General features: G+C 36.5%; 4 protein-coding genes and 1 non-coding gene across 10 annotated transcripts; 1 reads left to right on the top strand and 4 right to left on the bottom strand.

Annotated features, from left to right (window-relative positions):
• Nucleotides 1-276: 276 nt before the first annotated feature.
• On the bottom strand, nucleotides 277-15481 carry LOC100377008 (splicing factor 3A subunit 3). The gene is made up of 15 exons (XM_002731220.3): nucleotides 15320-15481; nucleotides 14325-14372; nucleotides 13654-13706; nucleotides 11905-12010; nucleotides 10709-10873; nucleotides 10171-10256; nucleotides 9379-9517; nucleotides 8960-9028; nucleotides 8401-8468; nucleotides 7523-7630; nucleotides 7190-7265; nucleotides 6442-6717; nucleotides 5587-5677; nucleotides 1790-1845; nucleotides 277-554 (listed from the first exon to the last, which is right to left on the bottom strand). The coding sequence occupies exons 1-15, from the start codon at nucleotides 15413-15415 to the stop codon at nucleotides 477-479; spliced, it is 1515 nt and encodes a 504-aa protein (XP_002731266.1). The 5' UTR covers nucleotides 15416-15481; the 3' UTR covers nucleotides 277-476.
• Nucleotides 15482-15680: 199 nt separating this feature from the next.
• TRNAW-CCA (transfer RNA tryptophan (anticodon CCA)) lies at nucleotides 15681-15752 on the top strand. The gene has a single exon. It is a non-coding gene; the product is annotated as a tRNA-Trp (tRNA).
• Nucleotides 15753-22886: 7134 nt separating this feature from the next.
• Nucleotides 22887-32461, bottom strand: LOC100376856 (heterogeneous nuclear ribonucleoprotein Q-like). Of its 3 annotated transcripts, XM_078011854.2 has the most exons (11): nucleotides 32337-32461; nucleotides 30677-30868; nucleotides 30460-30555; nucleotides 30210-30343; nucleotides 29947-30054; nucleotides 28211-28426; nucleotides 27311-27446; nucleotides 26242-26450; nucleotides 25660-25937; nucleotides 25108-25565; nucleotides 22887-23475 (listed from the first exon to the last, which is right to left on the bottom strand). In XM_078011854.2, exons 2-11 carry the CDS (start codon nucleotides 30858-30860, stop codon nucleotides 23456-23458), a joined length of 1839 nt encoding a protein of 612 aa, XP_077867980.1. In that variant the 5' UTR covers nucleotides 30861-30868; nucleotides 32337-32461; the 3' UTR covers nucleotides 22887-23455. The 3 variants fall into 3 exon arrangements, with proteins under 3 accessions (XP_077867980.1, XP_002731265.1, XP_006812136.1); XM_002731219.4 differs by lacking the exon at nucleotides 22887-23475 and having other exon boundaries at nucleotides 24322-25565; nucleotides 28211-28390; XM_006812073.3 differs by lacking the exon at nucleotides 22887-23475 and having other exon boundaries at nucleotides 24322-25565.
• A 4086-nt stretch (nucleotides 32462-36547) lies between these two features.
• LOC146736253 (uncharacterized) lies at nucleotides 36548-43020 on the bottom strand. The gene is made up of 2 exons (XM_085505458.1): nucleotides 42672-43020; nucleotides 36548-40043 (listed from the first exon to the last, which is right to left on the bottom strand). Exons 1-2 carry the CDS (start codon nucleotides 42832-42834, stop codon nucleotides 37063-37065), a joined length of 3144 nt encoding a protein of 1047 aa, XP_085361584.1. The 5' UTR covers nucleotides 42835-43020; the 3' UTR covers nucleotides 36548-37062.
• Nucleotides 43021-46407: 3387 nt separating this feature from the next.
• On the bottom strand, nucleotides 46408-65958 carry LOC100377305 (uncharacterized). Of its 4 annotated transcripts, none has more exons than XM_006812071.3 (13): nucleotides 65852-65958; nucleotides 65221-65310; nucleotides 64215-64337; nucleotides 62525-62695; nucleotides 61440-61537; nucleotides 61016-61126; nucleotides 60313-60477; nucleotides 57048-57191; nucleotides 53109-53307; nucleotides 52175-52455; nucleotides 51031-51883; nucleotides 49784-49888; nucleotides 46408-49218 (listed from the first exon to the last, which is right to left on the bottom strand). In XM_006812071.3, exons 1-13 carry the CDS (start codon nucleotides 65873-65875, stop codon nucleotides 49114-49116), a joined length of 2469 nt encoding a protein of 822 aa, XP_006812134.1. In that variant the 5' UTR covers nucleotides 65876-65958; the 3' UTR covers nucleotides 46408-49113. The 4 variants fall into 4 exon arrangements, with proteins under 4 accessions (XP_006812134.1, XP_006812133.1, XP_006812135.1 ...); XM_006812070.3 differs by having other exon boundaries at nucleotides 61016-61162; XM_006812072.3 differs by having other exon boundaries at nucleotides 49770-49888; nucleotides 61016-61162.
• Nucleotides 65959-72089: the final 6131 nt, after the last annotated feature.

Genomic DNA, 72089 nt, shown 5'->3' on the forward strand with positions numbered 1-72089 from the left:
AAATAACCCGAGTTGTCTCCAATTTTAAAACTTCATTTTGTTGACTAAAAATCAGTTAGTTAAAATATAAGAATTTTTATGGTAAAAAATCACATCTGTGTTACCTAAATTGAGCTCTGCTGAACTCAGTAGAAATGATAACGAACAGAACATGGTCACTTTTAGTTGTATTCTCCAATACATTTTGTAGACAAGCAATAGTTTCATAGTCCTAAATGTAATGATTCACAAGATATGAAATAACGTGCATTTTCTTTTTGACTTTTTTCGTAAATATTTTCATATTTTGTCAGAACCCCTCCCCCCTCCCAAAAAAAACAAGCTGTGGAACTTGGCAATGTTTGAAAATTTAGGCACAGCAGTCACCAATTGTATTTGGGATAAAACCGGAATACATACTAGATTTCTGTCTAAAACAACACATTTATCAGTGGTTAAATATTCAACAGAATAATTTTTTTTCTTTTTCAAATATACTACAAAAGTCCTTGACGTTTCAAATCTTCATAGGTTTTCTTATTAACAACATTTCCACTGGAATCTTCATATTCCTCCTGAAATAAAAACAAAATTATTTTTATTATGGGGGGTATTTTGTAGCTAGGGCACTTCCAGTCAAACAACAGTAATTCCCTACTCTGTTATTTGGTTCCAGCTATTGCCATTTCTGATCAAGTTTAGGCAAAGTATTTTAGAAGCAGTACAAATCATAGCAAAGCCAAATACTTCACAGTTGTACATGTACAAAAAAAATTCATCAGACTGAAGATGCATGTTATCCACTCAGAGCAACAGGCTCATTAAGGTAGAAGTCTATCGGTACTCATGTTTGAAAAAATTGGTCATAAATCACATGACAATGTTCATTGGTTTATTGTGTACAATCATTAAGTTACTGTCCCATGGCACCATGAAATAGCATTCTTTTGTGTGTTACATATTTTGAGAAACTTGTCCTAATATTTTCCAAAAATCGCTATTTCTAGAACAATTCCATAGAGCATAATGTCGAGAAAAATTCACATTTTTTGGCACTTTTTAAAACCAAGACTTTTGAAATAATTGAGGAAAACATAAAGTACCCCATCATTCATGATATATAATTATTTCAGCCTATGTCACCAGACTACAATATGAGATATGCCATATACTATGGTAAAAGCGTTGTAATACTGTAAAAAATGGCCACTATCAACTAAAATTCAACCATCATTTTCTCGAAAATCAAGCTGGTGAACCCCAAATTTTTTTCAACTCAATATTTTTATATTGCCCTGAAGTACAATTTATTGGATTTAATGAATATATTCTGGGTATTTTTTATTTATGAGGAGGCTTCTACCTTAACAGACTCTGAAACTATAAAGTTGTATTGAGAAGAATACATCAGTTGTCCCATAAAAACAGCTACTCTTCAAGAGAAGAATAACTGGATCTGTTATGTGCACTAAAACAGTACACTAAACCAACAGCTTTATGCCACCTCCAAAACAATGCCATTCTGGCAAATACAAATAAGGTAATCCTGGCAAGTGGGCAAAATGTACTCTTTTTTTTTTTTTCACTGCTGAGTGTCCAGCCAACCACATTCTCTCTGATGTTGGGAGGCCATACTGACCATATCGCCACACATCAGAAATCCTACAGCATTGAATTGAGTCAGCTATATGAAACAGATGAGATAGTTCATATGGTGTTATGAAATACCATATACAATTGGTACCAATCAATAAATTGATGTAATATCACTTGCATAGTATTATTTTCACGATTTGAAATCAGTTATTACCTCAGTGTCTGGCTGCCATCTTTCTGTATGCTTATTAGTCTTCAGTTTCTGCCACACTACAATAAAGGAAAATTCAAATCAATATAATGTAATAGACCATTTTCCGTACACTGCGAGAATCACGCGTTATGCGTGAAATCGAACGTAAAAACAAGACAAACAAAGGTCATAGCGTCGTAGTCGCGTCAAACATCGCGTGGGATTCGACAAACGCGAAAGTATTTCGGGGACATTTCCATGCTTAATAATGTGCTGTCCACATTTGATGATAGGCAATTTCGATTAAGTGAGGGTATTCGGAAGCAATATTCCTCTGTCGAAGATCGGCCGGTCAATGTAAGCTGCAAAATAAAGAAATTCTAGTTCAAAACCAAATCGTTCTATTTTTGCGGCAGACGTTCGACGCGCGTCTTTCATGCATCTCGCGAGATCTCGCAATTGTTCGGAAAATCACCTATTACACATTGAGAAATTTGTCCAGCACACTTCCTTGACAAACCTTGGGAGTGATCCTCCACTCATCTCGTCTAAATCAAGATCAAATTATTTGTATTTCTTGGCAACAAAGCTCTAGTTTTTGCGATTAAATAATTGCATCCATGACAACAACATTTTGTGAAAGTCACTGTGACATCACCATTGCTACAATATTTTTGGATTTTCTGGTTCTACAAAAGTTTGCCTCTCGCAAAATTGAAGCAGTTCAAATATTTTCATGTATGTAATGAAGTTCTTTGTTTGTATTCCTAAAACACTCTAGTTGGGAAATCTGAAAAAATAACACATTCTATTTGAATGTTCATTTACATTACAATTTGCCAGTGTTGGAACAGTTCAAATGGCACATGTTAAAGATGACTGCCACATTTATAATCAATCAGTAGGTATCAGTTTCAAGACCTTTAAGTAGAATTAAAGATTATATAATTCATTCATTATAGCTTTATACCATTTCGATAACAAGCAGCCTGTCGGCTGAGATAACTCCGCTGTTAGCAATGTACATTTCAATTAAGAACTGAAGATATCATTAGAAAATGAACAATATGTAGACTTGCTGTTTTCAACAAGAATTAAAAAACATCACTTTTCACCAAAAATGACAAAAATAATCATCAAAATTAGATAATTGAAGATATCACCTGGAAAGTAACAAATCTGAAAAAGGTCCACATGTAGTACCCTATATATGTAATATAAAAGCAATCGGACTTGTGGTTTTTAACAAGTAGTCGAAAATTTCACTTTTTACCAAAAATGACAAAAATATTCACCAAAATTAGAGAACTAAAGATATCATTACAAAACGAACAAATCTGAGAGAGGTCTACCCAAGGTACATATACACCAAGTATCAAAGCATTCAGGCTTATAGTTTTCAAGAAGAAGTCAAAAAAGTAAAACATGGACACGGATGACGACGGACAATCACTCATATGATAAGCTCCGCTCGACAAAGTCGACAGCGGAGATAAAAACAAACAAAAATGAAGTCATCGGATGATTTTTTCCTGAATAAAAAGAGTCTGAAAGTGGTCAAAATATGCATTTTTACACTGTTTTCTATGTCCCAAATATTTGCTTGTAAATTATTATTTATACAAATCCTAATATTTTTAAAACATTTCAAAATATTAACATATAATTTCAGTCAGTTTCCAGGGTGATAAATAGTTTCCATTATATACAAAAGGAAGTTATCTCCCATAATGCATTGCAAAGTAGTGAAAATTTGAATTGAATTCAGCTCAAACTGCTTAAAATAAAATCTTTAGTAAATATTTAGATTTATCGTATTAAATATTCATAAGCTCATTTCTAGTAGTAGTGCATAAACACCAAAAAATACAATGGCTGCATACCGAATCTTTAAAATATTACTTTTTTTTAGTGTCTTTTAATTACAGTTAGGTACTTATCTTAATTAAAAACTAGCGTGAGTTTTCCCATTAATACCCCAGACCATTCGTCCCGGTGTTATCGCTATCGCCACACGAGACTCCAGCTTGTCTCCTATACAATTTTCCTTCCGCCCACTTAATTTTAATATTCATATGACCTTTGCACTGACATCGATAGCCAATCGCATTCGACCGCGGACGTCACTCTAAATAAACAACTGAATAAATTAATATACCATATTTGGAAGATAGCGGGTAAATTCAACGTTGTTGGTGTGTTCCTCCGGGTTCCGAAGTCGCACGAAACGAGTTCATGTTCCGTTATCTTTCGCAAGTAAAACAGGTCGATATGTATTAAACATGGCATTTGTTTTCTTGTTTTAACCCCCTTATTACGCAAGCTTCCGTCGAAGTGGTGTTTTTTTCGACGATTTGTGGCATGTTGCAAAACGAACGAAACATTGCGGCATTCTTAGCGGTGGATAAGGGATCGACTATGTCGTCACATTTATGTCTCGTTTGAAAGAGAATAAACAACCGCTCAGAAAAATATGTTGCTAATATTTAAGTGCGGTGCCTTGAAATCGCCTGCCCGACGTCCAAATTTCAAAAGGATGTTCGATTTGCAATGACGACCGTTCATATGTACTAGGCGACGTTACTAATTACTACTAGGGTCGGTGTTTGCATTAAGAATTATAGAACAAAAGATCAGCAAAGCGGTGCTTTTGTCGGCGATTTTGTCAAAGGGAATTTTGATAAAATGTTGCAAAACAGAATCGCGAGTTGGGTGAAAAATTGCGCCGGCGGCATTCTCAGCGATGGCGACACCCGAGAAACACCGTGTCACGGTGCATTCGTGCATCAGTACACCGAAGAAATACATACATATTGTTGCGGACGACTATTGTAGACTGTGTTCGTGTAGTCTTCTAGTTTGTGGACAGTTAAAGTCGTGTGTGAATTTATTCAAGCCAGGAAAAGCAGGAGGGATAACTTATGGAAATCGTCTTTCCAATTTGATCCAGTGCGACGTTGTGAAAGGAGCGACTCTGTCGTCTCATCTATGTCTAGTTTGTAAGAGAAAGATTGATAGCGCAGAAAAATCCGCCAATAATGTAAAACAGTGGCGTGAAATTGTCAGTCATTCTAATATCTCCCAACCTGTGAACGAAAGGGTTAAGCGTGCTGCCTTGAAATCGCCTGCCAAAACTAAAATGGCGCGTGTCACGCGACTTTGTTTACTAAAGATAGCGTGGGCGTTTGATTGACACTCAACTCATTAGTATTCCACCAATCACAGCTACATCTACTTTCTGGATGTGCGCAGTCAAATTGTATAGGAGACAAGCTGGAGTCTCGTGTGGCGATAGCGATAACACCGGGACGAATGGTCTTGGGTATCCCATTAAATTCTTCTGGGACACAAAATAGATAATTTCATTACTATGGCTAGATACAGTGTAGTGATTGGTAGAAATATTTATTGTTACAATATGTCATTATTGATGCTCATTTGTTTTAACATGTTATATTTGAATTAGCATAGAGCCAGAACGAGGCTATGACCTGAGGTCATTCTCTGTGCATGTTGTTGTAATCCAAGATGTCCGCCTCCAATGTGATTAAATCACGACTGTTGAAACAACGACTGATCGCACTCTCATTATATAAAAACAACACTCAAAACATGGTGCAAAAAAGTATTGACTGAAGATACTGTGGAATTGCTACCTTTTCCCCTCTGAAGATAAAACCATCTTGGACGAATAGTTCAATGATCACATGGGATGACGCTAAATCCCACACATAGACTGAACGACAAGGGTATTCAAGGATGGGAGGACAGATGTGTCTTTTCTTTTCCAGTTAGGATTTAAAACAAACTTTACTTACATGCTACAGCATCTTCTATGAGAGTAACATTGGCAAAATGTGCAGTGTTGGGAATGCCAAGACATCGCATACCATGAGCATGTCTCCATTCCTGTCAGCAAAAACAAAATAAAATGTTAGTTTCTATTTTGATATGGCAATGTAAGTGGTATCAATTCTATAAAATTGACAAGTGCAAGATTGGTAGAAGTCCATCAAATCAAATCAGACAGACATAATCACCATCTATTATTTATTTTTTTGCTTGCCACTTCACCTGACATTAATTTTTGTGATGTCATTTTGTTATCTGATTGTGAAATCTGCACATGGATCTCTACAAGAAGAGTCTCATTCAATATCACAATTTCTAATGCCTAATTAGAGTGTGTGTTTTAGAATATGACACAAAAACAAACGCACTAAGGCAGTAAAAATGATTACAGGAGTAATTTACTTGGAAGTAATCTTGATTGAGATCTTCTATCATATGAATGTGAGCAGGTAACTGGAAAGATGTTGTACTAGTACTGAGAGACACATGGAATATCAATAAAATATTTATCCTATTCATTATTCAAATTGTTTCATGGTAAAATTATCCTCAAAAATTAAACAAAATTTATGTACTGACACAGTATCACATGTCAGGATATCGACATGTTATAATGATAGTAAACTGCATGCATTTAATCAAATGGCACAATTTGTAACCATGCAGCTGTTTCGATGTCCAACACACTATGGTGGTGACAGAAATGAGATTGATATTCATCCCCAGCTAGAATGATGTATTACCATGTAACACAAATATTAAATAATTTGAATGTTAGCATCCACCTCATAATCACAAGTCCATCACAGACAAAAACTTACAGCAAAATGTCTTTGAAATGCTTTAGGCCCTCTATAGACATGGTTACCGCATATTTCACAGTTATAACTGATGTTCAAGCCATGTAGTTTATATAACCAGTATGGTATAGGTTTACCATCCCAACCCAGGGGTAGATTTTTAGGATTATAGATGGCATCTTCTTCTTCGTCTTCACTGTCAGTGTCGCTAAACGCCTCCTCTTCCTCCTCTTCACGCTCTGTGTCTGTTCTCGCTTGCTTGCGCTGCACATTTTCGACCGTTGACAACCGTTGTTCCTGCAAAGATTGAAATGTGGTGGCAAATCATAAACTAACAGTACTTTCAATATGTTTAAGGTATTCCTTTGAATGATACCGCCAGAGATTCCTCAATTTTTTCTCACAACCATGCTCAACATTTTTAGACTAAGTAGCGTAACTACTGAACGTTACGGACAATAGAGGAAGATGATAAATATGTATTCAACTCCAACTGTAATGAATCCTAGGGAAAATTACTACTTGAACAAAAACACTGCACTATTATTCTTGTGCCAGTTATAAATATGTCTACTTTTTTAGCTGTGAACAAGGCTGAACAAAATGGTGGATTTGGTGACCTACTCTGACAAAACAATAACACATTTCACATCATCACAGGGAAGACCAACGCAACCCTTTAACTACATGTATATATATCACACCATTGTATAATGTTAATACCAACAACAAATCTGTAAAACCAACAGTAAGTATTATAATAACTTACCCCAAGAATTTCTGTCAGCCTATAAACTTGCGATTCAAGAAACGCAATATCTTTCTGTTTTTCAGAATTGTCTTTGCTATAATAGGAAGAAACAAAAACAGTGTCATTGGATACTGGTTCATTAATACATTATTCTTTAGCCATTGACACACCACTTACATTTACGTAAATGCATGTGCTACTAATAGAACAAATACAGTATACAATAAACTTTTGTAATAGAAAACTATTTTCTCATCTAGAAATTCAGTTTAGTCAAGTCTCGTTGTAACTAGAATCAGATCAACAAAAGAAAAGACTGATTGCTGGTCTGCAGCTTAAACGCAAACTTACTTTCTACCAGCCTTTCCTGGTTTACTCTTAGCAAACATGGTTTGGTCCAGCTCATCCAAAGACTTTCCTTTTGTTGCAAACAGTCTCTGTGCCCTTTCCTCAAGTGTGCTGGAATAGATGCAATCACAATATTTCACACTAGTAATTTATTTACTTTTACACAATTGAAGGACATTCATATGGAAAATTTTTGGGAACAGCAGAAAATGTTGACCCCCCCCCCCCCACCTCCCTCCCTCCCAACTCAAAAAATTTACACCTAGGTCTCTCACAGAATTGCATAGCATTTACATTCTGCAAGTAACATGCTATTAAATTTATTGTTACAGTACATTTGTATGATGTGGTATGGAAAAAGTACCGTAGTCCCCGCAAACTGTGGCATCAGTGAGAGCTGGTGAACGGACAAAGGTAGATTCTCCAGAGGAGTCAAATAATACAGTAATGATACGGTATGGTACGATTTAAAAACTGCCGTCAAACATCCTTTCAGTAGAAAAAATTTTTAGTTATGTTTCGGGTCGATCTATCATTTATCAAACTCAATCACTGGCAAATGTGAGTGCTGGGGATCATGGATCAGCACGCATCATGTGACTGAGTTTGATAAATAATAGATTGACTTGAAATTTTACTACTGGTAAGTAATATTTCGAACAATGAAGTGCAGTTTTTAGTTTATTTCATACCACACCGTGCCATCATTATATTCATATCACACTGTGTTGAATGTAGAAAAGAACGTTGATGCATTGTGTCGTCTTCAATTCATAAGACGCATGATGTATGAACAAAATTATTTTCATTGACGAATAACTATAGCAATAGTTAGTTTTCAGAAACATTGACCTCTACAAATAAACTTTGAGCTCACTCACCCGCCACATTTCAAGCCCAGTGCCATGAGGGCAGACTTCAATCTGTCCAATCCAAGTGATGCCAACTCCTAAGAAATACAACAAAGTCATTTTAGCTCATGCACAAACAAATTTGTAAATAATATAGCTTATGGCTAACGGTACATGAAAATCACAATATAACAGTACTGTTGCATAGTATTCAAATACTTTATTTTTGGTTGAAATTAATTTTCACTGAAGTAATGATTCAGTGAAAATAAAATCCAGCAAATATACCTTTTTTCCTATACTTTACATTCTACTCATCAAAAAGCAGTGAAAATAAATTCCATACAAAACACCCAAAATGTATTTTACAGTAGCCCATTCCAGTGACCATTCCAGTCACCCAAATCAAGCCCCAGAAAAGTTTATTATCCTTCTCCAAATTTATTTTGAAGAGATTTTAATAATGTACCCCCCCTAACTACTTTCATAATATGTTCAGGCCATTTTTAGCTTGCAGACCATAATTAAGGGAAAACCAGAGCATCATATTACCAATAAATTACTGCATATTTACTGTAATTGGACCTACCTCAGGAGATGAAAATGCAGACAGATCCAAGTGAGCACCAGCATGTGTCAATGCACTTGTAGTCTCTTTCTGTTAAACATAAGAATATAGTAAACTGCTTTAGATCAGATCATCATGAAATGGTGAATTTCCAGGAAAAAATCACGAGTACTGTCGCAGTGAAGATTTTATTTGGGTTCTTCAGATGAGAAAATATTTGGCAAAATTTTGTTCGGAATATATAATAACTTTTTCATATATTCATACATGTATCTTGTAAATTAAACTAAAACGTTTTTAGCGGATAGCCATAATGAAAAAAAAAATGGTTTTACTGAACCATACTTTCAGTGGTGTCAGCAAATTGGTAGCACTGTCCACCCAGCTAGTCTGTAGTGAACTCAACTCAAGAGTGGAAGATAACAGTAACGCAGACTTACAGGCCAGCCAGGAAATATCCCGGCATCCCATTGTTTTATGAATTCTTGTTCGAGTGTCTCCACTTCCTCTGATAGATCAAGCAATGGTTTCACTCGGTTGGTGTAGTCTTGTAAATATTCCAATAATGTCTCCAAGTACCTGCACAAAAGATCAACAGTTAAAATATGTTGCACATCAATCACGTACATCACCCTCTTTTTGGTGTAGAATCAACAGTATATTCACAGTACAAGATATTGATCACTCGTTCAAACATGGCAAAATACTGTAAAAGGGTTAATTATTCACTGGGTTTTAATTTTGCTGATTTCGCTGACTGGAAAATGCGCTAAATTAAAACCCAGTGAATAAGTAAAATTCAGCATAGAACATATTATCTAAATGATAAAACACTGAATATGCCTGAAATGCTAAATCAGTGAAATTAAAACCCAGTGAAAATTAGTCATTTTACAGTACTGTGAAGTACTTTATTTTCACTGTTTTCCCTGAAGGAATGAAACTAAGATTCAGTAAAAATTGGTCATTATACAGTACTATGAAGTACTTTATTTTCACTGTTTTCGCTGAAAGAAGGAATCAGTTAAAATAAAATTTAGTGAAAATATCTTTTTTCCTATATTTGACATACACAACTTATCAAAAATCCGTGAAACAGAACTTCATACAAAACAGCCCAAAAGTATTGCCAATGGAAATTAGTTCCACCTAAAATAAAGTCAGGTAACGTAAAACATTGAATGTTAGGAACTGTAGTCTGACACAATAAAAGTTACCATGCAAAGACCTACCTTCTATAGTCAGCATTCAACTTTCGGTCTTTCGGAATCTCGAACAAACGATCAAACGATTGCAGGTAGGTTATATAATCAATTCTCTGTTAAATGAAAACACAAGTTGTTGGTGATTTCTTAGTATATTCTTAGCGTTAATAAGCTTAATAATTTTAGATCAAGTTAACTGTTTTAAAATGTCTTTTTTGTGATGGGAGGAATGGCCAGTGGTTAACTCTTGAATGCCGTTGAGCCTGTTCAGAAGCCTTTAAAGCTCATTGTCAACTTTATTTGGAGACCTTAACAAATGAATTAATATTATACATGCATCTCTGAAATTATTAGAATTAAATGTTTCATAAAAAGTCCTATCTGCACTCTGCAATGGAATGCTAGCAAATTCCATTATACAAGGGTAAACTAAGTCGAAAACATTGAAGGTGTTCCAGGTTATCAATTTGATGTTTGACTCAGAGCAGATGGATAACATCTATCATTATTTTCGGTGCCAGATGTCCAATAATCTGAATTACTGTGTATGTTCTGATCAGCTTACTTCTGCTCCTTTTAGATTGACACATTTATCGTAGCATTCATGAAGATCTAGATATTTGCCATAGCCTTCTTCATCGCTGAAGTCAACCATGTTGTTCATTTCCTCAGATGGATTCTCTCTGGCTTTTGCCAATTCCTCAAATTCCACAGACATTGGTACACTGATCTGTTGATACAAATAATGGGGAAAACTTTTTTTATCCGGGCTGTAAGGTTGGTCATCAGGAAAACAATACACACAAGGGTTCAGTCCAGCCTGATTTGAGTGCAGGTTACTAATTAATTAATATTCATGAGCTAAGGTGGTTAGCCATTATTAAAACAATTGAACGGCTTTCTTTGATGTTTATACTATGGTTTTGTTTTATGGTGTTGTTTACAAAACCCAGATTAAAAGATGATCACCAAACTAGTTTTCACACAAACTACAGGTCAAATATCAATGAAAATTGTGATTTTAGGACATTCACCATTGGTTTTAGTGTTCTCCCCCCAAAATTGCATACAGTATTGGCCAATTTGCATAACAATATAGTATGTTAATGACTTCCATTATATTCATTGTTATGATAAATTGGTTCTATTGTTTATCCAAAATTTAACAGTTGGGAACCCCGACTCTGTAATGCCCTGGGGAGAACCTTGGGTTCCAGTGGTAAAAAGTTCAGTTAAATATAGTGTAAAAATTCGGATGTAATTGGGTTACTTATGTTTGTGAAGAATTATTAGGACAATCGAATGGTTACTATACAATTTTGATGAAATAACGCTTTAATGCGGCTAGGAAATTGTTCTAAAAATGCCCATTTCTGTATCTTTTCTAATTTCTTAGCACTTTTTTTTAAACAAATATTTTGTACCAGAAAAATAATTTGAAAATTTGATGATGTGACACTTTTGAAATGTGAGTCTGTGTGCCTCCTGGTTTTCACAAGTTAAATGCACATCCTTGGATATTGTCCTGAGAAATATCTTACAAATGTATGTACATATACATTACTAAGATGTTATAAATTATATTTTTTCTTCATCATGTGTGCATGAATGAAAATAATGTTTTTGCGAAAATTTTGTGAACTTTCAAATGGTGAACGCAAACAATATAGAATCAATATGGTTTGAAAAAAACTGATGCTGGTGTAGAAAAACATTTCCTTGAGACTGCATATTCCTGCTGACAATTGGAACCAGTCTCACCTCATTTGGATGTTTTCTGTGAAATTCTTTGATAATCTTTAGCCTGCTATAAAACTCCTGAAATTCATTGGGTCCAGACAATGCATGGATTTCTTCTTTTCTAAGTCTGTATATAGAATGAAAAATGAACTGGAGATTACTGATCCTGCAGAAACAAAGCTTCTTGTTTTAGACTAGATCAAGGTGCAAATATAACTGCCATATTCAAATTAGTCACTATCCATATTCAAATTAGGCACTACCCATATTCAAATTAGTCACCACCCATATTCAAATTAGTAACCATACATATTCAAATTAGTCAGCACCCATATTTGTCCATATTCAAATTAGTAACTATGCATATTCAAATTAGTCAGAATCCATCCAATTCAAATTAGTCACCATCCATATTTGTCCATATTCGAATCAGTCACCATCCATATTCAAATCAGTCACCATACATATTCAAATTAGTCACCATCCATATTCAAATTAGTCACCATCCATATTCAAATTAGTCACCACCCATATTTGTCCATATTCAAATTATTCACCATATATATTCAAATTAGTCACCACCCATATTTGTCCATATTCAAAATAGTAACCACACATATTCAAATTAATCACCACCCATATTTGTCCATATTCAAAATAGTAACCATACATATTCAAATTAGTCACCACCCATATTTGTCCATGTTCAAATTAGTAACTATGCATATTCAAATTAGTCAGAATCCATCCAATTCAAATTAGTCACCATCCATATTTGTCCATATTCAAATTAGTCACCATCCATATTTGTCCATATTCAAATCAGTCACCATCAATATTCAAATCAGTCACCGTCCATATTCAAAATAGTCACCATACATATTCAAATTAGTCACCCCATATTTGTCCATATTCAAATTAGTAACTATGCATATTCAAATTAGTCAGAATCCACCCAATTCAAATTAGTCACCATCCATATTTGTCCATATTCGAATCAGTCACCATCCATATTCAAATCAGTCACCATACATATTCAAATTAGTCACCATCCATATTCAAATTAGTCACCATCCATATTCAAATTAGTCACCACCCATATTTGTCCATATTCAAATTATTCACCATATATATTCAAATTAGTCACCACCCATATTTGTCCATATTCAAAATAGTAACCACACATATTCAAATTAATCACCACCCATATTTGTCCATATTCAAAATAGTAACCATACATATTCAAATTAGTCACCACCCATATTTGTCCATGTTCAAATTAGTAACTATGCATATTCAAATTAGTCAGAATCCATCCAATTCAAATTAGTCACCATCCATATTTGTCCATATTCAAATTAGTCACCATCCATATTTGTCCATATTCAAATCAGTCACCATCAATATTCAAATCAGTCACCGTCCATATTCAAAATAGTCACCATACATATTCAAATTAGTCACCCCCCATATTTGTCCATATTCAAATTAGTAACTATGCATATTCAAATTAGTCAGAATCCATCCAATTCAAATTAGTCATCATCCATATTTGTCCATATTCAAATTAGTCACCGTCCATATTCAAATCAGTCTCTCCATACATATTCAAATTAGTCACCGTCAACATTTGTCCATATTCAAATTAGTCAACATCTATATTCAAATTAGTCACCATGTTTGTACACAATGATGCTTGAGAAGACTGAAGGAGCTTGCTCTATTTGTATAATACACAACTAATTCTACATTGTATGATATTTGGCTTACCCATCACTGTCTTCATAGAGATCTCGTAGCATTGATGCACAGTCCATTGATCTCTGCAACAGAACAATAATTATCAATACTTTAATAGAATTATTATTTGCCTATTTATTTTTATCGGCAAGGGTTCCTTTCTTATCCTCAGTGCATCCTCAGTTTTACGCCCAGGGTGTATTTTAACAGCCATAAACAATGGGTTCAATTTTTAAAACAAAGACATTGATTTTACAGCAGAATGTCATCAGAATTAGTTACAGAATCATTTTTTTTCTTATAAAGTGGGAAATTTGATCCATTTGATTTCATAACTGTGGATAACAAACTTAATTAAATTGCATCCCGCTAAAGTTGCATTTTCACTTTTATTATCTGCAGAAAACCTCTCACTAATCCATATTGTAAGGACTTTGGATTTTGTATAGTTCATACAAAATGTTATCCAACAGAATCCTGAAATCAAATTTTGATATATATTTTATAATATGGAAAAAGTGACCTTGAGTGAAAATTATTTTTGTTTGGTGACAACCTTTGGTGCAGGATAGCTTCAGTGTTCCAATATTTCATGATTTGTTGCCATACCAACTGATTTTATCATATCTCATGGTGATCATAATAATTAGTTGTTGATAATAAAAGTTTACAATGAATGATATTGTTAGGATTACACTTACATCCAGGAGCATCCTTGCTCTTTGATCTGAATTAATTTGGTCTCGTGCCTGTCAGCAAATAAAAAACACATTATCAATTATTTTGTCACAATCGAACACTTTCCTTTATTTACTTCAGACACAAAAGCACTTATCAGTGCGCAATGGTTATAAAATATCCCTACCGAAAGCAAACGTTCACACAAAATGAAATGATCTTTGTTGCTATTTTGGGCTTTTATGTCTGATTATATACAATTACTACAAACAGGCAAAAGTATGCACTCAGGCAGTGCAGGAACGCATCAACTGCAATGCATCTGTCAATGTGATCATCTTACTGCATTCACGTATACTATGGTAATAACCTCATAATATAATAACAACCTAAACTGTCAAAAATTCAACATATTACTTTGAAATTAGGTCTGTGACTGTAGTGCTCATTTTCTTTGGGACAATGTCAACACTCCAACATGAGTTGTGTGAGAAAAGTTCACTTGCCATTTGTGCAAGTCAACTAGACTGTAATCTTAACCCCAATCTACCAGATTTTCTGATAATCCCAGCTAACTCAATCTCAGTACCAATTTCACTTGGAAACTCCACTTGACTGGAATTTGACAAACCAAGCTAACTCGTACTAAAGTTGGAAAAAGTTCCTTTTGCAGCCATACCCAAGCCCTTCTCAATTCAATTGTATTTGCCCCTCTGGATAACTATAAGTGTCATTAGGAGGGGCACGTACAATTACATTTGGGAGGGTAGGGGGTAGGGTTAGTGTTAGGGTGCAAAGGGAACTCTTACCCTTTATAATATATTATCGAGCTGATACTATTTATGTACAATGGATGAATGGTACAAAAATCGGACGTGAACGCACAGATGACTGTTACTGAAATATCATCTTCGGCTCTAAAGATTTGTAACATGCTCTTGTACAACTATTATTACCGGGCACAATGAAAACGAACTGCGATAGCCGACACAGATTCGACGCGTTGTTGAACACCTACCGAGCCTCTCTTGTGCAAAGTTTCCTTCACTATTCCATCCATCAATCTCTCTCGTTCTTCATGAAGCCTCCTTTGTTGTTCCAAAATAGTCTCCATCCTGCCAAACGAATATTCAAAGCATAAAACGACAATCAAACGTGTTGTGAAAGAAAATGGCGGATGTTCGATGGTTCGTTTTCACTCAACTCCAGGGTAACTCTTTTATTTTAACGTATTGTTTTCGTTAGCTTTAGCAAAATATCTAATACGAACGAATATTAAATAAAAATATTTTGAAAATACAAATTTACAACATCTATAAATTGAAATAAATTACATTAAATCTATCATATACTTATATTACGGATATGCCATCAGCAATGACTCTGTGGCGCAACGGTAGCGCGTCTGACTCCAGATCAGAAGGTTGCGTGTTCGAATCACGTCAGGGTCAGTGGCCATATTTTTTCAAGGTCAACTTTTTTTTAATGAGTTTAGAGAAACAATAAAGTGTTGAGAGATACAATATGTTTTATTATTCACAATTTTTGCCTCTTTTATGGATTGATTTTAAGAGAAATGTCATACGATTTCAAATGTGTAAAAAGTTCCTGGCCAATGTCGAAGCACAAACTACAAAAAAGTCACTTGTTGAGACCATGGTCAAGCATACTATGTTGTTTACTATGCTTTCATTATTAAGAGTTCATACTATCAGAACATGGAAAAGTAAAAAAATACAAGAGTCCGAAATACCATGGTAAATGCTCAAAATGTTTCCTAGTCCATGGTGAGATTATTTATTCATATCTTAAAATTGTTCTCGGTGACAGGAGATGTAAAAGTCATATATCATTATTGATATGAAAGTGTTTCCATTTGATTAAGACTATGTATTTAGACACCAGATATGCAATTAAAACAAATCAAGGCTGCACTGATTCCTTTTTATCTAGTAGTGGAGTAAAACAAGGGTGTAATTTGAGTTCCCTTCTATTCAATGTCTTCATTAATGACTTATCGGATAATGTTAATTCAAACCTGTTAAGTATAGGGAACTCAGATTTAAACAGTCTGCTTTTTGCTGATGACATAGTATTGTTGTCAGATTCAAGCAAAGGGCTTCAAAATAACCTAGACAAACTCAGTACCTATTGTGAGATGTGGAAATTAAATGTAAATATTAATAAGACAAAAATAATTATTTTTAATAAAAGGGGGAGAACTCTTGACAATGTTTTCTATTTTGATGATCAGGAAATTAAAATAGTACCTTCATATACTTATCTGAGAATTACATTTCAAAGCAGTGGAAATTTCACAATAGCGATAGACTGCGTAGCTAAAAAATCATTTCGTGCATTGGGTGCACTTACACAAACTTTAAATTTAGGGAATCACACTGTTTCCCCAAAAAATGCCATACATCTTTTTAAAAGTACAGTGTTACCAATTATCATGTATGGGTCAGAAGTACGGGGTTCTTTCACTTTTAAACTGTACAAAACAAAACAAAATAGTATTATTACTAATGAAGCATTCATTGAAAAATTGTTTAGTGACAAAACCCAATTTGAACAGCTTCACATCAAATTCTGTAAGCAGGTCCTGGGTGTACATAAGAAAGCAAGCAATAATGCTGTCAGAGCAGAGTTGGAATGCTACCCTAGTATTATTGAACTCTGCACACATATGCTGAAATTCTGGAAAAGACTTAAGAATTATAAATGTAATGAATTGGTGTGTTCTGCTTTCAACCAAGAAAAAAATAGTACCGGTAATACTTGGACAGCATTTATTAATAAACTGCTTGAAATTACTGAAACTAGTGTAGCTGGGATTGATATTTCAAATTTTAAAACAAAGTTAAAACAATTGTATGTAGAAAATATTTGGTTGCAAAGTCTACAAAAAGCAGAAAATAACAAATTACGAACATACAACAAAATATATTAGCATTCAAATTTGAGCCATACCTGGATCTTATGAAAAATATAAAACATCGAGCCAGCTTAACTAGGTTTAGAATTTCAGCTCATTCACTTCCAATTGAAAAGTTGAGATATCAAGGAATACCTTGATACTATGTGATCTAGGGACTGTTGGCAGTGAAACTCATGCATTCATGGACTGTGAAAATATTGAAATTAAGAATAGTCGTATACAATTTCTAAATATGGTTTCAGTTTATGATGAAAAAATTCAAAAATTATTCAAAGATAACTTACTTAAAAAATTATTTACCTCAAATGATAGTTTCGCTACGCTACGCTACGCTGATAAAGGCAACGTGTATGATCATTTAATTATGTATATATTTATCCTGGGCAAGATTTTAAACTACATCCGGTTGTGGAGTCTATGGACTTGGAAGAATGGGGTTACCCTTTGCCACAACTACCTCCAGGTCACCCTTGGGCAAGGTGTAGTACCTGTCAGCCTTGGGTGCCAACTTCCCACATAAAATGTTTGGTTGACGTCAGTAAGGGCATACGGTCATAAAAACCTTGCACCAACAGATCCGCATAGGTGGACAATATTTTATGTAAATATGTATATATACGTTTCAGTTTTCCTTAGTATTTGGCAGGGGGGATCGTAACCTCTTGTAGTGAGAACCAGTGTGACTGGCCTGCCAACGGGATGCTAAGGTTTTTATAGTAAAAGTTATCAGTCACGTTCATTAATGTAATTTCGTTTTATTTATCCGTAAATCAAAAATCACTATACTATACTATACTATGAAAACGCAAAGTCTCATGGGTAGACGCTTGTTTGTAAGCAATGACACGCTATGGCCATCTGACGCATGTGCAGGTGATGACTCCTCTGCTTTAATATATGCAATAGGAAATTATCTCTCAAATTGCATTGCATATATGAAGTGAGAAATTTGGCTCAAACTGTCCTAATCTACTAAATGAGATAAACATGCTTTGAATAGATTACAATTGTTCATTTAAAGGGTGGTAGTCGTCACGCTGCGCATGTGCGACATTTGTGTTCATAAATATTGATTTTCCCACAATCCAATACTCTCTTCTAATGGAAATAACAAGTATGAGGTTTGACTTGGGTGCGACCTGCACTAATAACCACCGGTGACTCCTTTAATACCTTCTAATCACCTAAAAAATACCTAATTAAAGATCCGTGGCGCAACGACTACTGCCCTTTAATGAAAACAGATGAACGAATCACAAACATGGCACACTTTTTTTGTCTTTTGCTTCAAACGATATCTGCCTTAGGCTGTTTTTCATTCACAGATCTAAACAATAAACGCCCAAGACTGATTGATTATCTGCCTTCTTAGTATGCCATCCAACGCATGCAAACTTTTTGCATTTCTATTTTACACGCAAACAAATGGGTAGAATACACTATTGAGTCCTAAACATTTTGAAATGAACACTGGTAAGCAAATACACTAAATGAAATACACTAAATTCAAATAAATGATTATTGAAGTTAGTGATGACCCACTATTAACTTCAGACTTGTTAACAACAGTTTGAGCGTTAGTACATTAGTTCGTCGAATGCTGAGCATTGAGATAAATGAGTGAGTTTACAGATGTGAAAATCAAGGACTCTAGAGTCACCTCCAGTATCTTCGGGCCCCTGGCGAGCTGCTCATGTTCCTGTGTATACCGGTAATAACAAATATCGTTAAGAACATCACAACACAAAGAAATGGCAACTATACCCCTTTATATGCGCGGTATTTTTGTTGGAATGCGCCATCTTCATTCGTCATTTCATTTCCTTGTTTTAGTTGTTGTTATAAAACAACTTAGATAAATCTTAAAGTATTCATTTGATATACACGGTAACACTAAAGTATTTGCAGGTAAACGTGTGACTTATAATACAGTATGTACTTCTCTTGAAAATTCGATGTTGTTTTGTATAAATTTGTGCATTATCCCAGAGCATCCATGTACCAAGTTTCCTATGTACATGAGAAACAAGTGAAAATGCTTATAATTGGCTAATTAATATGCAAATTAGGTGATTATTACACATGGATTTCAACCAAAAACTAATCAAGTCTGTGCATTATCCCAGAGCATCTATGTACCAAGTTTCCTCAAAATCCAATAATTGGTTCTTGAGATATCAGTTCAACAACACACACAGACTAACGCAAAGACTCTTTTTTAAGCTTCGTACACAAGAGTAAAAAAACACAAGCTCATATGCTACCTCAGTTGCCCGAATCAGGCATTATTTCTTCAAAATGATTAATATGCAAACTTAGCCAATTCATATTCACAAAATTTAATAAATATTGAAGCAATTTCAGCAGATTTGTATCATTTTGTAGATTTCCTAATTGTTGACTACAAAATTGGAATATTGCTAACATTTTCTATTCTACAAAATATTAGAGACGACGTAACCATAAACTCTCATTCCATTTCGCAGTCTTTGTGTAATGCCACATGGCATGTATGTACAAAGTACTCGAGATATTGGTGGAAACCTGAAATTTATTATGCAAATTAGACATGTGCAAGTTTTAATATTCGACCAAACATAAACACACACAGACAGGGTAACTGCAAAAACTCACACACATTGATTCGCACATGAGAATCAATTTTAGACGATCTGTAGCACTCCAGTATGTCATGTTTTACCTTTTCTTATTGGGAGGAACTGTAAAATGACTAATTTTCACTGGGTTTAAATTTCGCTGATTTACCATTTCAGGCATATTCAGTGGGTTTTATTTACACACACACACACCATCATAAAACTGACAGTCATCAGCATCCAAAATTTGAATAGCCAAACCTACTTAATTCTAACCATGGAAGTACCTCCATCTGAAGATTAACTTGACTAGACACAAAGGCTTAAACAGTTAACCAGTTGCAACTCTAGTCTTTTACCTCCATGTTCTAACCAAGCTTTTCACAAAAGGCTCGAGCTAAAATTTCACATAACACGCTACTAAGTTTATATAATTTTCCAAGTGTCCAAATATTTTCAGCAAGATGCTGAATTGTTTCGAGTTACCAACAGAGGACCAAAAACATCGAGTTACAAAAATTACCACAGCCATATTTCTGAAACCACGCACAAATTGCAACTATGTTCAATTAACAGAACTTTACAGGTAATGTATATTTTTCTGCAAGTCAACATTAGGCAACTCAAAATTTAATCAATGGTTACCGGACTTAGATTTTTGTTTTGTCTAACATTCAAATTCAGTAACTCAAGTTTTTATTTTCAGTTAACTGAACTTAGAATTAAATGAAATAAACAAAAAAAAAACTTGTGCGCGACTTGAAGTTTCCATATTCCATGCATTCAGCTAAAAATAACAGTTACAATTTGGGCTTGGTTTCGCAAAAGTAGGCATGGTCATTACTGTCGCTAACAATTCAGCATCTCATCACACACAGTATGTACATTAGACTCCACAAGGCAATTTATGGCTCAATACATTAAAAGCGAAAATACTACTCTGCCTTTTAATTTCATTGATTATTGGAGCAAGAATGTTTTTGGAGATAAAAACCATCTTGGGAGGCGACCATAAGCTGATAATGCCCAAGGTCAAGATTGTCTAAGGAAGGGGGGGGGCACGACTCTAAAAAGCATTACATTAATTCAATACTTTGTACACATTGCACAGAGATCAAAATTTGTACCCACTCGGTTACAGAAAAATATGTAGATTAATTTCTCATGCGCGCGACTGTGCCCTTTAAAATGGGGGGGGCAGTGACACGAACAGCCGACTGAAAATGCTGTATTTTCAGAACTGCCAGGAGACGAGACTTTTTTTCCTCTATGGGAATTTTATTCTGTAGCCCACGTTTTTTGCTAGTTACAGTAATGGCCAATTTCTCGAGGACACTGGTATTCTAGACCCAGATCACTGAAAATTTTAACATTGGAATACATTGCCAACACAAACTTTCCCTACAATCAGAAAGTGCACAATTTCCTATTCAATCCAGACTGAATAGCACCAGCAGCACCAAATACATTCACATTACAATGCACAACAATAAATTTTGACTTTATTCAGACAAGTAAACATAATTTACAAATGAGACTAACTTATCCTTTTTTTTTATATGGTTGAAAGAAACAAAGATTTAATGTAGAAAAATAAAATTTATTCAATATAATAAATTACAAAACTATATTCTTTGGCAGTAATCTATGTTGTAAAACGAACGTAATCCTACGAGGATGACATCGCATTACCCTGTTGAAAGGTTCTAAGTTGGCAGTGAGTTGCCTTAATTTTTACAATACCAGTTGGTCTACAAAACTCCACAGAAAGTAGGTTTTTAAAGGAATGTCTTCAAATGACAGACTACCAGATTTGCTGCAATATGCAGAATACTACACTGGTATTGCAGTGCTGTAACATGGAAAGGTTTTATTTGCACTTTGCTTGTCGAGCGAGTTGTTGCAGATCTCGTCTAACCACTCGCATCACTGTCGACTGTTCAGCTCAATTTCTTTTTCTGCAATAAAGCGAGAAAAAAAATACAGTAACTGCCAGGTCCATAATGAACTACTATTGTTAAATATCTGCCCTAAACTTTCAGCGACATTTTTACGTGCCAATGCTAGGTGGGCACAGGTAGTGCCCAAATCACAATTACAGTACAAAGAATTTTTTTTTAAATCAAGCCATAGATACTTTTGTATATGCACCAATATTAATGCATAAATAAATGCGACCGTTAATAAACTGGCCAACAGAGGAATTTTAATTTTTAATATACTCACGAATGGTGGCAGACAATTCAGCATGTTCAAATTAGGCACGAGCAACATTGCTAGTCTTCAGCAACTTTCACTTAAATTGGGACGAGTACAGCATATAATGCAATGGTAATAAATGAACTGAACTTGGGCTAGTTTATGCCCGACTAGATTCTGACAAATTTTTATACATCAGTCCGCAGTTCCTATTAAACTAAATGTACTGAAACCTGAAAGCATTCAAAATGAAACTCTAACGAGCAGCAGAAATTCAGACTTGTCTGGATACAAATCTCCCAACTACTCCGATGCACACCTTTATCAGTTCAACAGGACAAAGCTTCGTTACATTTCGTGTGAACTTGTCGATTAACAATTGAAATAGATGTTCAGACACTTTGAAATTGCCAAAAAAAACTGGTTACTTGAAACCCCATAATGAAGTAAATTGATAGGATCAAGTTGGTGGGGTGGAGGAACTTTTTTAACTTAAGTTGCATCATATCACCTTAACTGGTATATAATGCACCTAAAAAATCCTGTTGTTGCATAGACCAGAAGGGTTTTATCAAATACTTGCCACCGAGATTCACAACAGTCCATCACAGAATTTAAATACAAGAATCAGGACTACCAGGCTAGTGAATATCGGCAATTTTTAGAAACCTTGGTCAAATTAACCAAATTTTGTCAAGCTATAGAGCAAGCCACACCAATTTACTGAACCACTACAGTACTACTAAACTAGCCATTGAAGTATTCGCCAGAAGTTGAACTTCCTCAGAAATGCAGTCTTGAAATCTGAGCAGACCAACTTGTTTTCCCCTGGCACACGTGATAGTCACCTGGAACAAACTCCTCTTCTCAATCCAAGTATTACAGCAGGTACTGGCCAGACCCAGGGTAACAGACTCCAGGTGGCCTCAGCCTCCTTGCCGAGGTAGGGGTGGCACCTGTATAGGTGAGACGCTCTCTACACGAGTGCCAAACAGAAAAGAAATGTGGCCCAACAGGCTACATTATTTTTGCAATCTTACAAAACCTTCAAAACACAAGACAGTATTCTTGGCCAAACCAAATGTGCTTGTTCAAACACAGGATACAGTTCATGGCCTAATCAGGTGTTCCAAACTGCAATAAAGAACTACTACAAGTCCATAATTGTGTACAAGGCCATGGTTGCCTTGGTTCTACAAAACCTTAATTCCAATCCCCAATTTTCAAGCAGTCAATTGCAGAAAGATGTAAATAAAGGTGCCTAGAACTTAAAATGAAACTGGTAACCTGCAATATCAATGGGTAAATGAGCATTTAATGCCTCGTGGCAAAATGGTAAATTTGGACTGCAAATAATTTGCAAATCTTGAACTGGTATGTTTTATGTTGGGATTTTGTTCTTATTTTATTACTTTTTTTAATCATCTGTTTCATGTTCTTTGGGGTAACGGGTTGTATGAGAGAGCGGGAGAAAGAAAAGAAAAGAAAGAACTTTAGTTAGTGTTGACATACAAAAACACAATCATTCAAGATCACTGACAATGCTAGATCTTGAAGCACAGGAATTACTTTCTCTAAAAGGGTTTAATCATTCACTGGGTATTTTTAGCTGAATATGGAAAATTTTCTTCACATTAGTGTAAGTAAAACCACATCTGCTAAAAATTAAAACCCAGTATATGTTTCGCCAGCTTCCAGCAGTTCTAATTCAAATGCATTACTTTTTTAATAAAATTGACTAGTTGAGCAACACCCATCCAACGATAAATAAGCTTTAGTAGGAAGGGGAGGGGAGACAATCACGAGACTGGGAACTAGCACAAACCGACTTAACACAGATCTGATAAAATCAGATTCACAAATAAAAGTAGGAACTGAATGAATGGTAGTTTTTTATGTTTTTTGTAACATCTAAACTTGGTTTTTTATTGGGCATTTAAGTATGACAGACGAGTATTGAATACAAGAACGTACAATTCAGTTTGCCAATCATTAATCGAGAACTGATTTGGCTTTCATTTTTTTTTTCAAAATGTGCCAAAAGCATAAAGTAGGAAAATATGACAGACAAGCTAAAACATTTCACACAAATTTTAAAATATTCAAAGCCTAAAAACTTTACCTTTAGAGACTTTTAATTACGTACTCTTGATCATGTGACAGACAAAATTGCCGAATAACAATTCTCCTGCCATTCTACTTATGTAACTAATATATGCATGTTTACCATCAAAAACTTAGTTTTATGTATAGTAATCATCGAAATAGTACACAATTACAATATTTTAAATACCTAACCACATTTTTTTTTTACTTTGCAACTAAATATTAGTCTAAACAAAAATACATAATATCGATATAAATGGTGAAATGTTCGTAAGATAAAGCTACGGCCACAGAAAACTGTCCTATGTATTCTAGTATTTACAAAGGGTATGAACTTTTCACAAGACCAGATAAAATCAAAGTTTTTTGAAGAGTCAAAAAATAGTCAATGTCAGCTGGTTATATAAATGAAAACGGGATGCCAAATAAAGTCTGCGAATATAATGACAATAATGTCGTTTGAAACTATGCGAGTGTTTTTCACTGGTGCAGAGTACATGGCTAATTTTGTGCCCTTTGCTCTGGTAGTGGAATCAGTTTATCTTCATATCTAGAATATTTAGTCAATCAAATCTTCAGGCAGGAGGAGAGAATGCTATCTCCCATAAAACAGAAGCAAATCAGCTAGGGAAGTGAGAATTTTTGTAAACTCCTTTCAATCTGATGTAGACTGAACCTGGACGATCAATTTGGAGACATTCGGTGATCAATTTGGTGTTGATTTCGGATGTTGTTGATGGACTTCCAAATAAAATGACAAATGGCCGCATCAATATGATGAATGAATATTTTGTTGGATTTACTTCCAGGGTTGGCTAAAGGAATCCTGATACCATTGTTGGTCACCTCCAGAACCGTACCCATAACCGCTGCTGTAATCCTGCTCCAAAGGCTGCTGAGCTATTGGCTGGGCTCCCCAATTCTGGCTGTTTAGATTTTGGGTGAACCGGCGTTTCGAGTCACCTGTATTTTGTGTATCCGCCTTGCGTTTTCCCATGAACCCACCACGTCCTCTGCCACCAGACTGAATTCCTAAACCACGACCACGTGAACGCAATCCTTGGCCTCCCCTATTGCCATAAGTGCCTCTTCCACCCATCGGACCACCACGCATTGGATACCCACTACGTCCTCGAGACGATCCACCACGTGCACGCATAGCACCACCACGTCCCCCTCTCAATTCTCTGCCATAACCACCACCATATCCGCCATATTCTCCTCTATCTCCATATCCACCGCCATAATATCCATCATAGTAGGAATCATCATAACTACCACCACGGTAATCATCGTAACCACCGTAGTAGTCGTCGTATCCACCATATCCATAATCGCGATCATAGCCACCACGGTCATAACCACCTCGACCTCTCATACCACCACGGCCTCTTCCACCTCCATAATAATCATCATCCCACCTGTAACGTAAACAAATAATTACTGCAAATGAGATCCAGTTCCAGGAGGTGGTTCACAAATGGTGGAACACCTTAAGCTCAAAACACAACTTACCTGTTTGATGATCTGCCTCCTCTGGTCTGTTGTCTTTCTTTTTTCTTTTTGTTTTCAGATGGTGGTTTTGCCAGAGAAATATCAACAACTGAACCTTCAACTTCTTTACCGTTCAGTTCTTCCATGGCCTTTACTGCAGCATCTCTCTCTTCGAAGTGGACAAAGCAGTAATCTTTCAATTTCTTTACCCTTTCTACAGTACCGAAGGCTTGAAAAGCCTCCTTTAATTTCTCTTCCTCGGCATCTGGAGTCAAGTTTCTTACATACAGAACTTTTACCTGAAAAAAAAACATCAATTCATGTCACTAAATGCATTATGGTTGCAGAGCAACTTTCAGGATTTAACAAAAATTATTTTTTTTACAGCAAACTAGAGTGAACAGTTAAAGTGAATGTGATTTGAATTACTCCAGATTATCTGGAAGAACCTATTTTAGTTACTTTACAGTTTCATTTAATTGACCTTGTTTAATATTATAATATTGTAATTGTGTTATAGTAAACAAAAACAGAAAATAAACTATACAAAATACACTAAACTTTACTAACATAGTTAAAATAAAAGTATTTCACAGTACTTGCCTTTGCCATTGTTTCTTCATCTGGTTCTTCTTGTGGATCTGCCCAATCTACAGTAACATTTGAGTTACCCCAAACCTTGATACGCCCACTCATCAACCTTCTCCTGGCTAGAGAAGCTGCTTTGTGAGACTCAAAATGTAAGAATGCAAAACCTCTGTTCTTTTTTCTGTCTTCTGGCATGTGGTAGATGATAACGTCTGTCAGACCACCTGTAAAATAATAAAAACTTGTCACTTGTGTATTGTATAAAACTATGGCAGAGGAGCATGTCACAGAATAAATAACAGAGCGGCAAAAACAATCAGCTTAATAAACTGACTGTCTTGTAGACATTCAGCGTTTTCCCCCCTTAGAAAAATTGTATACAATACCAGTCAATTTGCAAAACAATATGTTATTGGCTTGTATTTACCAGTATGCAAAAATTGGTTCTAATGTTTATCCAAAATTCAACAGTTGGGACCCCCTACTCTATAATGCCCTGGGTAGAATGCTGACATTTTGCTGCGATCTATTGAAAGTAAGCCTCAAAGACCTGTTGGATTCGTGACAGTTTGATCTAGTTGCCAAGAATAGCATTTTCCGCAACAAGCAACATGAACTTGGAATTGTATCGAGACAACTTTACTTCCCTAATTGTATTTGCTCTCCTTTCAGGCGACCAGAGAAAACTATGGGATGTAGGTGATTTTTAGTTTCTGGCATAATGGTGAAAGGCATGAACCAAACAACTCCTTTTGAACTTAAATTTGTTATCAAAATTGACCCTGATTAAACGAGTACATAAGCATATTATACAGAGAGCGACAAAAATCATCTGGTCATTGAGGAAAAGGCTGGTTTAACCAAGTAACAACCTGCCACAATTTTGTGCTCCAGTGACAGAAACAATGCCAGTTTGACTAGCTAGTCTTTTGCAACAGATTACAAGCATTGTTATTACATGATAAATGTCACTGCATACAACATTGGATTCAGCTGTCACAACACCCAGAAAGCTCAATTTGTTTCTAACATAGCATTAAGGTGTGCTAGTGTTAAATCATTAAAATTATAGCATACTACTTACCAACATGTTTATTGAATTCCTCTAATATTTCATCTTTTGACTTTGTTTTTGGAATGGAACCAACAAATAGTCTGTGATTGGCAACAGATATGCACACACCCAAGTGTTTTCCTTTTCTAATTTCATGATTGTCAAGCTGTGAAAAGAGGTGCATTAGAAAGAAAAATGAAAACTTTTCCCTCAAGATTGTTGACGCCACTTCTGGGGCATGGTCTAAAATTAAATAAATGAGCTGTAAATGTTGGAATGTTATTTTAGGCGATTCAGTAACGAGTTGCATTTTACTAATCTATTATATACATTGCGCAAAGATTGTTATGTAGTGAAAACAATGCTGTCAAAAGATGACAATCCTTAGTGTAAGCTACTATTTGATTCATTGTTACAATATTAAGTCTTAATATACATACACTCCTAACAGCCTTTAGATCTGTTACTATGCATTTGTAACAAGCATTTTTTAATGTCAAACCCACATCACAAAAGGGTCAAATCCCCCCCTAAACAATGCCAGCAACCAATCACAGTAGCTTAAACAATAGTGACAACTCAATGACCCTGACAACAATACGTTATTTCCCCCACGCCAACTTCAAAAATCTTTTGTTTTGTCTTGTTTTTATGTTCGGTCCGTCTTAGAAAATTGTGACTACTATTCGAACTAAAATGAGCCTGTTATATACTGATTACACAAAAGACAGCGAAAACAAGGCAGCACTTTTATTTTAGAAACTCAACTTGTTAAATTTATAATGGTATTTTAGTATCTAACAACTTTTCTTTAATTCCCAGTCAAATAAAGCAGAAATCAAAACAGTAAGGTCTAGATTGAATCTGTGCCATTTACAACTTTGTTGGTTTTTAAACATTTATTCAATAACTTACAAATAATTAGCTCACCTGTTTCACAGCTTCTTGTGCGCCTTCTCTATCGCAGAAAGTCACAAAGGCATAGCCACGATTCAAACCAGATAGAGGATCCATCATAAGTCTAAGATCCCAGATTTTTCCACATTTCTCAAATAATGGAATTATCTCATCTTCGAACATATCTCTTGGAATCTTGCCAACAAAAACTTGCTGTCGGAACAAAGGAGAACCACTGGAGTGCTGGCCCTGAATAGAATTAAAGACAATGATTAGTTTACCGGATAACAGCGCAAGTTTTTTTTTTGCTCTGAAGTTTAAGGCTGGCCCACACACGCTTAATATTAAGACATTAATTCCATATTTATGTTCTGTTATGGCTCAATTCTTTGTTTTCGCATGTTTTGGTATAGTTTTTGGCAAAACTGGTAGAAATTCTAGGTTGGACTGTTAGTGGTTATTGGCTCCAACCAAGTACAATTTTAAATTTTTCATGTTAATTTTGGTTATAAATTACGTTTTTAAACAATGGGGTACAGCGTGTATTGTATTGTGGACAAGCTGAGATGTTTCATGTTCGTGATCACACATAAGCGCTGTTATTCGGGTAATCATTACCTTTAACATTATGTTACAATGTAAAACGTTACATTTTTGCAATAATTGAAATTGTGAAAAATGTGAAAGAATGTTAGACTCGTCTTGCTCGACTTTAAGATGAACACTAAAATTTGAGTCGTCCGAAAAAAATAGTAAACTGACATTTTGATCCAGAGTATGTTTGCACATTTTAAAATTTTGTTGTTGATTGAAATAGTATTAAATACCACAACCGCAGTTAAAGCTTGATTAGATCATGGAACTATAAACCCCAGGAAGAACAACGAACCCAAGAGGATTAAAAAAACCTTTGTCATAGTTTATCTTACAGTGCTTTCGCTTTTGTTTCCACAACATTAGTCATACTCCACGTTAGTTGCCGCCGATACGCCCGTATCAACCGCTTTGCTGGAAACTGAAAACTTGAAAAAAAAATTCACATCTGCGCAGTAAAATATTTTGTTTACTACGCGTGCGCAAACAAGTCGGTCTGCAGGGTGACCTTCAGTGTACCGGAAATCATGCAACGGGTCGGAGTTTTAGAGAGTTTTCATAATTTTCAACGTCGTTTTAGATTACTTGTTTTTTCCAACCCTCGAAAAACTAAGGTTGCAAAAGTTTGCGAAACATGGGGTTTTGTATGCTGTTTGTTGTTGAGATATCCCGACTTATTCTGTGTTTCCCTTCGATTTTTTAATGCGACAAAATAAACAGTCAAAATAAACATTTGACATCGCGGCAACTATTATAGTTGAAAGGAAACAAAGTGGTTGTTCTTCCTGGGGTTTATAGTTCCATGATTAGATACTATAAAGAAAGTGAATCCTGAGAAGAATCTTGTACTTTTCTAAATATTCAAATGTTTAATTTGGTAAAACAAATAAGCTTGATTCTGAAAACTTTTTACTTTGTTTGCAGTACTAAATACATAACAAGATGTATATTTAGCACTGAATAGTTGGAATTTTATTTCAAACATTTATTTGAAAAAATATTTAAATTAGAAAAAAGGCTTCACAGAAAAACAGTGGCTCTTCATTGAGGAAATTTGTGAAAAAACAATGTGACATAAGGAAACATCACACGAACTTTAGATTGCTTTTTTCAGTTACTGTCACAGTAAACAGTAGAAAGCTCCTAACTAAACATTACAATGATTTAAAACACACCTCTGCATCTCCAGATGGTGCTGGGCCATCCCAGTCAGGTGGAGGTCCTCCATATTTTCTTTGTCCAGTTGTAACATCCAGTGAATATCCTGTCCTGTCTAGAATTTCCTGTAAACAAAGAAATAATCTAGTGTCAGATTCAAACAATGATAATGAGATGCATGACATAGGTGTGAATCAATCACACTATAAAAAACACACTATACTATGCTTTTCATTGTGCACGCGAAAATCTTTTATTAGATCTTTATGTTAGTATTTACTTTCAACTTTGCTTCATCTGGTCCTGGTCTTGCATCTGCAGCTGTAGATTGTTTGAGTTTTGCCCTCTGTCTATATGTCTTCATTACACCACAAAGGAAGGCACTCTTGTTGTTCACATGTGACAAGTCACTTTCTAAAATATAAACGAGACATAAACTCAAAATTATTAGCAAGCAATTGACAAAAACAATGGTTTTTACTTTTTTATGCACATTTATACTATAACAGAATGAGAGCTTGTATACCCACCAGAAAATTGTTTCAAGACGGCTAATGCCCCTTCTTCGTTGAATTCTTTCAGTGCATCCAGTGCTCTCTCATCTAATTCTCCATGAGTAAGAGTACCTGCGATTTAACAAATACATATTGAGATTGTATAAATTAAAATATACTCATTGGCAGATAGCATACAAGTCAGATATTTTTAAACGCGTGAAAAACGAAGGATCAGTGATGAAATGTTTACCCGATTGGTAAATCTTGTCCAAATTCTCTGCAACAACTTCTGCAAGTCCTGCTTCTGTCAGCTTGTCATAGTCCTCACTATGAACAACAGTCTCTGCTGACTCCATTGGCTCTTCCTCTCCAGCAACAGGCTGGACCTGTTCTGAGTTTGTCTCCTCACCCATTTGTTGTTCTGTTTCTGCCATCAGAGTAGCTGTAGGATTGAGGAAATGTAAACCAGTCCACTCAGTGGCTTTGCGTTTATGGACCAGAGAAAGTTTATGTTCTAGGACAATGGATTTAATATTGGCAAGCGATAGGCCAATCAATTGACAGAATCTATTGACATGCAAATCATGTGAAATTTATTTCAAAAGACTATCCCAATGCATTTATCACAGTCCCTATATAGAGAGACTGCATTTATCAATTACTTTCAGAAAACCATTTTAAAAATTAGATATATTCTCAAAGACAGAGCTACATCACGGTCCACATCCACGACTATTCTCAAACAAGAATAGACAACGAATTTTCGGATTAACATCTCAGTCAGTCTTTGAGAATATTTTTTTTTTACTAAAGAAAAATATCAGCTTAAATGAAATCTAGCAATCATTTATTATGATTTACATGTAAATTATCAGTTCAGGTAAATGACACTTAAATCAAAACCGATAATTAAGGAGAAAATTAATATGGATTTATTATTGGCCAAATAAAGCAAACTGGTTAGTGACAATTTAATGTGACATCAACCTAGTAAACCTTTCAGTGACCTATGGCTATTTATAAACATACAATGCACTAGTAGTCAGATAACGTCTAATCTACTTCAAAACACCAAACTTTTTAAACCGTACAATGTGCTTGTGAGGAAACATGCAATTTTACATCCGCCATTTTGGTTTCACTCCCTTACTGAAACTGCCAAATAATCGTTAACAAAAACGCGCTACGCCAAAAATGCATTTTCACTTATGTGCGCGTAAACACGCGATACAATTTTATTCCAAATTCAAACTGATGGGAAATAAATGTGCAACAAAAAACGGTCGTTATTTGCAGCGGAGTTTTCTTTTGTCCGGTAAATACAAAGGACAATGTCACATGGCGTTCCCCGCCGCGTGGATATATCACATGGTTTCTACAAATGAAAACGAAAATAGTCAACCAATTTAAAAAAAATCAACACCGCATTTTTAAACATGCAAGAACCCAAACGATGAACTAAATGAATAGGAGATGTATATAAAAACAATTTTAAACGTATTTTACAAGCATATAGCCCGGCAAACTAAATCAGAGTGGAACCCACGCCATATATCACTCTGCCTTCGCTTTGTTTGTACGGCCACATGTGAGCAACTCGAGAATTTGTTCTTTTTCTGTTAAGAGCCACGTAGCAAATTGAGATAAAAAAATAAGCTATCCGGGAGTGACGAGTTTGTTGATATTTTTAACGCAAGTTTCTTCGAATACAAGGTGTTTTACCTACAAATAATACGATGACGTGAAACAGGTTTTGAATTTTCCTCAAAATGGTCGGGTCGTCAGTCCATCGCCTTCAGCACAGTGCACGTTTATCCAATTTCGTGAAACGAGTTGTGTGGCGCAATCCATTAAAATTAACAGAAATGCTCACAAAATACGTGAAAACCAAATGGAAGAGTTACACTCACCTATTTCACGGCTTTAGCTAAAAATAAGAAAATAAAGACGTGAAGCCCAACGAGAACACAACAAAAATGGCGATGCTCTCAAGCGCTGGAGTGACAGATTGTATAATCTACGGGGTTTCCCAAGCATAACACAGGGGTTTATAGGGCAAAGGTCACAGATTCCCGCGCAAATTAATCTATACCATAAATCATGTACAAACTGTTCATGCCATATGGGACAAAGACCTATCATATTCATATGAATTATTAAAACGAATCCAGTGAATTTATATGCGCATTTATTGGTGTTCACTATATATTCCCGTGTTTTTTGAAAAAAAACTTAAGTCATTAATATTATTGAAGATATGTATAATGATAAACCTTCGGCATAATATTGAGGGAAGGTGTATATACGATCGTGTGTATTGTCACTACCCTACAGATGCGTTGTCACCGTATTTTTGGGGTGTATAGCGCCCCCGTGTCAAACATAAATGTATTCTATAATTGTACATTGTACTATAATTGGTACTTGGAAGACACAACTACGACACGTCTTTTAGTCTCTTATTCACACTCATGTTTTCAAAAGAGCATTGTTACCACTCTGTACGAGCAGAAACGACGTAAACACGCGAGAAAACAATACACTGATAAGTGCTAAGGTGCTAATAAAATGTGTCGTTAAAGTAACGCTATTGTCACGTAGCCACTAACTGGAATAGCGTGAACTGAAGGGTCAGTGTTTCATTCACACCAAATAAGAAAGCAATTCACAGAGTCGTCAACGACGCATAGCGTTTCCCGTGCAGTGGAACATTATATTCTGTTATAGTGATTTTTGATTTACGAATAAATAAAACGAAATTACATTAACGGATATAACTGATAACCTTTACTATGGAAACCTTAGCATGCTGTAGGCAGGCCAGTCACACTGGTTCTCACTACAAGAGGTTACGATCCCCCCTGCCAAATGCTAAGGAAAACTGAAACGTATATATACATATTTACATGAAATATTGTCCACCTATGCGGTTCTGTTTGTGCAAAAAATTACGACCGTATGCCTTTACTGACTTCAACCAAACTTATTATGTGGGAAGTTGGCACCAAAGGCTGACAGGTACTACACATTGCCCAAGGGTGACCTGGAGATAGTTGTGGCAAAGGGTAACCTCATTCTCCCAAGTACAAAAACTCCACAACCGGATTCTGTTATAGTATTAGTAATACACGTAGTATATATTTTAAACAATGAATTGAAACATAGACCCTACAATAATAGCATCTTCAGCAGAGGTTAGCACCATCCATGAGGGTAAAACAGATCTCTTTTTACCTATATGCACCATCTAAGTATTGTTTCGATATTTTCAACTTATTAAGTAAAATTATTCGTGATTTGTAAGTCGTATTTGTTTTCTGTCATCGCAATTATTGTTTTCTGTTATATATTGCCTGGAAATATCGTAAATAAAGACTTTACATGTAATTATTACTATTTTTGTCTTTGTTTTTTTACCGTTGTTATATCCTCGGGTCGGACATCCGGGCATTTTCACCGCCTGGCAACCTGCGGCGGTGAAAACAAAGGCCCAAAACTCGCAGAAAATGGTACTTTGGGATGATTGTTGAGACTCCTCTGAACAGTGTAACAAGATTGGCCCTACATGTGTAACATATATAAATTTGGCTGTTCGGGATTACTTCAAAGTTGAGTTTGTGTTGTTTTCTCGAATTTTCACCGGCTCGACCGGCGTTCCACAGCAGCGCGCACAGAGCCCATAGAATTGCGTGTACAGTGGTGCGCGTCGTAGCAACGTGGAACGTCTTGTGACGTAGCACCGCCCCGAGGATACATTACTTGCACAGTTATGCATATAGTAAATACCTTTTCCGAAACCAAAACAAGTGCAGAAGAACAAGCGGGTGTAACTTGTGCGATCGAACAGCTTATTATGTCCATTACATTTACCTGAAAAGCACTGAACATATGAAACGCCGAAACAGCGCTAGTCGGCTCACATCTCAGACATCGGCTTCTTGACACGTTCAGAATCCACACCGAGGAATGTTCAAGACAGCCGCCTTTCCGAAAATTTTAAAATTGGGGTGTGTTGCCATTTTACTACTACTACTACTACACGAAGCAAGAGTGAATTGTTTGACAAACATGAATGTATGGTCGGATATCTCGATATCCTAAGGCTGGTCGTCTCGTTTCGTTGTTCCAATGCCACGTGACTAGTTCACACCATTATGTGGCAATGATAGTTTTCTCAGTGTTTTTTTTTCTCTGCACACATTTTGCTGGTATGGTGCTATAAACACCAAGCTTCCAGTTAGCTACGTTGGGTGGCCTGAGTACGCTCCGCCACGTCGTGTCACGGGAGACTGTCAAATCTCAAATAAAGTATTGTTTTTTCACACACTGAACCCGCCTACTGTCATTTTAAATCATGTCCACTTTTCATCACGAATAAATCAACTGGTAGTATTATCACGTAGTTTTTAAACTTTGTCGTGTGTTTTATTTCTGTTTTGGGACTGGTAGGGGGGATCGTAACCCCTTGTGGTGAGAAACAGTGAGACTGGCCTACTTGCAGGGTTCCAAAGCTTAACGTTGTACGTTTTATTGCTTTCATTTACGTTACTTGTCCTTGTCAAACTGCTTATTAAAAATCACTACTACTACTACTACTACTACTACTACTACTACTAATAATAATAATAATAATAATAATAATAATAGTAATAATAAAAATAATAATAACTTTATTGCCTATGTGTAAAAATATTTACATAGGATAAGTACAGCAAACAAGAATTTTAAAATAATAACAAGATATATGTAAAAATATTGTACAAAAAAACAAAAGAACGTAACTAATATTTAAATGTTAAATAAATCTTTTGGTTGCGTAAAAAAATTGGCAAGTTCTAAAATTATGCCAGGATCTTTGCTTCAGAGAATATATGTGAACTGTATATTTTTATTGTTGGACGAAAGTAGTGTCATAATTTGTTTGATGCAGTTTTCTCTGTGTTATAGTTTGGGCAATTCAATAGAAATTGTTCTTCATCTTCACTTGTGACCCCATGGTAGATTACTTTCAGAGTTTTATGTAATTATTCATATTTTTTGGATGTAAATGGTTATCATTAAATGCGTAAATAAATAAAATAAATGAACCTCTGCAGGTTGAATTGGCTGTCCCATCGAGTCTGTGGCACACACTCACTCAGGGTAGGAGTCGACCATTTTTGGTGTTCAGCCCGAAGTAGGATTTGAACATGGGTCTACCAATCACGAGTCTGACGCAACAACCACTATGCTACCAGTGACTAAAGGGCTCCATTCCTCACACAACCGAATACAACTTTCCGATAGAATTCTTGGATTTTTTGTTTATTATGACGCCATCAACGGTACTTAATGATCACCCACCAACGTGACTTACGGCCAAAATATATTCTTATAATTTACCAGAATCCTCAAGTATCTGATATTAAATTAAATTAAGCAACATTTCGGACCCGTAAGTGAAACTGCGGCCGACAATTACAATACATGTACGTATATACACCTCATCTTGCATCTTGGGCAACATAATGAATAAGTCTTAGCGGAGTGATATGTACATGATGAATACGTCTGAACTGTTAAATGTAGTACACCGAATTACCTATCTCTTTATAGTAGCACCCATTGGCAAGCAATAAGTTAGTGGTTTTTAATTTCATCTCCGACATGCAAGTGACATTTTCCAATACAAAGTGGGTCTGTCCTTTTCTGCTATTCGTCAAGAAGCTACATTAAAGATCGGAAGTCGTCACATTATCCAAAGCGGGTTCCATGTGACATATACAATGGGTCTAACATGCATGGTATACATACGGGCATTGATTTTTAAGACACAAAAATCAAAGTCGTTCGAAGAAAGAATAAGAAATTCTAACACGCACTTTAATTGTGTTGCCGTGAACGTACAAACAGCACACGGGCGTAAGAGCATTTTCATTCCGAGAAAACGTGGACGACACACGTGGAAGACCTACGTAGAGTGATCACCCGGCGAGGTCAATAAAATGAGTACATTTGACCTAATATTTGTTCAGAAAATATTTGAATTCACGTTTGTATACACTTCACCACCCGGTGGGATGAACAGTCACGTGACGACATGGGACATACAACAAAAGCACAATACCATATTATGAATGAACAGACTATAGTTTATTTTTCGACAGCTAAAACAATAATCATATAATCATCACACTGTTTTGAGTGAATGAAAAATATATTTATATTGCATTTTTGTAGACGTGAAAATATGTACCAGTTGTCGTGGTAAACCAGTTAAATATACAATAGAAAGAGTTTACACGAAAAACATATTTTAATCCAGTGTCAAAATCTCGCGTCTGTCGAAAACCGGAACTCGTCCACAGTAGCCTCCATTTGATTTAGCTGACCAACCCGCATGTAAGGCCGAACATACACGAACACACACGAACATATTTACATAGTTTGTAATATCTCAATGCCGATGCCGAATCGACACGAACATAGCATATTTACATAGTTAATGTTCCACAAGGGTTGCAATGCTAGAGTTAAGGAAGCCCTTACATAATCTATGTAGAGCATGTCAACAATCGCAGAATGACCTACAGTATCTAATCAACTTGAAGTGAGATCTAATGCATCCTGGATCTACTAGCACATATCGGTTGGAGACTAAGGCGAGTCATGGCGGACATTCTCTTTACTGGTCTTGGTTGTATTATGTTTGACCGAAGCGACACTTTCTAACTCGTTGTTCAATAAATATGGCGGCAAACTTTTGTCGGTGTCATTTCTCGCTAGTACCTTCATATGCGCATTAGTTTCCAAATTCGTTAGGTGTTGCGTTTCAATTTCTATGTTGCCAGGTTTAGAATCTAATGTTTTTATTTTAGTGGATTTGGATTTTTTTCGTGACACCTTTGATGTATTTACATCGCTTGTCGGGTTATTTCTCAATAAATTCTCCAAACTCTTGCTGTTATGAGCATTTTGTTTCTGTAGTTGATTTATCATTTTCTCTTGTTTTCTCACATTTTTCTTTAAGTCCCTAATTAGCATACTTATGGTATGATTTACAAAAGCAACTTCGTTATTCGCACGCACTTTGTTGTTTTCTATTACTGTTTTCAACTTCTTCATGATCTCTGCAGTTTTCCTTCCTTGCTCATGCAACAAATAATTGATGTTCTCTGTCAACAGCGCTTGGTTTTCTTTTTGTTCTTCAACGAGTTTTGCCAACACATCGTGCTGATGAACGAGTTCTGATGTCCTCGCTGACATAGTCTCGTAGTCTGATTGGTGTAGAAACTCGAGAAATCGTTGGAAATCGTACATTTTTTTTAAGTCGCTTTCCACCTCTTCGTATTTATCCGCCAGCTCATACACCTGTGACATCATACTATGACACTCTTGCTGATGAATAAAACCCAGAAAACTCGGCGCTTTTTCACGTTGCGAAAGTTGTTCTTGCAAAACATGTATTACTTGGTCGTGATTATCTAGAGATTTGCGTACGCCTCGCAGCTCCCCGTCACGCAAACCGTTGTAAAATGCAATATATTGATTTAAGTTGTCCGATTCTACTCGCAACGTTTCACTGATGTGCTTTGCCTGTTTGTCCATACGCTCATCTGCGGACATCAAGTAGTGCTCAAATTCAACAGATTTCTGATGGCAATTTGTCATTCCATCCAAATCTTCACGCGATAAGTTCGCAGAATACGTGTTATCGACCTTTTTGAACTTATTGATGGATTGCGCTGTTTTATTCAGTCGCCGTTCGTGTTCAAGTAACATTGAATTGGCTTGCTCCAGCTGCCATTGCAGTACGTGTATTCTCCAGTTCTCGTTCGTTTTCGACTTTTGTGTTTCTAGCTCCGTGCCCAGAATCTGCATTTGGCTTCTTAGCAAGTTCAGCCTGGACTCAACGTAGCCAATGACGTCACTGTCACATGTGTCGTCACCTCGCTGAACCGGGTTAACCACACTGGCGTCGCTTTTCAGAGATGACACCTCATTTTCTAACATTCGTAGCCTAGCTTCGAGGTATTGTGCATTTTCCTGCTCGAACTTTGCTTGTTTCGTTATCATCTCACGACGAATGGAATCAAGTTGACTTCTCAAGGTGAACTTTATGAATTCGACGAAATTCTTTGTGTCATATATTGAGTCGCCATGGTGACCAACATAACCCATATTTTCTCGGATTCCATCTAGCTGTGCTTGCAAAACTCCGATTTTGAATTCCAACAACGTGCGGAACTGATCAGTCAGTGCGTCGATGTTTTTTGCATCCATGTCTCCACTTGTGTTACACTCACCCATAGGGCTCCGAGACAACGCGTCGCGAAAACTCACTAGATTCTGAACCCGTTTTATTTCCATTGCGACCATATTGAAAATTGAAACATTTTGATATTGTAAACTGTCCTGTAGAGAATTCATCCTTGCATCAATAAAATAATTCCAAAGTTTCCGTTCTTCTGACAGTTTCTTTATATCATCCGTCATATTTGACACATGGCTCTGCAGATATGTCTGCTGCCCTCTATAGTTCAGAAATTTCTTCTGCAACTTTTTCAGGAGAAGCATCATGTTTTCCTGACCGGATTTCCGGTTCTCTGATAAGCAAGCTAATACTGACGTCACAGTGATATTCATGTTTTCCCAGGAGGCACGAGAATCTATTAGATCGTTTTGCAGATTGTGCACAGCTACTTTTAGTCTTTGTACAGTAGCGTGCAAATTTCGACAATTGAGCTGAGCGCTTTTATCGATTCCTATATTTTCGTTCAATCCCATTGACTTTTTACTTAGATCATTGGTAATAATTTGTAATTCTGATTTCAAAATTTCAGTTTCGTTTTTAAATTTTATGAGAGACACGTAATTATTCAATTCTCGCGCAATTCCGTCAACTGTATTTTGGATCGCTTGTAAAGAATCTTCTTGCTGTGCCATCTTGCGTGCAGTCCGATTCACGGTGTTCTCCAGGGAAGTACCATCGTCATTAAACTGGGACACTGATTTATTTATCATCGACACACACTCTGATTTCCCTCGCGACACCATATCTTTCACGTCAATTAAAGAATTATTAATAATTCTTATTTCAGTCACAATAGAGGTTGTCATGGTTTCCAGGGATTCGCTGAGATGATCGATTTTATCCCGATCGCGTCTGCCATCCCTTGTCAACTTTTTCATCTTAGAAACTACGGCTGATTTTTCTATCGCAATATTCTCGTTCAATATCTCTAGCCCATTGCGCAGAATCTCGATTTCGTGATTCGCGATTTTCCCGCCGTTACTCGACTGAATCATACTTCGCGATGACGTCACCATACTTTCCAACTCATTAACTATCCCGATGTAATGTTTGATCTGTATTGCACTCTCCGCCATCTCACCCCGAGCGTTTAGTAGTTTGTTGTCGTATTTCTCCAACTGTTCCTGTGTCACCTTGTCGATATCTTTCATCCGGGTATCTATCGTGTGGATGCGTTGATGGAAGTGTTCTAATTCTCGACTGTACGTGACGTGAAAATATTCCAGTTTCTCGGTCAATTTCTGTACTGTATCCATCAGCTCAGTCGATGGGTAATAGTTGTTGACCTGGGGTCGCATGAACTGCAGACATATCGCTATTATACCTGAAAGAAAACATATACACATTATTGGTAATATTTTTTGACACCATGTCCCAACTTGGAGATGTAACCTAAGTTGTGCCACGACATGTTATGGGAAGCGTCGCCGTAACCACGAGTATTTAGAGGTATACTAGGTAGTTTAGATATTTTTTTTAAATTTTCTCACATTTGCAATTCCACCCAAAAACACCTTCACACATTGATCTTCGTTCCTAACTAACCAATGTTGTAACTAAACCTAGTATATGTAATACACATATTACAAAGGATGTAGTCGATCGGGTCTCGTATAAAGTATTTTGTTTGAGAGACCCCAGTACACCTCATCTACAGTTATTAATTTATTTTGTGGGTCCACGGCTGGATTCAGCATTGAGCCTTGAAATGTTGTGAGATTGAACTAAACCATATGTATCTGTTATGTGAAGCGTTACTTTCAAGTATTTCAGAGTAATTAGAGAGTGTCAAAAAACCTTGTCTTAACAAAGAGAAGAACTTATTTTAGTTTTTCGGGAAGGATTCCACAACCTGTGTTAGAGTGTATATTCGTAAGCTGTCACCCCTATAAGAAATGATATAGCCCTTGTAAAATGTATAACACTGTGTGCAGCTTTAGTCTGTTTATAAAAGTGTAAAGTCGAAATGAGAAGCAGACCGCAGCTTAGTTGCCAGTTAGTTGGGCTTTCCCTTTTTATGGTTCATTTTTGTATCATCTTTTTTTATATTAGTCATATTTTTTCTAATTTATTTTCCCAGTTCAATTTTTAGAATCTGAACCATCTCTATAGAATATCTCGTTCGTGTGATCTCAAATAACCAGGTTTGTCATTATGCCATCATTCGCGCGGAAGCTTCTAAGGCAAACCACGCTGTATATAAACCCATGTCTGATTGATTGATTGTTGAAGTTTGTGAAAGTTGGACGAGATGTCTATTGAGTTGTTCAGATATGCGGGCTCTCGCAGACAACTACAAAAAAAAAATGAAATTTGGGAAATAATTAAAATAATAATATAAATAATTTACTATTAAATATTGATATATATAACTTACAGCTGGGTATCAACACTTATTTGGTCAGTATACAATTTTCGTAATTGTGTGATTTGCGAATTTAAAAAAAAAATACTTTGACCTCATGAATAAGTCGTTTCGGTCCTAATTGAAATTAGTAATTTGAATAAATATCTGAGTATTTTTGAGCATTAAGTGAATTTTATAAGAAACTTAAGAAGATTAATAGAGTACGATTTATCGTCGAATAAAAGCCTTGTCATGGTAGCAGACAGATATATTGTTGAACGCATATAAACATGTGCGTACAGAAAATTTGAAGCGCATGCGCACAAGTCTTATTTCAAACTGAAAGGCAGATAGAGGTGTGACGTCATCCCGATACGCCATCTTCATTTTAAATAGAATAACATGCGTCGTGACTGGTATATTACCCGTTATGTAGCAAAATATTTACATGTGAGAGCAGGCATACAGTGCTTGACATAATTGTAATTGTTGTATTGTACCAGACATATGGCCAACGTCAATTTGGTACATTGCTACTGAATTTATGCGTGTAATGTTTATACATTGTTTTTCTTCAAATATTGAATCAGCTGGCAATGCAATGTGTTTTAATATCTGGATAATTTGAAATGGTACGGCGCTATACATTCCCCTGTGAATATCGTAATATATCAAGTTGTGATGTACGGATCCAGAAAAGACAACGCACACGAACCAAACCAAGTTTTGTTGCGAGCCACATTCTCTCATAGATACAAATACATAATTCAGTGCTTTGTCGCTAGAGGGCGGTAGTTTTACCCCGTTCTTTATAAACGTTAGTCAATGCCCTGGACCACGTGTGAACTCATGGCACTGTCAAAGTGGAAGATATTTGCATCGACCATCGGCTGCCCACTCAAACACCAACATATATCTTGTCATAGTAAAATGGGGTGGATGTGCACTGTGTTTGACCAAACATATAAACAAATGCTATATTTTTCTCTAAAAAATATCAAAAAATCTTCCAATTTGTTGCGATTTTGTTTTAAAAAATAAAATGTGGGCTACGTTAGACCAACAACAACAACAACAACAACAACAACAACAACAACAACTACAATGCATGCATCTGTAACGAATATCTGACAAATATCTTATAGTGCATTCACTTTATAAACTTCAAACTGTGCCACAGATGCACAAATGACCATGTCACTGCGATCCTTACATAATTACACATTAATTCACAGGTCCCCTTGATTAGGTATAGAGTGTAAAGAGTTTGAACAGGTGGAAAATACTGCGTTGCTAATTACATTTGGCAAGTTGTCCATGTAAGGCGAGTCTCGTTTAAATCGATATAATTGCTCTATTCTAAGTGTTCACAACTACAATGTAATTATAAACATTCATTTTAAGTACAATATAACAACATTATAATGTCCTATACTCGTTTCGTTTATCGCCGTGTGTCGCTGCTGCAACAAGATGGGGACCATGAATACAGGTTCATCTATGATTACTCCGACCGATCCCAAATCGAAATCAGCAAATTCATTGCATACAGAGAAAATATATACAATTTATCATGGTAGTGAGATGTGACACCGTTTTACATACCGAGAAAGACGCCGAGATAGACAGGATAGACCGCCAGGATAGGTTTCTTCGACGTGTCTTCGGCTGTGAGCTTTCTCCTCTCGTCCTTCGTATTCCCGCGAGTTTCCTTTTTATTTCCCAGAGGAGGAGGCGGCGGAGGAGGTTGTACTTTTTGTCTCGCCATAACGGTAATCTAGAAGAACTATTGTGTGAAACAATCGGTAAGACTGAGTAGGATTACATGCAGCCACCGAGTCGGTCCAAGCGGAGAACACCCATGACTGTGGTCAATGCCCGTCTTGCAGTGAGACCGCCACGTTGGTGACGTGTACACTATGCCCGTGCTGACGTATACAAACTTTTGAAACAAGAGCAGTTTGCAATTTGACACGACCGGTGTAATGACGTGGAACATGTCATTAAATCTACATATATGTGTTTTTATAGTGACATACGTCAATATCGCGGCAGTCAGTATGAATAATCAACGCGTTATCTTGCAATGACTTCCGGTTTCTATGGAGACCTGCAATTGGTCACACGGGGGTTCTTCTGGCGGCATTCCGTTAGATAGTAGTCTGGTTAGCAACGCCCAGCCACTTGGAGTAATATTCAGCATATTTTGAAATAGTATGTCGTGATGAGACTGTGCCGGTTGTAAGATATTTATACAACATTAGCCCCGAACGATACCCAATATAACTCATTGAAATGAACGATGTATATCAGTTGGTTTCGGACTTGACTACATCTAGTTAGAGCCATCGCATAAAGGTGGTCGGAAGTTCGATTCTATTCGCCACGTGTGAATAAGTCCCAACTAAGGACAACAAACAGCCACATTCGTACCATTTAAAGTAATATCTTTCACAATTAACCCGTCCCCAACAAAATTTTCGTCCTTCATAAATTATCAAAGTTGTTTACTTTTAATAAAGTTCAACTTGAACTTCAACCAATTATTAACCAGGAACGTTAGTAGCTTGTATCTCACCGATAGTAGTACATGGAAACAAAATTTAGAAATAAATTAATATGGCATGTGAAATGTCACCATTATGATACCAATGCAGAATGTTACAATGTTGTGTATATAGCCGGTTTACCCTGTGTATTGATAGGTGAACCATTGGTTTGTGGATAAACACGTGCGTGGCAGACACCTGTATTTATGTCTGAAATACACGTGCTCGGATCACATACCACGTCGAACAGTCGGCTGTAGTATGACGTCATTATTAGCTCAAAATAAGTACCTGGGCATTGATACGTCTCTTGTAGCTGATATTTCCAAGATTAAAACAATTTGATTAGAAATAAACACGAAACACAGCGTGTCGAAAATCATTTTCGCGGTCATTTCTTTTTCACAAATTCGTAAAACTCCGACTTTGGAATATAGTGTGCGTGCGTGTGCGCAGATCGAACTTTGTATTGACTTTGTGGGAGTAGCGCGATATATGGGCTGGTAATGATATTTCAAAGATATGATTTGCTCGGTTCAAGGACAGTTTTGAAACATAGTTGTTATCGCATATCACAAGTGTAAATACGCCCTCGAGCGACGGACAGCAAGGTGGTGGCGTAACAGGGCATCGTATGTATCGTGTTTGATCTGCGCTTATCAAATGAATGTAAAGTACTGTTTATTCTAAATGACGAACTGCTGCACAACAAAACGTTTTTTCAACACTTCCTACGTAATACTGACGTAACAGAAGCGATTTTTCGTGAGACTTATTATAAAAGTGCATTGTATTTATGTTTAGTTATGTTGGAAACTGGTAGTCAAAGTTGCCGAAACACATACATGTTGTGATATTTAGTGCAATCCATGAGTGTCAATATAATAGTATATAAAAATAGGTTCAATTCAAATAGGATGTTTATCTTCTCCAATTGTTTACATGTAATTAACACAGGAATGCAGTCGTTCCCCGGGCACCTGTTAGATAATTAGCGCCCTCTTCGGTGACCGAATTGCTGAAATCGATGTCGTTAAAATATAATATAAAAACATTGGAAAATATTATGTTTTACGTCAAATTATCACAGATCAAAAGGTATGATGCGAATAACACACCGGAATAACACATTTTCAGTTCAGAATACACGAATTTATTTCTCAAATACACAATATTAGGTTGAAGACCGTAAGTACCATGTCTCATACTTCATCTCTTATACATTATTCCATTAAAAATCTTCCTATTTTTATCGATTTCCGTGTACTGTCACCAACAAGTCGTTCTTTCCTGATTCACAACTTCGTAGTCACCGTACATGCTCTCATTCGTCCCCATCGCTTCATATCACAAAATTCACAATCAACGGATGTGGGTTGTCCTCTCTGTTGCTAGACAGGCTTCAAGTATTTTCTCACTGTTGACATACATAACCGGTGATACCACCTCATGTGGATCTGGCATTGTCGCGACGTCACTACAATCTAAAATCACCGAGATCGAGCGATGACATTACTCGTGCTGAAAAACGAAACCAATAATCACGTAACAAGCACCAAATAATACCAATCACGATATGGCAGACATTAGTGACATTGAATAATGCCCTGATGTCAACATATCAAAGTTGCGTACAATAAACTGAAAGTATAGTTACAATATTATTCATATATCATTTATTTTGTCTTGGCAAGCATGTTAAAGCGGGAGGGTCGTCACATGCGCACGCGCGGGAATCGAGTCGAGGTAGACGCTTGTTTGTAAACAATGACACGGTATGGCCATCTGATACATGCGCAGGCGACTCCCCTGGGCTGCTTTAACACACCTGAACCCACTATACTATGCAAGATACACCTTGTCTCAAACAAGTCCATTCCTCCAGTATCAGGTGGTTATATACGACATGGCTTTTACTTTGCATTGGTACATTCTAGAACACATGACCCAAATATACAATTGTCTTCCAGTGTCTAGTATAATATTTTGCAATTATGGCCAAAAGTATGTTATTCCCTACTCACAAGTTTTGACGTTGGACATGAATCCCAGGACAATGTTAATTATGTAAAATTATGGAGCCATGTTCTGCGTGTTCACCATGGAAAAGCATTCGCTTGTATGTTAGTGATGCATTTTGAGAAACTTGCCCAAATATTTTTAAAATTCACTATTTTTGCAAATAATGCATCCTTCTGATACGTCCTATGCTGGATAATGTACTCATAGTTGTGCAATCCCTGAGATATTGAACTTCAAGACTAAAACCCTTGCGTTATTCAATATCAGAACAATTACACTCCCAGTCGTAGAGTATCTTGACGAGGTTCTAAGTGAATGCATTTTTTTATATATTTTTGTGCTAGGCGTCAGTTCCGGACGTTGAATGTCAATGTTGTCTCTTCTGACTTTTGTAAATACAAATTGCAGATGCTAACACCTAGTGCATTTTGTCACAGAAGTCATTCGTGTTTGGGACTTCATGACAGGGCCTTGCGGCCATCTCTATCAAATGGCAATTTTAATGAGCTATCCTGGCATCAACCAGGCTCGGTCAAACATAAGCACCTGTAGACCTTAACCAAGCTTCCTAGCATTCGTTAGCGAATGAATCTCTGCCAGTGGAATTGGGCTTCCCATCGAGTCTGTAGGACACTCACTCAGGGTAGGGGGTCAACCCTTTTGATGCTCAGCTTAAGGTCATGAGACAGCGATTATGCGACCAGTTGAATGTACAACTATGAACATTTGGTACAACACCGATGCCAAATACGAGTGAAGCAAAGACCATATTATACATTTCAAAAAATTACAGAGTCTCACACTGACCTCCAGTTTTATTTCCACATATTTGATTAACACAATTTTTTTTTTGAGCAATGGCAACAAAAAAGCATCTAAATTGGTCACAAAAAAGTAATAATTTACAAGTCGACAAATCAACTGAAAAATGACTTGAGAGAGACTTTCCTGGTTATACATTACTTAGTTTACTGAAAAAAAGGCTAGTCTACAGCAAAAAAAAAAAAAAACGGCAGCAAATAACAGATCATCAACATTGTAGGACTACATACAGATTCAGCAAGTAATATGCAATCCTTGCTTCTCCTGGAAAGATCAAATTTCATTTTTCAGTATGTTTATTTTGCAAAAACCAATGACTAAATTTAGCAGTAGTCCCGAAACTTGTACAGGCATGCACAAACTCCGGAATTTTTTTTTATAAACACGTTTTTTTTCGCTTAACTTATTCTATTTAAACTCAACCCACTGCATGCATTTTGTCAACTATAAAAAACTCATCAATATCTTGCACACGGTTCATAGTTCAGCTTTTTAAGAGAATGCCCCCCCTCAAATAAAATAAAATGCAAGATGCACACGGTTCATAGTTCAGCTTTTAAAGAGAATGCCTCCCCTCAAATAAAATAATTTCACCACAGCCAGCAAGTTATAATCCTAAGTGATATGCACAATGCAAGTTTAAACCATAGGATAATTCACCACACGTTTACTTACTAGTTAAGCTCTCAAGTTTCTACCCCATAAATCTATTTTTATGTTGATTCAAAAGCTTACTTTAACAGCATCAAAATCGGCTAATACTGTAAAATCTATATTAGAAGCTGCGACTTTTATTGAAATGGTACAATGCAACAGAGGGGACGCTGCTTTTTTTTTTTTAATAGAACATCTACACATACGAGAAATGATTTTTTGGTTTTCAATTGTTCAAAAAGAATGGGTGCGACTTCTATTAGGGATGTGGCTTCTACCATCTTTTTCTATGGGACAGCGTCGTCATAACTGCATCATTCAACATTAGTGGTTAATTGAAACATTGTAAGTAATGTCAGTGGTTCAGTTTATCATGTATTAAATTACACCAACCTAAAATGTATTCCCCTTGCTTGTTAATGCACAAATTTCTAGGTTCACACATTTAGTGAAGATTGTGGAAGCCATTTTGAGGCATCTTCAAAGTTTCACATACAAATAAACATTTTTGGTACTACTGCTGAGAGTACATCAGCCCTTAGCCATTTGTAATGGTTGAAATTTGATACGAGAGGATATAGTTCGTCTCACTTTCTAATTTCCTATGATTCTACTGTGAAAAGTTAAAGCAGAAAACAACGCAGCCACATTGGTGTGCACACATTGCAAGAGTTCGACTGTTAGATCGTACAACAATCAGAAACAGGAGCTTTGTATGACAAGTGGTCCCTACAGTCGTTCAGTGTTCTCACCAGACACATAATGTTAAACTTTGCTTCTCGATTTCATTTTTTTTTGTCCCAGGTTTTTTTTACTCTCACAAGATAAAACTGTCTCACAAAAATGTAAGAAAATACAAGCAACAATTTATAAGTGTTGACAAAAATTCAAGCATAATAAACATTTGAGTGCACTGTCCCCACTATAAGAGGAATATAATATTCAGTCAGTAGTTTCATATGAATGGGTAATCGTCTCAATTTCTAAACTGATGGAGCAATTCCAGTCAATAGTCATGAATTTAACAAGTAAACATTTTGACAGAACAGAAATCGAGTAAAATAGTTTTTATAAAGATATTTCTAAACACCAGAAGTGACTTGCTGGTTATTTACACCTGCTTTATAGAAAACAAAAATGTATTCTGCTTATAATATAATAATATACAGAGAGGCTGGGCAGCAGTTATTCAAAAAATATTCACACAATTTAATATCTGTGGTAACAAAAACTTTTTTTTTTTTCAAATTTAAACATCAGTGTAAAGAATTCCTGTTGAACACTAAATAGATCAGTGAATACCAGCAATAGAAAAATGTCAATGTGACACACTGAGTAAAAGAACAATAACACAAATGTCTTGTCATTTATCCCGCCCCCTCCCTTCCACTCTGAATATGAAACAGATTGTACTCTTACTGTCACGCAAGTGAAAAATAAAGAAAAACAGCAGCCAACTCACAGCATACAGAAATAACAGACATGCACATTGTGAAACTGAAAGACAGAAGAATATAAAAGTGAACCAGGAAATATTCTCTGCTCTGAAGGTATTATACATTACGATTAGTGCTCATATATTCCAATCAATTTCTACTTGCCTTGGAGCATGGATACACACCAGTATTAACATTTACTTTTTTTAAAAATATAAAACTTTCAGTGATCAACCACCACCAAAGTTTCAAGCATCTGGAATTGATATTTGAGAAGAGTTGCAATACTGTAAAATGACTAATTTTCACTGGGTTTAAATTTCACTGATTTACCATTTCAGGCATATTCAGTGGGTTTTAAATTCACGGTTTCGTCATTTAGATAATGTGTTCTATGCTAAATTTTACATATTCACTGGGTTTTAATTTAGCGCATTTTTCCAGTCAGCGAAATAAGCTAAATTAAAACCCAGTGAATAATTACCCCCTTTACAGTATTAACAAGTATCAGTCGTCCAATTTGGGAGATGTCCTGGAGCAATATACAACGATATAAAAAATTCTTCATTTGGTGGAACTCTGCGCTTTGTTCATTGATTGCAGTGCCTTCTCTCTTAAAGCCTTCTCCAGTTCATCCAAGTTAGCATCCCCATCTTCACTGTCAATTACCTACAAACACAAACAAATAGATCATTATAATTGAATTACGTCATGCAAGCATTCATTGTGAAGACGACACACTGAATTAGACGATTATAGGGTTTAATTTTCTTTGCTCCAAACTTTCATGATTCAAGGATTTTATAGCTTTCTTAAAAACCACAAAATATCATGAACAGTGTCATATAAGCTGACAGAAATTTTTCACTGCTACAAAATTTTGCAATTTCATTGACTTGCAACAACTCGCAGGAAGGCATTAATATTGTATTTTAAAATATTTGTGATTGACTATATTCTAAATGACTAATGAATATGCAACAAAACATAATTGCCACTTTGAATTACATTTGCATACACTTTGTATGACATCACATATTCAGCTCATCACGAGAAGGCACGGCACGACTTATTGTACAGGACTTTATCATCTTTGTTCACAAGAAACCATGTCACACGTTGAAGAAAATAATGAGATCACCAAGTGATTGTAATTAAGAAGATTATCAAAGCAGCAACTTTTAAAAGATCTAAAAAAAAAAATTCCCCCTTTTCCATACCATTGCTAACCCACCTCTTCATCCTGTTCTTTCTTCTTCTTGTGTTTCTTATGCTTCTTGTGTTTCTTGTGCTTTTTATGCTTTTTCTTGTCCTTTTTCTTATTCTCCACTTCAGAGCACTGGAAAATAGTTTCAGAGATGCGGTTACAAACAGTGATCATTCCAAGTTGTGTCAAACCTATATACAGCGCGCTAATTATTTAAACAATGAACCCCCCACTCCACAGTGCCATATTGGATGAGATGGGGAGTCTATGGCATGGTAATGTGCGAGGCAATGCGCGTATATACCCTTCTTAGAATCGATTATGATGCTGTGTACGATTCATCATCTTAATTAAACAAATTTTGTTAAATTTTAAGGCTTTGAAATATATTCATTTGCAAAAAAGGTGCTTTATTGTGTGATAATCATGAATATTAATCAGTGTAATGTCCATCTCTAAAAATGCTTGTACTATCACACATACATTATTTTCAAAATTAAATGTTACCTGAAATAAATACTGTAAAGGCTTTAATTATTTACCAGGATTTAATTTTGCTGTTTTTGTTTGTAAGTTTCGCTGCCAAATTCGTGAAAAGTGAAAAGGCTCAAAACATCAAAATAGTGGAATCAAATGCCAGAGAAAATTAATGGTTTTACAGTATTCAGTTTTGTAAAAGAAACAACTTTTTTATACCAGTGTTTACTATTGGAGGGATTTGAGTATGGGTTTGTGTACCAACATACAATTTTTTTTCCAGTGATGTGTTTATTTCCTTCTAATCATTATTATCCTAAATTTTGTTTTTGCCCCATTCTCTGAACCGTACTGGTGTTGTGACATCTGTAAAGCCAGACGATAGAGGCAGTTTAATCAACCACTTCACTAACACACCTGGTCACACTATACAGGGTCATTTGAGTGGGACTGCTGTAGTCGCTATAGACAGGTGACATTAAACACATATTCAACTGCTAAGAAAGGCACTTTGGAAAAAATTCATAAAATGGTAATTTTATTACTACCATATTTGCTAATTAGTAATACTGATGATAGAAATGTGTCCATGGTCTAATTAAGATGCATTTTAACTCTGAATCTTGTCAAATCAAGTGCAATTTTCGGTTTATGTGGGCTTCTATTAGTGCTAATATGGTTATTATAGTGTAGATACAGTTCCTCTATCACTAATATTTTAGTTTTTCTTATTTTTTTTCAAACTGAAAACGAGAACAAATTTGTTATTGTCTGTTAGCTGAAGAAAATTTACTTACCTCAGGGGATGCACTCTTCGATCTAATTTTTTCTTTTTTCACTTTTACAGGTGGAGGACTCTCAGAACTTGACCTGGACCTCGATATTTTACTACTTCTGTGGGCTTCTTTGTCTTCCACTTCCTTTTTAATTTTTTCCGGTGTGGGTGTGGCTGCTCTGTGCTTTTTACGCTCTGGTGTGACTGACCGAACTTGCCTCTCTGGCGAAGATTTTGGACGTTCTTTTCGTGAAGTAGAAACAGGCAGATTTTTCTCAGGCGACGGTGATGAGCTGTATCTTTGCTTTCTATCCGGGCTGACACTCTGATGTTTTCTCCGAGGACTTTGACTTCTATGTTTTTTAACAGGCGAGGGACTAGAGTTGCTTCTCCGCCTGGGAGAAGGGGGGTTACGATTTTTCTCAGTGTGAGATTTTTTCCTGTCTGGAGAACGACTGTCCTTTTCATTTTTTACAACTTTCTTTTTCACAGGTGAAGGACTCTGACTTTCTGAAGAGCTGCTGCTATAAGAAGGGCTACGGGCTTTTTCAGTACGAGTTTTAGGTTTCTTTTTGTTGTGAAATCTATCCAGAGAACGGCTACGTTGTCGCTTTTCTGGTGTACGGCTTCGGAACCTACCGCCTGCCGGACTACCTCTACGCCTATCTATCACAGGGCTACGCCTCCTTGGACTTGGACTTCTACGCCGCCTTCTGTCTGGAGATGGGGATCTGGGTGAAAAGCGTCTCCGTGGTTGATACCTATAATACGAATCATAATGTCTAGGTGGTGGTGGTCTTGGAGGTGGAGAATATCGCCTTGGTGATGAGTATCGCCTTCGTCTTGGGGATGGAGAACGAGAGTATCTACGAGGCCTGGGAGGAGAAAAACAAAATTAAGTATTCAATACAAGATATCAATTTTTTCAATTATCTACTTGAACCAGAACTTGGTTGAACCTAAATAGAGAAATATTGACCCATCTCAAAACAATTAATTTTGAGATTGATTAGTCTGTGACTTACGAGATATACGACAAAACATTTTTGAACTGGATTTGGCTTTTGCTGCCCTTGATCATACATAGAATACACCATACCGCTTTCCCCCTTATGACCTTACGCCACAGAAGCCGTAATATTCTCGAGTCTCTGATAAGTTAATACCTGTATCTTTCTGGAGTGAAGCTTCTTCTTTTCTTTCTCGGCATGGGTGACGGAGACCTGCTATCTGATGACGAATCTCGTCGTTTTCTTGATTTAGTCTTCGTGGTTTCATCATCTGAACCTGAACTTGATGTCTCTGAGTGTTTCCTGTAATGTCGTTGGGGGTACCTGCTTGTTTTCGGGGGAGACTTCTTCGTACTTTTGACTAAATGAGGTTGTTTCTTTTCATCTTCATCTGAGGAAGACGAAGAAGAGCTGTCCTTTCCATCACCATCTTTCTTCTAGAAATAAAATGAAACAAGACATGTCATGGAAACATAGGTGAAATGAGCCATTTTGAAACAGATCTTAAAAAAATAAATGCATGTCAATATGGGTTACATGATGTAAAACGTAGTTGTAAAGTTTGATTTGTAATCAGCCAAGGCATATCAGTGATATGACTAACAGCAAGCAGGAATGCAAAATGTTCAAGATTTTAAAACAGGCAAAAATGCTTAATTTTGATGGATTATCAACATTTCAAATTGCTGTCATTCAGCCATCTTGAAACAGACCAATGGTCAAACCAATGCATCTGCATATTATTTGACATGATGTATGTAAATGATGATAATGAACGTCTGATGTGGTTCTGGAACAGCATTAGTTAATTGTTCCCAGCAGGCCATTTTGAATTTGATTCGAAAGACAAAATGATATGCAGCAAACAGATACTGAAGCCACAAATTTGTTACATGCACCTAGCCAGCTATATACCAACAGCTAATTGGCTGAAAATACAGCTGTGTTGCAAGCACAGTTGCCTCCAAATTTGTTAACGATCTACTGGCTTCCTGAAAGCAACACGGCTGTATTGTCATCAACTGACTGTATCGCAGGCTAGGTGCATGAAACATTGCCAGCCACAGTAATAAAATCTTGCAACTCATACCTTAGGATCATTCAATTTTTGTTTATAATGTGCAGGCGGAGGTGACGAGGATGGAGCTTTCACATCTTTAGCTTTTTTTTCGGGACTTCCTGAACCTTTAGAACTTTTTCGCCTTGGCGAAACTGATTTGGCTCTCCTCTTCGGTGACCTTGAGCGTGATCTTGAACTATCAGAAGATGAGTACGAGTATTTTCTCCTTCTGTGAACAATTACATTGAATGAAATAATTAGTCTTCATTTTAAACGATTAAGATAAGATAAATCACTTACAATTAATAGATCATAACAATAAATAATCAAAGAAAGCTTAGAAAGAACTCCCATGTGCTGAGAGTATTGGAGACACATTAAATATAATTCGAAATTACTTAGCTGAAAACTAATTATGCAAATCAGAAAATTAATATGACCAGATTTGAGTGTAAAACTAATGAGGTCTGCGCAATGTAACAGAACCAAAAAATTATGAATTATTATGCTTATTAGGGAATTAATATGAACAGATTTTTACCCCAAACTAATTAGGTTTGTACATTGTCCTAGAGCATCTTTGTACTAAGTTTCATTGAAATGGAATAATTAACACCGCGAAAACTCCAAAATTTCGACCCCTCTAAAAATTTGACCGCCTATTTATTTGCCGGGTTTCGGTGTTTTATTCACCTCCAAATTTTCGACTCCACTAAAAATTGCCGACTCATTCTTATTCGAAAATTGCGACCAGTTTTAGTTTTCCCCCAAACGAAAAAAAAACCGATGTGAGCGTTCAAACGGGACCTTCCTCAAAGGCATGAATCCGGGTTTCTGATTGACTGAGAGATTTTTATTTTATTGGTAACGAAAATATATTCTAAATAAACGAAGTTTCAAATAAAAACGAACACAAAAATCTCGGCATGCTGCGTTTCTGAATTGTTGATTATTACTGTACTCAGTAGTGATTATAATAATGTACACAAAATAAATTTGTTGAATGGTTATGAAATACAAATAAAAGTCAACTTAGTTTCATCGTAAGCGAATGATTCCGGTCTCGTATAAACGTTTGATGCTGTAGGATATCCGCCATGTTCTCTTAGGTCAAATAGGTCAAATCGCTAATTAACCAATCAAAAAGCTGGATGATGCGAAAACGGCATGATTTTTTTTAAATAAAAAAATTAGTTGTTTTTAAAAAATAAACTGGTCATCTGAAGAATAATTTAACATTGTTCACAGTGATAACAGCTCATTCTCGAAAGGAAGCTTACCCGCTCACGCTAGTCACGATAAAAATCATACACGTGTACTCTTGAATAGACAGACGTCAATGACTACGGTAAAACTTAGACTCTATTTTAGCCGGCAGGATTGATTGAAATGTCCGAAAAATGACGCCAAAATACACCTTAAAAGTCCCATTTTATTTTCTTAAATCCCATTATATTTTTTAATCCAAGGGCGAATTTACGGCAGAATTTGGTCCCTCAAATCACCGGTACGGTGCTCAAATAAGGGACACGTGAGCTTTGATTCTAACCGGATACATTGCACTGGGTCGGGGAGATCGTTTGCTAAACTTCCATGTATCTTTTGTCCAATGGGTACCTGTACTTCGAACATTCACAAGTTTTCCTAGGTAGTGCGAGACAGCTTTGTCTTTTGACCTATTAGTTTTGTGCTGACCTCTTCTCCGCGTCTTGATGTTTTGTTTTGCTTGTCATAATACTCACTGATTGATGACTTTGTTTAGATTTTGAGTTACAACTCGGCCACGACCTTTGCTTTTACCGTGAAACATGAGGAAGTTTACGTCAATTGACGGACATTGCATTTTTTAAAAACTAATGAAGCACACTGTCTATCATCCCCATTTTTTTTTGCTGATTTCTATTCTGAAAAATTCGACCGTCCGAAAATGCACCTTAATTTTGACTCTAAAAACATGTCACATTTCTAACACAAATTATTTAAAACCAGTCGAAATTTTGGAGTTTTTACGGTACTTTAGATATCAGTGTGAAAGATTAAAATTGGTTAATTATGCAAATTAGGTAATTAATATGTACAGATTTTAACCCACAATTATTCAGGTCTGTCTATTGTCCTACAGCATCCATGTACATTCATTGATATGTGATGTATAGTACCTGAGATATCAGTGTGAAAGTTGGTTAATTATGCAAATTAGGTGATTAATATGCACAAATATTTACCGGAAACTAATTGGGTCTGCATAATTCTAGATTCATTGAAATATGATGATTATTACTTTAGATATCAGTAGAAAAGCTGAAAATTAATTATGCAAATTAGGTAATTAATATGCACAATTATTTACCCTAAAACTAATCAGGTCTCTGCATAGTCCTAAAGGATCTATGTACCAAGTTTCATTGAAATGCGATGATTAGTACTTGAGATACCCGTGGAAAAGCTGAAAATTAACTAATTATGCAAATTAGGTGATTAATATGCACAAATATTTATCGAAAACAATCAATCTCTGCATAGTCCTTGAGTATGTAAGTACCAAGTTTCATTGAAATGTAATGCTAACTACTTATATCAAATGCTGAAAATTAATTAATTATGCAAATTAGGTAATTAATATGTACTGATATTACCATAAAAACTATCAGGTCTGTGCAGTGTCGTATGACATCTATGTACCAAGTTTCATTGAAATGTGATGATTAGTACTTGAGATATCAGTGGAAAAACCGAAAATTGACTAATCATTATGCAAATTAGGTAATTAGTATCCACGGATTATTACCAAAAACTAATCAAAACCTAGCATTAGTTCAGAGCATCTATGTACCAAGTTTCATCAAAATCCAATGAGTGGTTGTTTAGATATCAGTGGAACAGTCATGGAACCACTAAAAAATAGCTAATTATCATGCAAATTAGGTAATTAATATGCACGGATTTTTACCAAAAATTAATCAAATCTGCGCATATGTTCAGAGCATCTATGTACCAAGTTTCATCAAAATCCAATGAGTGGTTCTTTAGATATCAGTGGAACAGTCATAGAACAGCTAAAAATTAGCTAATTATCATGCAAATTAGGTAATTAACGAGCATGGATTTTTACCAAAACCTAATCAAATCTGCGCATTGGCCCAGAGCATCTATGCACCAAGTTTCATCAAAAACCAATGTATGGTTCTTGAGATAGCAGTGGAACAGTCGGACACACATACACACATACACACATACAGACACACTAACTGCAAAGACTCCCATTTTGTGCTTCGCACATGGGAGTCAAAAAATATTCTAATATCAGGGTAGGATGGAGGGGGGGGGGGGTGAATGAATACAACAGTTTTTGACAGGATTTGGGTTTTGAAATATTGTCAATATAGAGATTACACAACCAAAAGTACTGTAAATTTAAGTACTGGAATAAACAGCTGGAATTATTTTTTTCTGAAAAGACTTTTTCAGGTAAATTCATTCACACTGATTTGAATGTAGAATATAGGACAAATAGTATATTTGCTTGATTTTATTTTTACTGAATCATTCCTTCAGCGAAAATAGCGAAATTGGTTGCAAGCGAAATAAAATATTTTACAGTATACCATATTATATTTGCTAGTAGAATGCACTCGCATAAATAGCATGCATGATTATGCCATATTTATAAGTCATTTTTTAATAAATGCATGCAACTGTAGACTTGCAAACATTTCTAGAAAAAAAATACAGTAATTGCTTGTTCTGGGCAGTATTTATAGTTATGAATCGAATAGGGTAGTGAAAGATTGCAAAGTTTTTAGCATGGTTTGGAGTTACAAACCAAAAAACATATAAAGATCACAATCCAATTTGGGTTCACTTTTTTTGCTTTATTAGCATTTTTAGTATTCTATTTGGAACATATACCTGAACTACTTTTTTGAATACACTAAAAACTTCACTACAGTGGACTAAGTCATCTATTACCTGCGTGGACTTGGTGAACGTCTTTGTCTTCTTCGTGGTGGTGGTGGCGGCGGCGGTGGTGATCTTCTCCTTAGAGAGCGTGACCTGCTCCTATAACGCCTTCTGGGAGATGGTGACCGCCGTCTTCTACGTGGGGAATATGATCTGAAATACAATGGAAGACAGTTTAAGACAATAAGATGCAAAAGTGACAACTTTAATTTGGGATAGGTCTGCCTGCATTTTTAGGGTTTGTCTGTTAAATGCCATTACTAGTGGCCAAATCACTGCAGTTTGTTTGCTATGATAAGAAAGAACCCACTAAGTTAAATGCCATTACTGGTGGCCAAATCACTGCAGTTTGTTTGCTATGATAAGAAAGAACCCCCTAAGTTAAATGCCAATCGTAGTGGCCAAATCACTGCAGTTTGTTTGGTATGATAAGAAAGAACCCACTAAGTTAAATGCCATTACTGGTGCCCAAATCTCTGCAGTTTGTTTGGTATGATAAGAAAGAACCCCCTAAGTTAAATGCCATTACTGGTGCCCAAATCTCTGCAGTTTGTTTGGTATGACAAGAAAGAACCCCCTAAGTTAAATGCCATTACTGGTGGCCAAATCACTGCAGTTTGTTTGCTATGATAAGAAAGAACCCCCTAAGTTATATGCCAATCGTAGTGGCCAAATCACTGCAGTTTGTTTGGTATGATAAGAAAGAACCCACTAAGTTAAATGCCATTACTGGTGCCCAAATCTCTGCAGTTTGTTTGGTATGATAAGAAAGAACCCCCTAAGTTAAATGCCATTACTGGTGCCCAAATCTCTGCAGTTTGTTTGGTATGATAAGAAAGAACCCCCTAAGTTAAATGCCATTACTGGTGCCCAAATCTCTGCAGTTTGTTTGGTATGATAAGAAAGAACCCCCTAAGTTAAATGCCATTACTGGTGCCCAAATCTCTGCAGTTTGTTTGGTATGATAAAAAAGAACCCCCTAAGTTAAATGCCATTACTAGTGGCCAAATCACTGCAGTTTGTTTGGTATGATAAGAAAGAACCCACTAAGTTAAATGCCATTACTGGTGCCCAAATCTCTGCAGTTTGTTTGCTATGATAAGAAAGAACCCCCTAAGTTAAATGCCAATCGTAGTGGCCAAATCACTGCAGTTTGTTTGGTATGATAAGAAAGAACCCACTAAGTTAAATGCCATTACTGGTGCCCAAATCTCTGCAGTTTGTTTGGTATGATAAGAAAGAACCCCCTAAGTTAAATGCCATTACTGGTGCCCAAATCTCTGCAGTTTGTTTGGTATGATAAGAAAGAACCCCCTAAGTTAAATGCCATTACTGGTGCCCAAATCTCTGCAGTTTGTTTGATATGATAAGAAAGAACCCCCTAAGTTAAATGCCATTACTGGTGCCCAAATCTCTGCAGTTTGTTTGGTATGATAAAAAAGAACCCCCTAAGTTAAATGCCATTACTAGTGGCCAAATCACTGCAGTTTGTTTGGTATGATAAGAAAGAACCCCCTAAGTTAAATGCCATTACTAGTGGCCAAATCACTGCAGTTTGTTTGGTATGATAAGAAAGAACCCCCTAAGTTAAATGCCATTACTGGTGCCCAAATCTCTGCAGTTTGTTTGGTATGATAAGAAAGAACCCCCTAAGTTAAATGCCATTACTGGTGCCCAAATCTCTGCAGTTTGTTTGGTATGACAAGAAAGAACCCCCTAAGTTAAATGCCATTACTGGTGGCCAAATCACTGCAGTTTGTTTGCTATGATAAGAAAGAACCCCCTAAGTTAAATGCCAATCGTAGTGGCCAAATCACTGCAGTTTGTTTGGTATGATAAGAAAGAACCCACTAAGTTAAATGCCATTACTGGTGCCCAAATCTCTGCAGTTTGTTTGGTATGATAAGAAAGAACCCCCTAAGTTAAATGCCATTACTGGTGCCCAAATCTCTGCAGTTTGTTTGGTATGATAAGAAAGAACCCCCTAAGTTAAATGCCATTACTGGTGCCCAAATCTCTGCAGTTTGTTTGGTATGATAAGAAAGAACCCCCTAAGTTAAATGCCATTACTGGTGCCCAAATCTCTGCAGTTTGTTTGGTATGATAAAAAAGAACCCCCTAAGTTAAATGCCATTACTAGTGGCCAAATCACTGCAGTTTGTTTGGTATGATAAGAAAGAACCCACTAAGTTAAATGCCATTACTGGTGCCCAAATCTCTGCAGTTTGTTTGCTATGATAAGAAAGAACCCCCTAAGTTAAATGCCAATCGTAGTGGCCAAATCACTGCAGTTTGTTTGGTATGATAAGAAAGAACCCACTAAGTTAAATGCCATTACTGGTGCCCAAATCTCTGCAGTTTGTTTGGTATGATAAGAAAGAACCCCCTAAGTTAAATGCCATTACTGGTGCCCAAATCTCTGCAGTTTGTTTGGTATGATAAGAAAGAACCCCCTAAGTTAAATGCCATTACTGGTGCCCAAATCTCTGCAGTTTGTTTGGTATGATAAGAAAGAACCCCCTAAGTTAAATGCCATTACTGGTGCCCAAATCTCTGCAGTTTGTTTGGTATGATAAAAAAGAACCCCCTAAGTTAAATGCCATTACTAGTGGCCAAATCACTGCAGTTTGTTTGGTATGATAAGAAAGAACCCCCTAAGTTAAATGCCATTACTAGTGGCCAAATCACTGCAGTTTGTTTGGTATGATAAGAAAGAACCCACTAAGTTAAATGCCATTACTGGTGCCCAAATCTCTGCAGTTTGTTTGGTATGATAAGAAAGAACCCCCTAAGTTAAATGCCATTACTGGTGCCCAAATCTCTGCAGTTTGTTTGGTATGATAAGAAAGAACCCCCTAAGTTAAATGCCATTACTGGTGCCCAAATCTCTGCAGTTTGTTTGGTATGATAAAAAAGAACCCCCTAAGTTAAATGCCATTACTAGTGGCCAAATCACTGCAGTTTGTTTGGCATGATAAGAAAGAACCCACTAAGTTAAATGCCATTACTGGTGCCCAAATCTCTGCAGTTTGTTTGGTATGATAAGAGAACCCACTATGTTAAATGCCATTACTAGTGGCCAAATCAGTTTTTTGGTATGGTAAAAACAATTTAAACACTATGTGAACCACGTGCTTAACTTTCTTCAATTTCTCCAGGTTTATATTTTGCTGCCTTTATTGTCTAGGTATAGGTTTCACTGTATTACAGAGGTAAAGTTTACACTTCTACCACTAGTGTAAAAAATACCACATTTTTACAGTAATGAACTTACCGTGACCTTGATCTTCTTTTCCTGTGTCCTCTTGATTTATCCCGATCTCTTTCCCTATCCCTGTCTCTGGATCTGCTTCGAGAATATGACCTTGAATGTCGCCGCCTTCTGGACTTGTCATTGGAAGACAGTCGTCTTTTGTCCTTGTCGTTAGATTCAGCTTTCCTACATATTCAGAGATTAAAGAATTATTAACTTTCCCGGATCATACAAGAGATTTAATTTAACACATTACCATCTGAAAACCTCCAGGACAACCAAAATAAGCTTTGATAAATTATCAATAAAGTTTTCAGGAGACAACAATTCACAGAAGAGTCGTGTTATAACACAACCTTGCGACATTGTGTGAAGTCACACTTAACATCGCAGATTGTCCCAGGAAGATATTGGTCACAGTGTGTGAATGTCAGTTTTGTAAACACAGGAAATGAAACTGGCCACTAGACTTCAATTTCATAATACCCATTGGAGAAGAACAATTCTAATGCAGCAAATACATTAAAATAAATAAGTCTCCTAGCCAGAAAATGCAGTTTTACTAGATGACTTTCATCTGGATCCTAAAGTACCTTCATAGCCTACTGCGTGGGTCTTTCAATTTTAATAGTTTATTCAAACAGAACAGAATATTTTTACACAGGGTGACTGGTACTGGTAAAGGAAATTATAATGGTTCCTGAACTATTAAACATACACTTACATTGATTTATCTTCCGATTTAACCACACCAACAGGTGGTGGTGATTCAGACCCTTTTTTGATCACACGTTTTGGTGCACTGGAATCACTGTCAGAATCTGAACCAGATGACCTGTTGGGAGAACCGGACTTGGATTTTGACTGACTCCTACAAAAGATCAATAAGTAGGCGATTTTCAGTGCCACTCAACTAGTTTCCATAAATTATATGTAATGATACACAAATTATTATTTATTTGGCATTTAAAATATAGACCCCAGTAATTGTGGAACAAACTGTCCACCTGTTTATGTAAGCATTTATGTCTCTGAAGGACATCTATTGTAACCCTAGTTGCAAGACCTTACTATTGCCTGCGATACGAATTCTGGATTGAATTTTAAACCCTAAATTTGTTCACTGTTAGAAATAACACAGTACATACTTTTCTTGACCGTTGACTTCTTTATCCGATTTGGAATCTTCCATATCTTCCCTGTCTTGTAATTTCTTCAACCCTTCCTTTATTCTTTCTTGTTCCAGCTAAAATACAAAAGAGAAAAAGTGCTTTTCAAAATGGTAAAGAACACATCACCGGGGTCTGCAAAGTGCATGTATTCAGAGCTTGAGCTTCACAGAGGCATTAAAGGCCCAATTCACTTGCCCTGGGCAAGTGTGAATTGGAGGTGTGACTATGCTAATGAGTGTTGTTAATCACTTGCATAGCCTATGACGCACCCTGTTTCAGCGGTCCAACATCACGTGACTTTGATTGACAGTAGTTAATTATTCCAGATTAGTAGCATGTCCCTTTCCCCGGTTCAAGTTTTTGACTTTTATCCGCCAAAACCTCAGCTCGTACACTATTTATTGTCATAAATACTACATACAGTCACTGCTGTGATATTCATAGTCACATGCATCCACTTTGGCATGACATAATCGACCTGTAAGTTCGAGAAAACGCGCTATTACCGGGGCTTGGCTGGAGCTGTTTACTACAGCGTGACAAGCAAGGGGAAATAATCCTTATTGTTTAGGACCGTATTTATATACCTGGGCCTTTAAAGGCAACTGCCTCAATGCCCAAGAACTGATGCTTTTTCTGCACATTATATTTAATATTTCTAGAAATAAACTCTGAGTCAATTTTCATTTTTTACTCAAAAAATTTGGCTATTTTTGTCCCAATCTTCTGACGGAAAGTGCAGATATAAACAGGACTATTTTGTGAATTTGTGGTGGAAAGAGGGAACTGATGGTGAAAAGGTTAACACAGTTGCAGTGCAGCTGCATAACAGAATGTTAATTGACTGTATTGTCATCATTGTTATGATAATTAAAATCCATTGTTTATCAACCTCTGCACCTATCATGCTTAGCACACGTGTGCAGTCAATGGTTGACAAAAACCGGCTGTTAGCACACAAAAATAATAGTGATACACGCTGCTGCAAACGTCGACTCAAATCAAGTATAGGTATATAGGTGAGACAGTAAAAACACAAGAAAAACAGAATGAGATCATACCTGTCTTTGTTTAATTTCTTCCTTCTTTTTCTCCAGGAAGATTGCAGGTATACCTGCAATATTCTCCTGGGCACTAACTAAAAGCTCCCAGAGCTGTCCCATAAATTCACGAGCATTTTTCCCATTCAGGAACCCAGTCAGGTTGATCTGCATAGTCTTTGCATCAGGGTTCTGTCACGAGATACAAGGGGAAGGGGAATCTTTAAGAAAAAATGTCTAAACATTTCCTACTATAGGCACACAGACATGAGTCAAGCACCCAGTAAATTAACTCGAAAGCCCAGATATATAAAAATATACATATGTTAATTTTTCCATGACAGCCAACAGTCACGTTTGTTGAAATAGTTTATATACACATGTTAACTGCCAAAATTACAAAACAGGGTAATACTACAGTTTTTTCAATGGACAAAATGCGATTAAATACGACTCATAGAAAATAATCATAGCTAGGTACAAGTAGTTACAAAGCATGAGTACTAACAATAGACTAGTATTTTCCTACACAAGACAAGTACCATGATGTTGTTGTGGGCTTCTGATGTATCAACAGCAAAGGCTGCCGTAACGGTGAGAAGAGCCCCTTGCCTGACATGAAGAATAGATTTTAAAAGAAAGCAACACCTGGGTCCTCTCCCATGTTCAGACACTTAATTCATACCAAGGTTAATCTATTTCCTAATGGAGGGACATAATATTTTCAAATATTTATACAGGAGACAAGGAAAACAGCCTTTTGCACAACATGAATTAAAGAAGAATCCTGGAATGAGAACTTCTCACCAAATTCGCGTCTAGGCTGGTCTCTCTGTCAAGGACCCCAAACTTCGATCAGTCATAGTTACATTACCTCTTGCACAACTGCACAGTACACTTTATCAGCAAATAACTTATGAGAATAAAAACAACGTGAACGTGAACTGCCTGAGATGCGTTAAGATACAGACCATTAGTACTAGGTAGGTTGGTACTGTACTGCTGTATATAATGTGAGACCTATTAGAGTTGTGTTCCATTGCACCTTGATGGTTGAGCAGAGGCGAGCCATAGGGACTGTACAAGATGGAGTACCAGCCACATTACTGGCCTCACCTTTTAGGCACGAGAATATTTTTAGAATTATCTAAATCATGAAAAATGAAACAGTAAAAATAAGTGGAGTGTACTGGTACACGGCATTGATGGTGACAGTGGAAGGGGGAGGGGGTGTAAAAAATTGTAAAACTCAGTTGCTTTTGCCTTTTCAACCAACATCTAGCAATGAATGTTTTTTTTTCTTCTAACCACACAATGATAAGTTAAACAAAATGATAGCATGGAGGTTCACATTGCAATATCCCCAGTAATCCAAATACATCAGATGAGAATCTCCAATTAAATTGGCAAATAACAGATTTCAAATCAATTACACATTAAAAGTATCACAATATTACAAACTGCATAAAAACATCACTACAAAAAGAAATAACAGAATACCACGGATGGCCAGCAATCTTTTATGCAGTTATCTAGTGACTATTAGACTTTCCGAAGTCTGTTGCAGATAGGAATGTTTTGTTACTTTATACACATACAGGATGAGGGGAAAAACACCTAACTTAGTACAGAAATATACAAACACATTTTTTTTTAGATTGCTATGTAATGGTTGTATAAGGCAAAGCAATGACTTAGAAGACAATATTACCTCAACCTCCAGCTGATTGAAGATAAATTCTGTGATGACGTCATCCTCAAAGCTGAGAATGTCCGTGATTTTTTGGGTTATCCATGGTTTGATGGTGTCCAAGTTCACTTTGCTCATGGAAACCTGGAAAATTAAATTTAAACAATTAGTTCAGTGAGTATTCTCGGGTGGAGGGCACATTACAGAACATTCTACATTGCTAATAACTGAGCAGTCAAATTGATACATATTGCACATGTAGAGGCCAGTCTTGTGTTCAGGAGTCGTAACAAACTCAAAGTACAGTTTTCTGAGAGTTTTTGACTGTTTTCACCAAAATGGTTGTCAGGCATTGACAATGAGCGGATGTTCGTTCCTCAGAATATAGCAGATCAAACATTGCAGTGTTATGCAACTTATTCCCAACTACAGAGAAACCAGGTATCACACAAGGAACAACAAAATGGTAGTGGTGATATTCTTGCTGAAATCGTGTAGATTTCAGCCCACCAATTTCCTACGCAACACAAACAAATGTCAAAGTTGTAATTCTAAAATTTTGAATGCACATTACCAAAAACTAAAATAAATTATCTATTTGTGTTTTCAAATCCAACCCCTACCCTCAAGCGCACCCCAATAAAATTGTATATATCCCTTCTAAGGATGCCTATAGTTATTGAGAGGGAACATGTACAATTGAATTGGAGGGTTGGGGCTAGTGTTAGGGGTACAAACGAAATGCTTCCCAAGCAATGTATAATCCAAAAATATTGCACTTATATGTACCAGTAGTACCTAAAAAAAAATTAGTTCCTAAAAAACTATTACAAACCCAAATTCTTCATTGTTGTCTATGGTCAAAATACAAAACAAAATAAACAAAACAAGAAAATTATTGATCAGCAAAAAGTGGAGTTGCTTATATTTATATCGATTTGAAAACGTTCAGTGAATTTCCAAAGATTCTTATCTTATTCTGCGCTATGTTTTGGTGGTGTATGAACGCATTTTCGGTTCTACTTGCCTTCTTTTCCAGGACTTCGGCGAATCTCATCTGCTTTAAGAGTTTCTTCTGTTTATTACAAAAACGATTATCTTGTTCTGCACTGGTGCCCTATTGAAAAAGAAAACATGGCAAATTATAACAAAATTAAGTGTCCACAATACAATAGTTACTGAACGAACTGTGTGAACTTCGACGCAGCATTGAATGTTTTTATTTATTTATTTGAATGAAATCGTCGTATTTGCGTTTTTCTGAATTTGACCTCACTTCACATCAGCCGCGAATGACGGTAAACAAACCATCATACGTTATTATATTCACCAAACAGAACACGTAGGATTAGGGAAAATTTAAAATATGACGCGAAATCACCTAGTTGAATTGCTGGTCGAGAGCAGACTGTACGAATTTACTATACCAAACAACGAAACCAAGCCAAACGGCAAGGGACGCGAATACAGCATGATGCATGCGGCCATCGCCATGCTTATCCGAACATAAAAAATCCAATTTAACTCATAGTTACTACTTTAGGCACAACACACAAGTCACTATACGATCTTTAGGCAGTTCAGAACACGCAAATATTGAATACCAGCAACATTGCGAATGTTTCGTGCAAAATATGTTCATTTTAAATTGTACTTACACGGAAGAACCCAGCATCGGCCATATTGGTCTTCCTTTTACATCCGGGTACTTTATAAGTCACATGTTCATTTTCAAGCCTCGCTGTTGAGGGCGCAATGTTAAGGGTTCCCGTTTTCGCTGGTTCCCGGCGTCCCTTGCGAATGGCAAGTAGGACGCAGGTAAGGGGGGGGGGCAAGGGTCATTTCCGTTCAACGTAATTGCAATATTTTTTGTTCGTACAACGTAAATAGAAAAAATAAATTCCGTAATTCTGTAATCACCGGCTAGACGTACAACGTAATCAATCAAATATTTTTTTCGTACACTGTAAAAATGTGTCATTTTTCTCGGTACGTACAAGAATTTACATCATAATAAAAAAAAATCGTAAAAAATAATCCAGGGAAATTACATTGTAAAACGACTAGATGACACAATTCACTACAAAATTGAATGTCAAGACGTAAAAGGCCCTCTAACCGAATGAAGAGCATTACGAGGGTAATATGCGCATGCGTCTTTACACACGGCGCAGTAATGGCGGAGAATTTGAGTTTAGGGGGGGGGGGCAAGGGTTATTTTCGTTCAACGTAATTGCAATATTTTTTTGTTCGTACTACGTAAATCGAAAAAATAAATTCCGTAATTCTGTAATCACCGGCTAGACGTACAACGTAATCAAATATTTTTTTCGTACACTGTAAAAATGTGTCATTTTTCTCGGTACGTACAAAAATTTACATCCAAATAAAAAAATCGTAAAGAATAATCCAGGGAAATTACATTATATAAACTGTAAAACGACTAGATGACACAATTCACTACAAAATTGAATGTCCAAGACGTAAAAGGCCCTCTAACCGAATGAAGAGCATTACGAGGGTAATATGCGCTTGCATCTCTACACACGGCGCAGCAATGGCGGAGAATTTGAGCCGGAGAGCTCTTCGGACCATTCAATGTTCCTTTTTTTAACACTGTAAACTGTAAAAACATCTTTTTTTCCTTGTAAATTGTAAAAAGCCCTTTTTATTTCCCGTAAAACCGTACCAGCTACCCCCTTGCCTCCCCTCTGAGTTGGAGAGCTCTTCGGACCATTCAATGTTCCATTTTTTAACACTGTAAACTGTAAAAACGTTATTTTTTCTCTTGTAAATTGTAAAAAAAACTTTTTATTTCCCGTAAAACCGTACCAGCTACCCCCCTTGCCTCCCCTCATGTAACGAGTAATCCTAAAGCTCTCTATCCCAACTTTTCAAATTAGTCTAAATGGGGAACATTTTTAGAACTGATTGCATTACCACATATTGCGCCATCAGTTATGGCCTGAATCTAGCCGCTTAAACTACACCCACAGTTGCCCGTAACGAAAACAATATTAAACAGACTCCATGTACATCTATTTCCAGAGGCGGCGGCACTAAATTTTGCTTTGGGAGGGGGGAAGGGACGAGATCTGCTCACCATTCCTTGCGTCCAGTAGGTGCGAGTGGTCGCGCATCCCCCCGGTGCCGCCGCCACTGATTCCAAATGTAAACGGACTGATTAGGTGTATTTTTTTTTGCCACAAGCTACTGTGGTACATCTATAAATGTTATTCGTGGCCCATTCGTGGACAGAATCTACAATTCCGGCATCTAGTCCACGTCAGTTGATACACATTATAAAGTTTACAATTTATGGGCATAGTGACATATTATCTTTCACTTCACATTCTACACTTTTGTGTGGTCGTACAGTGCGGCTAAAGTCAAAGACATTAGGACTGGTGCTTCCGGGAATCATGACGAGTGATTATACGCCAGGAGTTGACAATCAACGGGAAACGCGCGCGTACACAATACACGTTCGAACGCCGGAACGCGACTGTGTTGTAGTAAAGTGGAATCTCTCGTTTATTTGTCAGATTCGTGTACAGCTACAACTGGTGAGTACGTTTTAATCTTTGCCTCTGAAATGTGTAATTATATGTAATATTTATTATATTTCGCCAAGATGTAATCGCGATCGGCATTATACTAATTCATTCTCAGATCGGCGTGTTTTCATAAAATGTAAATACTGCGTTGGTCCTTCGGTAAAATAAAATAAGTAAAACTGATCTGATAGAAAGTGTCAATACCATGAAAGTGTGAATACTAAGTTTCGTTAAGGAGTTACCATTCGTGGAGTGGGGGTATAACTATTGTGCAAATTTGTTTCCATACACTATGTTTTGAACAAGACTTGTATTTATCATTCAGGCAGTTCGCAACTGTTCCCATTTTCTGCATTTATAATATGCTTGTACCTGAACAAAAACTTACCCTACACGGTGCCACTCAAAACATTGACTGCTTAGATTGAACAAAATCGACCGAAAATCACCGGATATGTGTGAAAAAGTGTTGTTACAGTATTGTTAATTGGGACCAAAAGCCCGATACAATGTGTTTGTCATCCGTCTTTAACTGGTCTAAGTATATAATTAATACATTTGTTTATTCTTGCAGTTCATATATATTTTAATAAGCGTGATTTGTACTTGGAGTAACTGACCAGTCGTATTCCCTACATCATGAGGAAGGCAACGTGTGTACTCGTAACTACTTTGGCGGTTGCCGCTGGTGGAGCACTGTATTATTTGTACTGCAAGCGCAGACGCAGTTTGGATACTCAGAAGAAGATAGACGATGACATTGTAGATAAGAGTAACAAATCAGTGGATGTGGTAGATCCCGATGTGTTTATTGCTGTGAAAGTTCACGGAAGAGTCCTGGATGAGGATGACATTGTGCATGAAAACAACTCTGACAAAGAGCTTACTCTCAATCTCAACCGTGACTTCCCTAAAGCACGTGTAACGACACGTATATCTGCTGAGGTTGAAGAGGTGACGAATCGTGACAATGTTTCAGAACTTCTGAAGGTGCTTTTCGGAGTCAACATAGATATAATCCGAAAAAAGAAAGAGAAAATAGGAGGATATATAGAGGCGTCTGAAAAGATGGACGTTGAAACTTTAGGGAAAACAGAAGACGGGGCTGACGCAGAAAAAAATATTGAGGAGATAAAGATGGCAAAGGAAACCGTGTTACTGTTCGCTGACGTTAATGTCAAAGGACTTGATGGGCAGAATGATTCTGATTCTAAAGGTGATCTGAAGTCACGTAGAGACAGCCTTGTGCTAGTTGGAGAGGTGTACGTACCAGTGGAGGAACTGTATCAACTATGTGACAATTCTAGAGTGATTGATGATGATGAGTTTGGTGCGAGAGTGAGAGTCTTCTCCGATGACAGAGATGGAAGTGGCCAGACAAAACTTGTTTTAAAAGTTGATGTAACAGCCATTGAATTGATGCAGAGTGAGATTCGGGAGATTGGCGAGACTGGTGATGAAGATGAAAAACACAGCGAGGTGGGTCATGGATTTTAAGTAGCTTATTTCATTATTTCGAACGTAAATGTGCTACTCTTTTTGAAAGTACATTACGAATGATCAGAATTAAAGTATGGGACGTGTATGTTAGTTAAACTTTATAAATCACAACCTTTATATTTTGATTAATTTTATTTTACAGGTCTCATTGGATCACATCATTGGTTAATGGACAGTAATGGAGGAATTATTGGAAGATCTGATATTAATATTGTAATTCAATAATTTTGAAAAATAAAACATGAATTTGAATATTCAAATGCGCAGTGATGTTTTTTTATTGAAGGCATACATACTGCCTTTTAAGAGAGTGCATATATACATGCCCGGTTTAGAACTGGCTATTCTAAAATTAATATAATTCTAATTTCTAAATATTGGCGGTTTCAGTTCATGAAGACAACATTCCTACACTCTCCTAATCACACACATGCGCTGTTCCTATATGTAGCGCCCTCCAGTGACGAGACGCTCATCTGGCTTCGAAACTACGTTGGTGGGTGTAGGTCTTATGCCACTAATCAACCAATGGCCGTTCGTAGCCCTGAATTTTAATGATTTTTTTTTAAATATTTTTTTCTCAGGTGTTCCCTGTTTGAGGGCGTGATCACCTGGGTCAAAGATGAGACTGACATGTGGTCTTTTGTTTACTACTTAACGGCTGTGTACCTGTGGATTTATTCTGTGTGTATTTGGATGTTTTAATCTTGGTGTTTTCCAGTGATTTCTCTAGGTGCAATTCAAATACAGTAGGTGTGTCTTGTTTACCTGAGATTTGCAAGGGTTTGAGCTGGCCAACATGTTATTTTTTTCATGTGGTCGATTACTGGCATGTTGATTTCCCATTTCTCATAGCGACGTATACAACGCGTGTAAAATACATTGTTTATTTACATGAAATTCGAACACGCACTGCGCGACGACCAACGCGCTTTAAATGATAATTTTTGTAAAAAATTATTAAACCAGCTGTTTAAGACATGCCTTGGTCTATATTATTCAACATCACACACGATGGATGACTTATGTACGTCATATTTTCTTTGACTTGTACTTAATGGCGCGTTTCGTGGAGACAGCTCCGATATTATACTATAATTCTTACTCTCATTTTTCATAGATAGAATAAAATAGATAGAATTAAATGGTTACCTATTTTATTTACACCTGTTTGACGGCATTCAAATTATGCAGTCGTCGTCCAAACATTTCTTTAATTTCTCTTCATCTACATTTTCCCTATTTCAACTTTTGAAATGGGGAACATTTTTAGAATCGATTGCATTACTACATATTGCGCCATTAGTTGTAGCCCGAATCTAGCCACTTCAAATACACCCACAGTCGTCCGTAACGAAAATGTAAACGTAATATTAATGTAAGTGTAATATTTTGCCCCCAGGCGACTGTGGTACACCTGCAAATGTTATTCGTGGACCGCATCTACAATTCCGGTATCTAGTCTACGTCAGTTGATACACATTTCATTTTACACTTTTGTGAGGTCGTACAGCGCGGCCAAAGTCAAAGACATTAGGACTGGTGCTTCCGGGAATCATGACGAGTGATTAGAATAAGACGCCAGGAGTTGATAACCAATGGGGAAACGCGCGCGTACACAATACACGTTCGAACGCCAGAACGCGACTGTGTTGTAGTAACGTGGAATCTCTGGTTTATTTGTCAGTTTCGTGTACAGCTACAACTGGTGAGTACGTTTTAATTTTTGTCTCTGAAATGTGTAATTATGTGTTATATTTATTATATTACGGCAAGATGTAATTGCTATCCGCACTATACTAATTTATTCTCAGATCGGCGTGTTTTCATGGAATGTAAATACTGCGTTAGTTCTTCGGTAAAATAATGTAGATAAAAACGATCTTATAGAAAGTGTAAATACTAAAAAAGTGTGAATACTAAGTTTCATTAAGGAGTTATCATTCGTGGGGGGGGGGTAGAACTATTGTGCAAATTTGTTTTCCGACACTATGTTTCGAACATGATTTGTATTTATCATTTTGACAGTGTGCAACTGTTCCCATTTGTTGCATTTATAATATGCTCGTATTTGAACAAAACATCACCCTACACGGTGCCACTCAAAACATTGACTGCTTAGATTGAACAAAATCGACCGAAAATCACCGGATATGTGTGAAAAAGTGTTGTTACAGTATTGTTAATTGGGACCAAAAGCCCGATACAATGTGTTTGTCATCCGTCTTTAACTGGTCTAAGTATATAATTAATACATTTGTTTATTCTTGCAGTTCATATATATTTTAATAAGCGTGATTTGTACTTGGAGTAACTGACCAGTCGTATTCCCTACATCATGAGGAAGGCAACGTGTGTACTCGTAACTACTTTGGCGGTTGCCGCTGGTGGAGCACTGTATTATTTGTACTGCAAGCGCAGACGCAGTTTGGATACTCAGAAGAAGATAGACGATGACATTGTAGATAAGAGTAACAAATCAGTGGATGTGGTAGATCCCGATGTGTTTATTGCTGTGAAAGTTCACGGAAGAGTCCTGGATGAGGATGACATTGTGCATGAAAACAACTCTGACAAAGAGCTTACTCTCAATCTCAACCGTGACTTCCCTAAAGCACGTGTAACGACACGTATATCTGCTGAGGTTGAAGAGGTGACGAATCGTGACAATGTTTCAGAACTTCTGAAGGTGCTTTTCGGAGTCAACATAGATATAATCCGAAAAAAGAAAGAGAAAATAGGAGGATATATAGAGGCGTCTGAAAAGATGGACGTTGAAACTTTAGGGAAAACAGAAGACGGGGCTGACGCAGAAAAAAATATTGAGGAGATAAAGATG

This window comes from Saccoglossus kowalevskii, chromosome 11 (assembly GCF_978046115.1).
Source record: "Saccoglossus kowalevskii chromosome 11, keSacKowa6.1, whole genome shotgun sequence".
Classification (NCBI taxonomy): domain Eukaryota; kingdom Metazoa; phylum Hemichordata; class Enteropneusta; family Harrimaniidae; genus Saccoglossus; species Saccoglossus kowalevskii.

Coding starts and splice junctions, on each gene's coding strand:
- LOC146736253 (XM_085505458.1), bottom strand. CDS start 42,834: ATGGCGAGACAAAAAGTACAACCTCCTCCGCCGCCTCCTCCTCTGGGA. Junction 40,044..42,671: donor CTATCTCGGCGTCTTTCTCG/GTATGTAAAACG, acceptor GTTTTCTTTCAG/GTATAATAGCGATATGTCTG.
- LOC100377008 (XM_002731220.3), bottom strand. CDS start 15,415: ATGGAGACTATTTTGGAACAACAAAGGAGGCTTCATGAAGAACGAGAG. Junction 14,373..15,319: donor CTTTGCACAAGAGAGGCTCG/GTAGGTGTTCAA, acceptor ATTTGCTGACAG/GCACGAGACCAAATTAATTC. Junction 7,266..7,522: donor CCAGGAAAGGCTGGTAGAAA/GTAAGTTTGCGT, acceptor TTCCTATTATAG/CAAAGACAATTCTGAAAAAC.
- LOC100377305 (XM_006812070.3), bottom strand. CDS start 65,875: ATGGCCGATGCTGGGTTCTTCCGT. Junction 64,338..65,220: donor CCGAAGTCCTGGAAAAGAAG/GCAAGTAGAACC, acceptor TTAATTTTCCAG/GTTTCCATGAGCAAAGTGAA. Junction 49,219..49,783: donor AGAAAGAACAGGATGAAGAG/GTGGGTTAGCAA, acceptor TTGTGTTTGTAG/GTAATTGACAGTGAAGATGG.
- LOC100376856 (XM_006812073.3), bottom strand. CDS start 30,860: ATGGCAGAAACAGAACAACAAATGGGTGAGGAGACAAACTCAGAACAG. Junction 30,344..30,459: donor CGTCTTGAAACAATTTTCTG/GTGGGTATACAA, acceptor TTTATATTTTAG/AAAGTGACTTGTCACATGTG. Junction 30,055..30,209: donor CAGATGAAGCAAAGTTGAAA/GTAAATACTAAC, acceptor CTTTGTTTACAG/GAAATTCTAGACAGGACAGG.